General features: G+C 39.8%; 1 protein-coding gene across 1 annotated transcript; it reads left to right on the top strand.

Annotated features, from left to right (window-relative positions):
• The first annotated feature begins 17,327 nt into the window (after positions 1-17,327).
• LOC111147459 (amine sulfotransferase-like) lies at positions 17,328-37,649 on the top strand. The gene is given in 6 exon segments (XM_022503470.1): positions 17,328-17,469; positions 28,526-28,734; positions 32,211-32,334; positions 33,351-33,445; positions 35,576-35,759; positions 37,528-37,649. Coding segments are annotated over 6 exon segments (876 nt in total).
• The last annotated feature ends 34,440 nt before the right edge of the window (positions 37,650-72,089 follow it).

Here is a 72,089-nt window from a genome sequence, read left to right as displayed (position 1 = left end):
CTGTTGAAGCAAAATCCACTTCTGATATAATTTCTAGGATAATAGGGATTGATGTGTTCCTAAGAAATACTCCCTACAGAATTCGTCTTGGTCAGTGAACCATGTTCTACAGAGTCAGCAGGTAGCTCAATTTGGATACATAAATTGTGTAAGATTTTGTTGATATTGGGAAAAGGATATCTGTTTACTTACTCAAAAGAGCAAGGAAATCAAACTCTTTGAAGATATTAAAAAGAACCGCAGATAAACAGGTTTCATATTCACTTATCTTTGGCAACCTTGCAACAAACAAGATCTTTTTTGAAAGCAACAACTTTCATGGACACAGAGGTGAAATTTTTTAGAAATAAGTGAAATTGGTGAAATTTAGCATCTTTCAGACCCATCTTACACATATTCTTCAGGTCTTTATTTGCACCATCCTCTATAAAACTGGCTATGGCCATGGAAGTTTCCAAAGGCCTCATTGTCGCGGCCGGTGCGACAAATCAACCAGGGTCGAGAGGGTAAGAGGATGGTGAAAAGAAATTAAGAGACAAAGAGATGGGGGCAGGAGGAGCACCAAGGAGGATGTCCAATAGTGCCAATTTTATTCAAGGCTGTGAGGCATTATATAACTAACAGAAACAATCATAAGAAAAGTATCTATTTTTAGCTGATTACTAAAGAGTTTGCAACATGCACAGAAAATCCTTCAAGCTTTCCCATTATCTATTTCCCAAGCACCAATAGCAGACTTTCTAGCGCCAGATGTACTGACTTCAAGGCCACTCAAGACATAGTTTGTGTAAGCACAGCACAGTCTTACAGTGGTGTAGTCTATAGCCCATGCAAGGACAGCAAGGACCAGCCAAGAATTTCTGACCCCGGCCAAATCATCTCTATCTGACTAGCAAACATGTGGGAAGTCACGTAAGCGAGCGCACAACACGTAGCACAGACCCTTTCTCAGTGCTACTCAACTTTATCGACCTAAGCCTTTTGTTAGGCTATTCAGCCTTAAAAGGAGGCACAAGTCAGGGCCTGGTTTGGTCCTCGTCTCAAGCCTTACCGTGGCCTCCCACACCTCATAAACTTACTACTTAAATTTTCCGAAATGCCCAGGGTTGTCCATCTTAAGTGATGCCCTTCCACTTTTGTTTTTGTTTTTGTTTTAAGTAGACATTACAGAATATTCAGCCCACCTTTTCTGTATTCTACAATAACGGGCATTTATATCAGAACTTTTGCCCATTCTTCAGTCATCCTGCCTACACAAGCTGCCCTTTGATAATCATTCTTGGGCTTCCACTAAACATAGAATCTTATCCCAGGGGAGAATTTTAATCCTTTCAATGTCCAAATCTTCACCTGTAAGGACATAGGGTTTAACCTGTGGATACTTTAAGCTTGGAAAGATCTCATGTTTCACATAGTGTTTGTAAATTGAGACAATCCATTTTGAGGGACTGGCATAGCCTGAAAAGTAGAAATTAATGGGAGTAGACTTCATATCAAAAGAAATAGCTCAGTCAAGAATATCTCATTTTATAACATGAATTTTCATTGAACTGAATGCTTTAGGGGCCTTTTGAGATGTTTGAGATATTTTCCCTGTTCTCTCTCTCTAGACCATTTTGTAGTGACACCAGAGTTTAAAAGACAGTACCAAATCTGTGACCAAAGGAATTATTTGTTTCATTTCAATACCAAAGAATAATATGTAGCAACTAATCTTTTTGTCTTCATGGAACCTTCCAATGCTTAGTGATATCTTAGTTTTCTAACACTTTGGAGGGGGTACCCTATCCTAATAATGGTCTGTCTAATATATAAACTAAAGGCAATTTATATGGCTGATGTCAGCACAGTTAAACTTCTTACCTCTATCAATATGATTAATGACCTACTCTAACAGCAATAATGATCACATTAATGATAATGCTAATAAAAATTACAATAAAAAGCTTTAATCAAAAAGAAAACAATCTGAAGGGTTTGAAGAGGTGGGGGGTTGGGAGGTTGGGGGAACCAGGTGGTGGGTATTAGAGAGGGCACGGATTGCATGGAGCACTGGGTGTGGTACAAAAACAATGAATACTGTTATGCTGAAAATAAATTTAAAAAATGATAAAAAAAAAAGAAATAAACTAAAGGCAAAATGGAAGAAAAGATTTGGGAATCCCTTTGTAATAGTGATACAATAACTTTTTCCTCTTCTGTACACCAAATAATCAATTCATCTTATATTTTTACATCTTTTAAGAGCTCAAAGAATTGAGGGAATTCAGAGCATATCATATCATATCATATTATATCATATCACATCAAATTATATCATGTCGTATTTCCTAGCTCTGCTTGCTGGGAGACCCAAAAGCAATGGGAAGTCAGAGCAATTACCACACCTAAAGCCAAGATCTTGGTTTCTAAATACCATGCTCTATTTAAAGGAATTGGGAGAAATGGCTGACAAGCACTTGCCATGTGTTAAACATTTGTCTTAAAACATGCATTATGTGGTAGGGTAAGTTATGACCTCCTTTCCCGAGAAAGTGCCATGGCCTACTCCCCACAGCTGTGCTGAGGCATCTGTGGCCTTACATGGCAAAGAGGACTTTGAAGAGGTAATTCATGTTTACTCATTAGTTGACTTTAAAACTGGAAGACTGTATAACACTGAATTTTCTGGGTGGACCCAATGTAATCCAATGAGCTTATAAGGCAAAAGAAGAAGGCAGAGGGAAAAGGATTAGTCCTCAGAGCCTTTAAGGAGGAAACCCTGCCAACACCTTGACTTCAGCCCTAAAGATATTAAGTTAACTCTGCCATGCCATCCGGGACCTCTGAACTGTACACATGTAATCTGTTATGCAACAACAGGAAACTAATACTCATTATATTTTGATTTCAAAACAACTCAGTGAGTTAGATCTTGCAACATCACCATGAAAACTGAGATATCCAGAGATTAACTGTCAATCAGACCACTGATAAGTGGTGAGCTGATTTAGAAACTAGATCAGACCATGGAAATAAAACTCAATAATGCGACTTCTAGAATTGCTATCACAGCAACTCTCCTTGACCTATTCTCAAATTTTAAAAGGCTCAAATCTTTACCTCTTAATGTCCATGTCTATCTGTTTTGAATATTTTTTAATCTTTCAGGTCATTAATTCCCGTCTCAACTGGGATGATCAGTTTTTCCTCCAGTGAATATATTCAGACAGTCATTAATTGGATAACCATGTTTTTTAAGCTTCAGAGGAACTTTAAAAATATATACGCATTGAGTCTTTTAAAGTGATCTTACTATTTTTCTTTTCAAATTTTCCTCATTTTTCTCTCCTGGCTGCTGGAGTTTCTTATATGGACTTGAGATCTGGATGCTGGTATGGTATAGTCATTACCTCTGTGGATTAGTGGCTTGTCATTTGTGTTATTTATGAAATCTTTCTGTGACAGAAATTGTACATTTTTAGATAATCATTTCTATTAACCTTTTCATTTATGACATTGAGAGTTGATGTCTTGCTTAGAAAAGTCTAACCTAAACGAAGACTGAAAAACAGTGTGTTATATTTACTTACCATTGCTGTTATGATTTTTCAATGTTAGATATTTAATTTACAGGAATATTAGTTTCATAATTGATAATGTGTATGATTTAATTTTCTTTCACAACACCAAGTATTCAATCATTTTATGAGTAAATCCACCTATGAGTTGAAAACACGTATTATTTTCTTATATATAGACTCATTTTTATACTTCCACCTATTTTTGTACTCGTGCTACACTATATTGATATTACTCATTTTATAGTATTTTAAATATATAGTAAGATATGTTGCTTATTCTCTACATCACTATTTTTGAAAATGTCCTTGAATAGTCTTATACACATGTTTTCAATGTTTACTTTACATTCAGTTTTTCAAAAAGTTTATTGAGCTTTTGATTGTCATTAAGTGAAATGTATGTGCAAATATAAAAAACGTTAACATCCTTTTTTATCTTATTTATCTCTCTACAGGAAGTACATCTCATTAAGTGAAATGCATATGCAAATATAAAAAATGTTAACGTCCTTTTTTATCTTATTTTTCTTTCTACAGGAAGTACATCTCACTACAGGAAGTACACTTCAGGCATGTTTTTCTTTTTTTCCAATTCTTTTTTATGAAGTTTTTGTAGAATTTTTGTTAAATTTCTTGTGTAGGTATCTTACAGTTTTCACATCTCTTGTAAGTTTTGGGCGTTTTCTTCCCCTTTTCTATTTCTAACTGGTGTTGCTTTCTCTCAACCTTAGAAGTGCACCTCTCTAGTTGCTCTTCAGGAGAACCTATTGTGAAGATGGTAGTTGGTTGAAGGCCTTCAGTTTATAGCTTTGGATCTGCCTCAGCTTCAGTACTGAAGTCACGTCCCCCCTACCCCCGCCGCCGGAACCCCCCCCCCCGCCCCGCCCAGTCGCTTCAAGGAAATGACTGTGTCTGGAAATGGTATTAGTTCCAGGCCATTTCTTCCTGACATAGGGCTCCTGTCATAGAAAATCTTGTCCCTGGCCCTCCCATTGGCCTTGTCAAGAATTTCTCAGAACTTCATGAAAGTTTGAGGCCCTTCTTATCCTTCTTTTCCTTTCTCCTGACACAGGTATCAAAATTGTGCTACTGTCTGAAGGAACTTCTCACCAGCTCCTGCTCTCTCTCCTCTTCACAGATACATCCCCAGTAAATCATGTGTCTAATTCTGTCCATTTTTTTAGTGACCACTGCTGAGACAACACAAATTGACATGCGCCCATGTAAAGTAATCAATTAATTTTGTATATTTTATTTTCAGCCATCTTACTGAATTTTCTCATTAGTTGTATTAGTGTTTTAGCTAAATCTACATGTTTTTGTATAAAAGCATATTAAAATGCAAAGAACATTAATTGATAATTTGGAGGAGCTACCTTTCTTCCCATCAGCTGGTCAGGAAGATGTGCATGTAAGACAAAGGAAGAGGTAGAACTTGAGGGTACTGGGTACAAAGTTCTCCTTTGGAAGTGTGTGTCCAGGACTAGGAATTATGTAGTAGATGAAAACCACTTAGGCTTCATGTGAGGAATAGCCCTGGTCTAATTTCAGTTCTATGAATTACTAATTGTATGTCAGGTTATCTAAGCTATCTAAATCTCAATCTCCAAAACTATAAAATGTTGGGAATTAAAATATATGGTGGGACCAGGTACACAATTTTAAATCTAGCTGTTCTTGAAATCAGTTCTTAGTACTATCCCAAAACCATATGTCCAAATTTTCTAGCAATAAATGGGAACAACCCTACAACTTGATACCTTAGTTATCACTTGGCTTAATTTTTTAACTAGTTTTCTTCTACCTACTTGTCTGATTTATTGTTCAATGATTACAAAATTATTTGGGGTGTAGGTTTTAATTTCCTTGAAGGCAGAAACTAGTTTCATGTTCCCAAATAACCTCAGGGTCTAGCACAAAATGAGCAGCTAGTAAATACTTGTTCATAAGAAATAAATAATTCAGTTGTTGTATTCATTGCCTTATAATCAAGATCACAAATGTATAAAACATCTTCCCACAAAGATTCTACATCAGTCCATGTCTCTTGAAAGTCTTAAGAATTATTATAGTTAAAGCAATCCATCATATATTATTCAGCTCTAATTCCAACATGTTTTGTATTGCTGTCCAGGATGATGATTAAGCATGAGGGCTGTGTTTGAATTCCCTTTCTGCAAGTCACTGGATCTTGGATCACCTATTCTTAGCCCCAAGTTTCTTAGTAAGAATTACAAATAATGCTTTTTTAAATTGGAATTATAAGAGCACATATTATGCTTTCCCCCACAGGAACTAGATGACACCCTCAGATTGATGAAGTCTCATTAATAAAGACATTTTCCATGCTGATGTGGGTTGGTGGCAAGGAAATCACAAGGGTACCCAAGACTAATTGGGAAAAGACAAAATATCTGTAAACAGAACCCAGATAGCTGTGTGTAGAAGGCTTCCTGACAGGACTCAGGGACACAGTTAGCCCTCTGAGATATTCCAAGAGGGGAACCAGGAGTAAGCACTCTCATTTCTCCCTCCTACCTCCCTCAAACCTCCATCCAAGGCCATTGATAAAATTAAACCAGAAGCCTGAAGGTAAGGCTGCCCGTTGATATAATGGCTAGCTCCAAGTAAACAGCAGAGTAGAGAATGGTAGAAACACAATTTGAAGGACCAAATGGAAATAATCCAGCCATATCATGGGATTGTTAAGCATGTATACTTAGAAAATTATCTAGGTCCTCACATGTGAAACTCTTACACTCAATAGTAAGAAGATAAACAACACTTTTTAAAGAATGAGCAAAATCAGTATGGTACTGGCACAAAAATGGATACATAGATTAATGGACAAGAATAGAGGACCTGGAAATGGACCCTCAATTCTATGGTCAACTGATATTTGACAAAGCAGAAAAGAAGATCCAATGGAAAAAAGACAGTCTCTTCAGCAACTGGTGTGGGGAAAATTGGATTGCCATATGCAGAAAAATGAAACTGGACCACCTTCTTACACCATACACAAAGACAAACTCAGAATGAATGAAAGACTTAAATGTAAGACAGGAATCCATCAAAATCCTAGAGGAGAACACAGGCAGCAACCCGCTGTGACCTGGGCCACAGCAAGTTCTTGCTAGACATGTCTCTAAAGGGAAGGGAAACAAAGGGAAAAGTGAATTATTGGGACTCCATCCAGATAAAAAGCTTTAGCACAGCAAAGGAAATAGTGAACAAAACCAAAAGACAACCAACAGAGAGTGGGAGAAGATATTTGCAAATGTCTTATCAGATAAAGTATCCAAAATCTATTAAGAACTTATCAGGGATGGTGCCTGAGTGGTTCAGTTGGTTAAGCTTCTTTCTTGTCTCGGGTCATTATCCCAAGGGCCTGTGATCTAGCCTCATATCCCATCAGGCTCCCTGCTCAGCAGGGATTCTACTTATTCCACTGCCCCTCCCAATGCTCTCCCTCTCCCACTCTCAAATACATATATAAAATCTTTAACAAAAAAAAAAAGAAAGAAAGAAATTGAATTGGGGTAAATTGGAGGTGGGAGACAAACCATGAGAGACTGTGGACTCTGAGAAACAAACTGAGGGTTTTGGAGGGGAGGAGGTGGGGGGTTAGGTGAGCCTGGTGGTGGGTATTAAAGAGGGCACATATTCATGGAGCACTGGGTGTGTTGCATAAGCAATGAATCTTGGAACACTGAAAAATTTTTTAAAAAATAAAACATAAAAAAAAATTTTAAAAATGCAGGCACGGATTGCATGGAGCACTGGGTGTGGTGCAAAAACAGTGAATACTGTTACGCTGTAAAGAAATAAAAAATTTAAAAAAAGCAAAATAAAGCTTATTAGCATACCCATTTTCATCCATTAAAAAAAAACTTATCAAACTCAACACCTCAAAAACAAATAATCAAACCAAGAAATGGGCAAAAGACAGGCACAGACATTTCTCCAAAGACGACATACAAATGGCCATCAGACACATGAAAAAGTGCTCTACAGTACTCAGCATCAGGAAAATACAAATCAAAACCACAATGAGATACCACAACACACCAGCCAAAATGGCTAAAATTAACAAGTCAGGAAATGACAGATGGTGGCGAGGATGGGGAGAAAGGGGAACCATCCTACACTGTTGGTGGAAATGCAAGCTGGAGCAGCCACTCTGAAAAACAGAATGGAGGTTCCTCCAAAAGTTGAAAATAGAGCTAGGGTATGACCCAGCAATTGCCCTAATAGGTATTTACCCAAAGGATACAAAAATAGTGATTCAAAGGGACACACACACCCCAATGTTTATAGCAGCTGTGTTCACAATAACCAAACTATGGAAAGTGCCCAGATGCACACTGACAGATGAATGGATAAAGAGGAGGTTTTATACACACACACACACACACACACACACAGGAATACTACTCAGCCATAAAAAATGAAATCTTGCCAGTTGCAAAGACGTGGATGGAACTAGAGGGTATTGTGCTAAGTGAAATAAATCAATCAGAGAAAGACAAATATCAAATATGATCTCACTGATATGCAGAATTTAAGAAAAAAGGCAGAGGATCATAGGGGAAGGGAGGAAAGAAAATAAGACAAAAATCACAGAGAGAGACAAACTAGAAGACATTCCTGAGGTGCCTGGGTGGCTCAGTCACTAAGCGTCTGCCTCTGGCTCAGGTCTAGGATTGAGCCCCACATCAGGCTTCCTGCAAAGGAAGCTTCTCCCTCTCCCACACCCCTCCTGCAGAGGAAGCTTCTCCCTCTCCCACGTCCCCTGCTTGTGTTCCCTCTCTCACTGTGTCTTTCTCTCCATCAATTAAATAAATAAAAATCTTAAAAAAAAAAACAAGCTAGAAGACACTCCTAATTGAAAGAAACAAACTGAGGGTTGCTGGAGGGGAAGAGTTTGAGAGGATGGGGTAACTAGGTGATGGACATTGAGGAAGACACTTGATGAATTGAGCTCTGGGTTATATATAAGACTGAAGAATCAATGAACTCTACCTCTGAAACTAATAATACATCATATGTTAATTGACTGAATTTAAATTTTAAAAATATGTTGAGAGTAAATAAGAATATTTTAGAGGTATTTGAACCTAAGTTTTTTTTTTAATTTTTTTCAGTGTTCCAAAATTTATTGTTTATGCACCACAGCCAGGCTCACCTAACCCCCCATCCCGCTCCCCCCCAAAACCCTCAGTTTGTTCCTCAGAGTCTACAGTCTCTCATGGTTTGTCTTCCCCTCCCATTCCCCCCAACTCACTTCTCCTCTCTATCTCCTAATGTCTTGTGTGTTATTCCTTATGCTCCACAAGTGAAACCATATGAAAATTGAGTCTCTCTGCTTGACTTATTTCACTCAGCATAATCTCTTCCAGTCCCGTCCAAGTTGATGCAAAAGTTGGGTATTCATCCTTTCTGATGGAGGCGTAATACTCCACTGTATATATGGACCATATCTTCTTTATCCATTCGTCCATTGAAGGGCATCTTGCTTCTTTCCACAGTTTGGCAACTGTGGCCATGGCTGCTATGTGAGTTCCCTTCTTTTCAAATATATATTTGATCTCCCTTCAAATATATTTTATTAGAATCCTCTTTTCAAGTAGCTTTCTATAAATTTTGCTTACTTTTTTTTTATAAACATTTTTTTAATTTGTTTTCAGCATAACAGTATTCATTGTTTTTGTACCACACCCAGTGCTCCATGGGAGGTGAACAATGAGAGACTATGGACTCTGAAAAACAATCTGAAGGGTTTGAAGAGGTGGGGGGTGGGAGGTTGGGGGAACCAGGTGGTGGGTATTAGAGAGGGCACGGATTGCATGGAGCACTGGGTGTGGTACAAAAACAATGAAATTAAGTTTTAAATAACAGTGATGTGCAATGTCACCTTGACACCTGAGGTAAAAGGAAAAATCAGTAATATTTTAAACTTTGGACATTTTATCTGTCATAGGTTTTGTTAATTTAAATATTTTTACTACTGCATTACAATATTATTCATCCTAATAACTGAATTTGGTCTCTCCTTCAATTGTGCACCCAAGATCAGTACCTCACTCACAGTACTGTAGTCCTTGGTAGAGCCAAAATGCTTTCAGTGTTCCCTGGCCTCCATCTTAAGAATACCAGATAGATATCTCTGGAGGTGGAACCATGTGGAGTTGTAGGTAAGGGGGCCTTCTTTGTGTAAAGGACGGTGCTCAGGGGACAAAGAAGATGAAGCCATCTTATGGCCCTAAGCAGATAGTTAAGCCAAAGCAATTCAAAGCCTAGAAATACTGGACTGTGGGCTAATAAAATAACTGGTATGAGTTGGACCATACCACTTCAGACATATCTCAATTCAGTATAATCATTAAATTAAAATGATTTGGAAAAGTGAATTGGGGGAAATTGGAGGGGGAGACGTTTATGAGAGACTGTGGACTCTGAGAAACAACCTGAGTGTTTTGGAGGGGAGGGATGTGGAGGGATGGGCAAACCTGGTGGTGGGTATTAAGGAGGGCATGTGTTGCATGGCGCACTGGGTGTGGTGCATAAACAATGGATCTTGGAACATTAAAAAATTAAATTAAATTAAAAAATAAAATAAAATGATTTATACTTTAAGTTTCCTGATATTGTTAATAGTGTAAGAGGGTTCCCCTTTCTCCACATGATTCTTGTGGAACTCAGAGTGTTGAGAGGTGTGGCTCTAGGATATTTTCCACCTATATATTTGGGAAAATATTTTTTAAAAAACTTCTTTACATTAATTTGGATCTATCTTCTGACATTTAAATGTTCTTAATGGTCAGACAGATCCATCTGTATTTATTAAAAGACCTTTGAACATTGCCATCTGTTACTAAAGGTATTTGTTTTAAAAGGTAAATGTTGATGTTACACCCTTGAAAATTATCATAAAGGTGAGTGTTTGATACGTTCTCAAAGGTATGCATTAATGTCTGTTCTTTTCCTTGTCGTTATGAGCTAATTTGGAGGATCCTTTTGAGATAGACACATCCCTCTGTACGTTTGATAAAAGGAGCTTGGGATTCTCTCTGACCTTGGTGCTCCTTTGATCATGATCCAACACACATTGCCCAGCACTAGGAGCTAGAACACCAGAGGATAAAAACGAAGATTTAATGTTTAATATTTCATATTTTAGTTCACCACTGAAAGTTAATGTCTTGCATAGCATGAAAACATATGAGATGATTCAAGTGGAAAGCATGAGAACTGGGATAATAGTTCTTTCTCCTAACTGGGAGCCTGGGAAATCATGCTCTTAGCCTCTGATCCTCAGTTTCCTCATTTCAAAGGTGAGGATTATAATACTTCCTGAACATGAAAAATTTACTTAAAAATGACAACTAATAAACATATTCAGATTGATGAGTTAACACTGCAGCTGTTCACGGGTCCTTGTCTCCAAATGTCCCCAGATTTCCCATTCCACCTTGTCCTCCTGTTACACAAATGAAATTGTAGGGGAGAAGTGTACTGCCATGGGCTGATGTTTGTGTTTCCCAGAAATTCATACGTTGAAATCATGAGCTCCGTGGTGATGATGTGAGGAAGTGGTCTCTGGGAGGGGACTACTGGGATTAGTGCCCCTGTCAAAGCTGCCTTGTGCTCCCTTGCCACTTCTGCCATGTGAGGTCACAGTGAGAAGACAAGGAAGGAAGGGGATTCTCTCCAGACAAGAAATCCTGGTCGCATTGTCTTGGACTTTCCAGTCCAAGAACTGTGAGAAGTGTATGTCTGCTGTTATAAGCCACCCGTCTGCCCTCTTGTGATGGCAGCCTGAATGGACTCAGACAAATACTCCCTATCTTCCCTTTGCCTTTATTTCTCAAAAAAAGTGAATGCAAGAACAAACAAACCATGTAGCAGTGCAGGTGGTGTGTCCTTCTGCTGTGGGGCCACAACTGACACCCTGTATTGCAACTCTAGCAGCAAAACTGCCTCAAGTTAAAGCAACTTGAAGGGCAGCCCAGCTCCTTAGCTCCCTGTTTGATCACTTGTGGGTCTTACTGCTCTGTCATTGCAGTTTAACTTCTTCCTCTGCCCAGAGTAGCTGCCATCACTCCCTCACAGGTAGTATTCCTGAGGGCCCTTTCCAGTCCCCATGCGAATATCAGTCTCTGTCCTCAGAGGATCCCAAAAGAAAGCATCCTATGAAATGACTTCAATTAAAGCAACCTGGTGACCCGATGGCAGAACAGAAGCAGAGCCCACTGAGGACAGAGTTTGGTGGGATGGGTGTTGAGCCAGGGTCCTTGCTCCCCAAGACCCCAGGTGAGCTAGGAAACTGGTTCTGAGTGTGGCCTGGAAATATGTGGATGCATTTCTCTTTGTCACAAGCTATCAGGGTGGGAAGAAGCCAGGGACCCCAAACACGTTCCATGAGATGTAAGGACAGTCCCACAACTGGAAGGGCTGTTGCAGAAACAAAAGGCACAAAATAAACAGAAACCTGGAAACCTTATTCCCTTTGCTGGCCCCTTGTTCAAGTTTTGTCTCCCATACACTCTTTGGTATCTGTGGCTAGTTGTGGGGTTTTTGCTATTTGTAAGCAGTGCAGAGGATCATAGGGGAAAGGAGGGAAAGGTAAATGGGAAGAAATCAGAGTGGGAGACAAACCATGAGAGAGTCACAACTATAGGGAACAAACTGAGGATTTCTGGAAGGGAGGCGATTGGGTAACTGGGTGATGGGCATTAAGGAGGGAACGTGATCTGATGAGCACTGGGTGTTACATGCAAGTGATGAATCACTGAACTCTACATCTGAAACTAATGGTGTACTCTATGTTGGTTAATTGATACAAATTAAAAACAAACAAACAAAAAGCTATAGACCAATAACCCTGACATGATGCAAAAATTCTTCCCAAGAAAGCAAACCAAATTCAATAATACCTGGCAGTAGTAGACCGCTGGAACAAGTGAGATTTATCTCTACAATGCAAGTTTAATTCAACACACACAACTCAGTAAATGTCATATACCAATAGAATCAAAGATAATATGAGAGACTATGGACTCTGAAAAACAATCTGAGGGTTTTGAAGGGGTGGGGGGTGGGAGGTTGGGGAACCAGGTGGTGGGTATTAGAGAGGGCACAGATTGCATGGAGCACTGGGTGCGGTGCAAAAACAATGAATACTGTTACGCTGAAAAGAAATAAAAATTAAAAAATTAAAAAAATTTAAAAAAAGATAATATACCATGATTATCTCAACAGATACTGAAAATGCAAATGAAAACACACAACATCCTTTCATATTTAAAACCCTAAACAGACAGAGTGTGGAATATAGCTCAACATAATAAAGACTATCTATGAGGAGCCACAGCATATATCATGTTCAATAGTAAAAGATTTCAAGGTTTTCCTCCAAGATCAGGAACAAGACATGAATGCCTGTTCTCACCACTCTTTCCCTACTAAAAGCCTTAGCTAGAGCCTTTAGGCAAGACAAAGAAATAAATGGCATCCAAGTCAGAAAGTGGAAGTAAAATAGCCACCACATGGAGATGAAATGACTTTATATATAGAAAATCCCAACAAACCCATCAAAAAACTGTTGAAACTAATCCATAATCAGAGTAAAGTTGTAGGATACACAATCAATATATAGAAAGGTTTCGTTCCTTTACACTAATAATGAAATATCTGAAAAAGAAATACAGGTATCTCATTCAGAGCAGCAAAACCAATGAAATCTCTGTAATGTAACTAGGGAAGTGAAGGACCTGCACAAGGTAAACTACAAGACTTTGCTGAAGGAAGCCCAAGAAGACACATACAAATGGAAAGACATCTCATGTTTGTGGACTGGAAGGATGCGTATCATTGAATGTCCCTACCCCCCAACACCATCAACAGATGCAATGCAATCCTCCTCAAAATACCGAAAGCACCCTTCCCAGAAAGCAAAGGACCCTAAAATGTATGTTTCGGTGATTTAACTATGATTCGTGTAGCTTTAAATCCCTTCGCGTTGATCCTGCCTGTTTGTTGAGCGTCGTGGATGTGCAGATTAGTGTTTTCCATCAATTTTGGGAAGATCTGAGTCATAAGTTCTTCAAAGATTCTTCTCTGACCTTTCCTCTCCTTGCACTTACGTTGGCACGCTGGACATTTCCTCCAGGTCTCTGAGGCTATGTTCAGTTTTCTTCATTCTTTGTCTTTCCAGTCTTTTCATTGTAATTCTTCTCTGTCCTCTTCATGTTTCCTAATTCTTTCTTCTGTCTGGTCAAACATATTTTTGAGATGGAGTGACTCAACAAATAGGGTGTATTTTTTATAGCTACTTCATTCGCTAAGCCCGGGGTTGGGGTCTGTTTGGACATGGTTGCCAGGAATGGCCAGCAATCCCTGCACCAATGGATGGAAGATTTCTCCAGACTTCGGTGGGAAAGAGAGGAGAAGGGAAGGAGGGCAGCACTCAGAGAAGAAGCCCCTTTGCTCTTCTTTGCTCCTGTTTCCTCTTTCAGGATAATCATAAATCTTTTTTTCTTTTTTTAAGATTATGAGGTTTATTCTTTATTTTTTTAAAAAAAATGAAAGATCATGACATTATTATTTTTATTCTTTTTTAAATTTCTTTTCAGCATAACAGAATTCATTGTTTTTGCACCACACCCAGTGCTCCACGCAATACCTGCCCTCCCTAATACCCACCACCAGGGTTCCCCAACCTCCCACCCCCCACCCCTTCAAAACCCTCAGGTTGTTTTTCAGAGTCCATAGTCTCTCATGGTTCATCTACCTCTCCAATTTCCCTCAACTCCCTTCACCTCTCCATCTCCCCATATCCTCCATGTTATTTGTTATGCTCCACAAATAAGTAAAACCATATGGTAATTGACTCTCTCTGCTTGACTTATTTCACTCAGCATAATCTCTTCCAGTTCCATCCATGTTGCTACAAAAGTTGGGTATTCATCCTTTCTGATGGAGGCATAATACTCCATAGTGTATATGGACCACATCTTCCTTATCCATTCGTCCGTTGAAGGGCATCTTGGTTCTCTCCATAGTTTGGCGACCGTGGCCCTTGCTGCTATAAACATTGGGGTACAGATGGTCCTTCTTTTCACTACATCTTTATCTTTGGGGTAACTATACTTTTCTTCATTCTTTTCTGTAAGATACAACACAAAGAATCAAAGACACCAATCCTCCTGTTATTGAAGAAGAAGCAACCTTATCCATTGTACTACTGATTTCTGACCATTAAAGTATCATGAGTGGGACAACAAGCAAATACATGCATATTTTCTGCTATAATTCAAAAGCAGAGACATTGAATCCTACCCAGCATTGCTGAATTGCTTGAAGCATTTATTTTCAAATATTTATTGCAAATGCCTCAGTGCTATTCACTAGACCTTTGGACGATCTAATGGATAACATCAGCCTAACCCCTCCTTTTTAGTGATTTCTTGATTCTGGGAACTTTAACTGGTGAAGTATTAAATATCTGTGCAAACATAGTTTTTACCTGTGTCTTTCTCCTTCAGCAGCACACAATTGTTCTCACTTGCCTTCATATCAGAAGTTCATACTTCATTTCAAAGAACTCTAAGGTAAGTGGCTTCGTTCTACCTTGGGGATGAACCACTTTTCCCTTCTCCCTTCTAGGTTCTCTGGATGGTCTAATAATCAAATTGACATAAGTCAAATAAATTAACAGAACAGAAATATAACTACATGTGTGTGGGAGACCCACAAAGTCATGATGAGTCAAAGGCAGTCTGAAATTTTAGTCTTATAAATCATCCTAAGGTAAGGAGAAGGGGGTGAAATGCTTCATAAGTCAAGGAGGAGGAAGACAATTCACAGGAAGATGAGGAGAGCTCATATGTGGTAGAGATGTGTACCATGCCACCAAAAGGGTCTTTCTAATAGAAAAAGTTACATGTGGTAGGAGCTCTATACCTGATGTAGCTCCCTATCTAAATCAGTTTAAGCAGAGGGTAGAAAGCTGTTGAGAGTCTGCTGGGTCTTAATTGCTTTCAACTAAAACATCATCCACATGCCAAATTGATACTTTTGGGATAACATACTCTCTGCTTCCTTTCTCTTGTCTGAACTCACTAGTTATGCAGTTTTAGGTGTTTTTCTAAACACTAGGCTAAAAATGTGTAAGGTATCAGCTCCTCTGCAGGAAGCAAGACTACACTGTCCTTCTTTTGCTTTGATTTCCAATGAACTGAGCCATTTTCTGATTCTAAATGTTTATTTAGACATTTAAGAACATAGACTAAAAGAAATATTTAATTCACCATGAGTGTAGTAATTATACTAGGATCTAATATAAGTAGAATATAAGGCGGTAAAATTATGTTTCCTTCATGAGAAGGTCAAGATGTTAAGGCTCATTGGTATTGTTTTGATCCCAAGACATGGAATTGGCTTCTGTTAGGGAGCCAGTGCTCCTTGATAATGGAAGTTAACATTAGAGCCCAATGGGTATGGAGCTGTAAATGAGGTTGTTTCTTTGAACACCAAGGACGGCAAAGATGAGGAGCCTTAAATAACTCTAGTGGCAGAGTAACTTATCTCCTCTCTCTTCCTCTACCTTTCCCTGTCTGGTCCCCCTTTCTACCCTGGCTACCAATTCATGTTGATGATTCCAACTACTTTGCAGCTTTCCCAAATCTCCTTTGTAAAGAGAATCTTCAGTCTACTGTCTTTTATTAACAGTGTGACTGTCACAATATTTTTGAAAGATTTCTTATTTCCCCTTGTCTTATAATGACCCTTTCTGGGGCATCCTGGAATTGCTTTCAAATTGTGGGATTCTGAAGCTCTGATTTTCTCAGCTGTTCCTATGTCCGACTACTTTGGGAAACAGAAAAAAGTCACCTGAAGAACCCCCAAGTCCACTGTAACCTCAGGATTCATAGCCTTCAAGATTATCTTCCATATGGTTAGTGAGGGGTAATAATGAATGGCAAAAAGTACACATAAAAGATGATTCATGAGGCCGGTTTTGCACTTTCTGTGTGTCAACCATTATTTGAGTGTTTTCTCTCAGACTTTTACTTTGTGCCTTTGTTCATTTTGTCATAATGTACAGCTGAATTGATCACATGCAAACTGGAAGACAGTCATGTCTGTTAACTCATGCTTGCCCTACCCCAGTCATTCTAAACAAGTGGCACGTTAAGAAAGAAAACAAAATTTCAAGTTACCAAAGAGAACATGAATACATAAATCCCACTCAGAAAATATATAAAGAAAAGCTTCAAGAAACCTGCTGGAAGCTAACAGGTTGTACTTCAGTTACAGGGGCGGGGGTAAATCCCAGGTGATGAAGGGGTGCTGAGAGACGAGTGTGTCTAAAGCCTGTTCAAGTCCAACTTGTATGGTCATTTGTATGTGTGTTTGTATATATACATATATATGTATGCTTTCTGATTAAAGTATCTTTTTTGCAACTACAAAAATTATTTTTAAACCATTTTCTCTGTAGCTATAAAAATGGAGCACATACCCATAAAACTAACCTCTAGCCTGTGAACAGCTGGCTCTTGGCATTAGACCAAACTCACACTCAGAACCCAGGACAGTAACTTTCAGAGCCAGCCAGTTTTCGGTGACTGTGAAGAAAACAAGGTATCAATTTCTTTTCTCAGCATATGGTCAACAACTGAGGGACAGAAGGGAAGAAAACATAAAATTTTACTAATTTCTTTCCAATCGTTTTGTATCTCCTTTGCAGGTGACTGAAGTATGGAAGAGATGGAGAAATTCTTATTCAAATTTAAGGGATATTATTTTAATCGTTTATCACTTGATATTGGCTTTATAGAAAATTTAGATAATTTTGAAATCAGAGAAAATGATGTCTTCATAGTCACATATCCCAAATCTGGCAAGTTCTCTATTCTAATAGTTAATCTAAGGAATAACATGATACTTTTATAATGTGGGAACTCTGATTTTTCGTAGTATTCTATACGGACATATACACCTAATCAATTGGATATAATAGTGTTAACTGAATTTAATATCTTATGAAGCAGGTCTTTTACAATGTAGGTAGAAGGTTTTTTTTTTTTAAAGATTTATTTATTTATTTATTTATTTATTTATTTATTTATTTATTTGTCAGAGAGACAGAGACAGAAAGAGAGCACACAAGCAGGGGGAGTGGCAGGCAGAGGAAGAAGCAGGACCCTGGGATCATGACCTGACCTGAGGCAGATGCTAAACCAACTGAGCCACTCAGGTGTCCCTAGAAGTTATTTTTGATGTGGACAAGGAAACTGAGAGAATACTGAAGTAACTACGTTGAAGACACCCTATCAAACACTAAGGTGATAAAATGGTCTTGGAAAGGATGTAGAAATATTTACCATTTAAGCACCTACTTTGGACAGAGAGTTGAAATTGTATCTAATAACTAAGTGCATGAGAAGGAGGAAAATTAACATATACTAATTCCATAATGTGTAATAATCCCCAACTATTTGGGTCTACTTTTGCTATAGCACTCAGATCAGACTGAAACATATAGACATATGTATAATGCATATGTTCATCTTTGTGCGTGTATATATACATGCACGTCTCTTCATAGCCTTTGCTCGTGTTTTGTTTTTGTTAGATTTGCTGTTGTGTCCTATGAGTTCTTGATATATTTTGATGTTAACCCCTTATCTAAAATGATTTGCAAATATTTTTCTCTCTTCATTGGCTGCTTTTTCTTTTTGTGGATAGTTTTCTTTGCTGTACAGAAAACTTTTTTGAGTTATGCCTTTTATTTTTTTTATTTTTTTGTTTATATAATTGTTTATTATTATATGATTATTTTTTTAAAGATTTTATTTATTTATTTGACAGACAGAGATCACCAGTAGGCAGAGAGGCAGCCATAGAGAGAGGAAGGGAAGCAGACTCCCTGCTGAGCAGAGAGCCCAACGTGGAGTTCAATCCCAGGACCCTGGGATCATGACCTGAGCCAAAGGCAGAGGCTTTAACCCACTGAGCCACCCAGGCACCCCTATATAATGATTTTTTGATATGATTATCTGTTTTATGAGTGCTGAGATTGAGCAGTTCTTTATAGATCTTGGATATCAGCCCTTTCTCTGTTGTGTCCTTTATGAATATTTTCTCCCATTCTGTGGTTGCCACTTTGTTTTGTTGACTGTTTGGTGTGCAGTAAATTTTGATCTTGATGAAGTCCCAGAAGTTCATTTATGCTTTGGTTTTCTTTGCCTTTGGGGACATGTCTTTTTTTTTTTTAAAGATTTTTTTTTTAATTCATTTACTTGACTGAGAGAGAGATCACAGGTAGGCAGAGAGGCAGGCAGAGAGAGAGAGAGAAGGAAGCAGGCTCCCTGCTGAGCAGAGAGCCCGATGCGGGACTCGATCCCAGGACCCTGAGATCATGACCTGAGCTGAAGGCAGAGGCTTAACCCACTGAGCCACCCAGGCGCCCCTGGGGACATGTCTTGAAAGAAGTTTCTGTGGCCAATGTCTAAGTTGTTATGGCCTATGTTCTCCTCTATGATTCTGATGGATTCCTGCCTCATGTTGAGGTATTTTATCCATTTTGAGTTTATCTTTATGTATGGTGTAAGAGAATGGTCGAGTTTCATTCTTCCATATAGCTGTCCTATTTTCCCAACACCATTTATTAAAGAGACTGTCTTTTTTCCACTGTATATTTTTCCCTGCTTTGTCAAGGATTATTTGACCATAAAGTTAAGGGTCCATATCTGGGCTCTCTACTCTGTTGCAGTGGTCTATGTGTCTGTTTTTGTGCCAGTACCACGGTGTCTTGGTGATCACAGCTTTGTAGTAAACCTTGAAATCAGGCAACGTGATGCCCCCAGTTTTGTTTTCCTTTTTTTTTTCTTTTACTTATTTTTTTTTAATTTTTTTTTTCAGCATAACAGTATTCCTTGTTTTTGCACCACACCCAGTGCTCCATGCAATCCGTGCCCTCTCCAATACCCACCACCTGGTTCCCCCACCCTCCCAACCCCTGCCCCTTCAAAACCCTCAGATTGTTTTTCAGAGTCCATAAGTCTCTCATGGTTCACCTCCCCTTCCAATTTCCCCCAACTCCCTTCTCCTCTCTAACTCCCCTTGTCCTCCATGCTATTTGTTATGATCCACAAATAAGTGAAACCATATGATAATTGACTCTCTCTGCTTGACTTATTTCACTCAGCATAATCTCTTCCAGTCCCGTCCATGTTGCTACAAAAGTTGGGTATTCATCTTTTCTGATGGAGCCATAATACTCCATAGTGTATATGGACCACATCTTCCTTATCCATTGGTCTGTTGAAGGGCCTCTTGGTTCTTTCCACAGTTTGGCGACCGTGGCCATTGGTGCTATAAACATTGGGGTACAGATGGCCCTTCTTTTCACTACCTCTGTATCTTTGGGGTAAATACTCAGTAGTGCAATTGCAGGGTCCTAGGGAAGCTCTATTTTTAATTTCTTGAGGAATCTCCACACTGTTCTCCAAAGTGACTGCACCAACTTGCATTCCCACAAACAGTGTAAGAGGGTTCCCCTTTCTCCATATCCTCTCCAACACATGTTGTTTCCTGTCTTGCTAATTTTGTCCATTCTAACTGGTGTAAGGTGGTATCTCAATGTGGTTTTAATTTGAATCTCCCTGATGGCTAGTGATGATGAACATTTTTTCATATGTCTGATAGCCATTTGTATGTCTTCATTGGAGAAGTGTCTGTTCAGGAACACGACAAGGATGCCCACTCACCACTCTTGTTCAACATAGTATTAGAAGTCCTAGCAACAGCAATCAGACAACAAAGAAAAATAAAAGGTATCCAAATTGGCAATGAAGAAGTCAAACTCTCTCTCTTTGCAGATGACATGATTCTTTATATGGAAAACCCAAAAGACTCCACCCCCAAACTACTAGAACTCATACAGCGATTCAGTTACGTGTCAGGATACAAAGTCAATGTACAGAAATCAGTGGCTTTCTTATACACTAACAATGAAAATACAGGAAGGGAAATTAGAGAATCGATTCCATTTACTATAGCACTAAGAACCGTAAGATACCTGGGAATAAACCTAACCAAAGAGGTAAAGGATCTGTACTCGAGGAACTACAGAACACTCATGAAAGAAATTGAAGAAGACACAAAAAGATGGAAGACCATTCCATGCTCTTGGATCGGAAGAATAAACATTGTTAAAATGTCTATACTGCCTGGAGCAATCTATACTTCTAATGCCATTCTGATCAAAATTCCACTGGTATTTTTCAAAGAGCTGGAGCAAATAATCCAGAAATTTGTATGGAACCAGAAGAGACCCGAATCGCTAAGGAAATGTTGAAAAACAAAAATAAAACTGGGGGCATCACATTACCTGATTTCAAGTTTTACTACAAAGCTGTGATCACCAAGACAGCACGGTACTGGCATAAAAACAGACACATAGACCAGTGGAACAGAGTCGAGAGCCCAGATATGGACTCTCAACTCTATGGTCAAATACTCTTCGACAATACAGGAAAAAATATACAGTGGAAAAAAGACAGTCTCTTCAATAAATGGTGCTGGGAAAACTGGACAGCTATATGTAGAAGAATGAAACTCGACCATTCTCTTACACCGTACACAAAAATAAACTCAAAATGGATAAAAGACCTCAATGTGAGACAGGAATCCATCAGAATCCTAGAGGAGAACATAGGCAGTAATCTCTTTGATATCAGCCACAGCAACTTCTTTCAAGATATGTCTCCAAAGGCAATGGAAACAAAAGCGAAAATAAACTTTTGGGACTTCATCAAAATCAAAAGCTTCTGCACAGCAAAGGAAACAGTCAACAAAACAAAGAGGCAACCCACGGAATGGGAGAAGATATTTGCAAATGACAGTACAGACCAAAGGTTGATATCCAGGATCTATAAAGAACTCCTGAAACTCAACACACACAAAACAGACAATCATATCAATAAATGGGCAGAAGATATGAACAGGCACTTCTCCAATGAAGAGTTATGCCTTTTAATATGTATTAGAAAAATATATAATTAGCACATCAAATCCATAGTTTTACAGATGTCACTATTTAGGATGAAACTAAAGAAGATAACAAAGTTACACTTAAGTTAACCTCAAGAAAACTATTGATTAATAATACAGGAGGGCAATTTAGAAGTATCTATTTAAAACAAAAATATAAATAGCCTATGACTCTGCATTGAACTTCAAGGAAGCAAGGCTTGGTAAACACACATACACACACACACACACGCACACACACACACACACACACACACACACACACACACACACAATGTTCCTGTGTCGTGTTTTGTAATAGCAAAAGTGGAAAACTTTCTTAACTAGATATCACAAAAGAAATAGGGAAGGTCTGATAGAGCCATATGAATACACTCTATGAGGCAGTTGCAAAGGATGAGTTGAAGCTACATTTAGCAAAAACAACATGCGTAGATCTCAAAAACAAGGTTAAGTGAAAAAAGCAAATTGCAGAACAACTCAAGATACCATTTGTATTAAATACACCATAATAGTTTCAATGAACTCATATATATAGAAGTCTTAAAAGAGTCTAGCATACATAACAGCAATTTGAGAGAGATGGCCAATGGTAGTCAAAAGGAGCTAGATCTTTTATAAATCTATGTCTTAGAGAATGGATTCATGGGACACTTGAGTTATTAGATCTGGTTGAACATTTACAAAACAAGAATGCAGTAGACTATCAGGATAAGGTGACAGTCTGACAGTGTACATGAACGAGCAAATGCTGACCTCATGGCAGCAGGCTGTGCTTCCTCTGCACGGTCCCTGCAGCTGACACACCTAGTTCTCAGAAGGACCTTCACACACATTCGGCCAGGATGTGGCCCAGTCTACCTCTCTTCTACTTCCTTACAACCTATGTTGCAGCCCAGGAACCTGGATACCATACATGATTGAAGCTACAGGCTTCCTTAGGCCCTTCACGTACCAGGAAAATCCCAGTGGGGCCGTGGAACTTTCTCAATAACCAAGGCATTTAGCATGTTCCAGATTTGGAGGCTCCTTCTGTCCCCAACAACTGGGATCAGAGCTCTCAGGGGTCTAGGTATGAGAAGGCTTGTCTTCTGATTGGTCAGCGCATACTGGGCACCAAGCATGGATAAGGCCCCCAGCAAGGAGCTTGACATCATTAAATCCTATGGGGTAGGTCATATTGTTAGCTCCATTTTTACAGACAAGGAAACGGAGGCACGGAAATGTCAAAAGATGTGCCCAACAACAAACAGGTAAGTGATTTAAAAAAGAGACTAGAACCCAGAGCTGTCTGTCCTTAGAGCACAGGCTCTGCTCCTAGTGCCCACCCAAACCCTACCAATTCATCAAGCTTTAGCTTAGGAAGCCTGGAGTGATCATCCTCTTCTGTCATTCAAAGTATGTACAAATATGATTCGGCTGACCATGAGAAATCAGCAACCCACTGCATCTCCTCAGTAGGAGGGTAGAGATTATATCTGATTCAGCTGTGTATCTCGAGAAAAGAACCTGACGAATAAAGAATGCTCAGGATATGCCTGATGGGTAACCAATGAATGAAGACACCAATGAGTGAATGAGGGCAGTTTCACCTGACTGATTCTGATGAGTCCCTAAATACCTCTGCCCAGCCCTGGAGTGCTGTCATACAGAGCTCTCTTGAGATCAGATTCCGCCTAGGCTTTTCTAAGGATTGTTCTACAAAGCTTTATAATTTGGCAAACACATTCATATATACAGACGTAGACACATATATACACATATACATACACAAATACAAGGAAGATGCAAGGGGCCCAAGGGACCCACGATTATGGGTGATGATGGGGGGAAGTCTGGGAGAGGGGATAGGGCTAATGGACAGATGGCCCTGTTCAGCTCAGTTCAGTTTAGCACTTTCCTCCAAAGGCCTGGGTGCTCCTTGTAGCTGAGGAAATTTTGCTCCAAACCTAGTATCACCTCTGTTCCACTTGGTAATTGACAGCTGTGCCTGAATCCCGTAATTATACCAGTTAGGGACAAGAGGTAGGGGAAGGTTGGGGCTAAATATCCAGAGGTTGGGATAGGTGTAGCATAGGGACAGAGATAGGGCAGAATTATTGCTACTGTTCATTGGGGTTGGGGGCAGCATCTGGGTACTTGGTGAGTTGGAAGGTCAGGATTTTGCTGTTGACAGTTTCTTTGCTAAAGGTAGACTACAAAGAGGCTCTCAGCCTTGGTGTCGAACTCCTGCTGTAAGAGAAGACAATGGCCTGGATGTGGCAAGTTGATTATTCCTTGATGTAATTGACCATCTTGCCAATGTTGGTGTCATCCAGGGCAGCATCAATCTCATCCAGGATAATGAAGGGGGCTGGCTTGTTATTGTGGATGGCCAGGAACAAGTCTAGAGTGGCCACTGTTCTCTCAAGCACTAACAAGTTGTCCATAGACCAGAAGCATTTGCCAGGAGCCAAATAGTTGTAGTTGGTGCCATCCCAGTAGGACTCCTCAGGGTTCTCAGGGCTCAGAAATGTCTGTTGTCATATAAGGCTTGTAAATCTCACTAATTTTGGTGGCCTCACATTCAAAGCAAACATTGAAGCAGTCAAGGTGCTCCTTCTTGATCTGTTCAAATGCCTGCTTGGCCTTCCTGGCTTGCATTTGAGCTCCCTCCAACTCATCTGAGGTCTCCTAAAACTTATCTCAGATACTTCCTAGATTTTCCACAGCTTTCATGTTAGGGCCAGCTATATGCTGGAGTACACACGCTGCTCATTCAGCTTTGCCGCAGTGTACTCACCTCCTGTTCGATCTCCTCAGCCTGGGCATCCCCGGATCTTCACACAGGTCACTGTAGTCAAACTCAATGAGGGCTTCTCACACAGAGTTACTGGAGGTTCACTGGGAACTACTCACTAAATCCTCCCTCTGGGACCTACACTCTCCCTGACTAATGCCATCCATCCATAGTGTCCTTAGACAATGCCCACGTGATGTCTTACGTCTGGCAGGCCTGTAGCAGATTGTGGTGGTCACTACATTTCTGTTCAAGCTTGGTCTCAATGGCTGTGACCTCCTTCTGTAAATGGGTCATTTCCCTATTGGTGTCCCAGTTTATTATGGACCTCCTCCATCTCATCATTCTTGTCATTCAACTCTGTTCCCTGTAGTTGTTTTCTCTAGTAAGAGACTGTTGTATGGTTTCCCTCTCTCTCTTCTCCCAACCATGTTAATCTGTTTTGTTTCTAAAATTCCACAATATGAGTGAAATGGTATTGTCTTTCTCTGACGTTTTTTGTTTAGTATAATATACTCTAGCTCCATCCACATCATAGCAATAGCGAGATTTCATTCTTTTCGATGGTTGAGTAATATTCCATTGTTCATCTTCTTTATCTGCTTATCAGTCAATGGATGTTTGGGCTCTTTCCATCATTTGGCTCTTGTTGATAATGCTGCTACAAACATGGGGGGTGCATTTATCCCTTTATTTCAGGATTTTTGTACGTTTGTGTAAATACCTGATAGTGCAATTGCAGAGGTATAGGATAGTCCTATTTTTACTTTTTTGAGGAACCTCCATACTGTTCTCCAACTGGCTACACCAGTTTACATTCCCACCAACAGTGCAAGAGGTTTCTCCTCTATGTCATCCTCCCAATATGTGTTGTGTCCTGGGCTGTAATTTCAGCCATCTGACAGGTGTGTCATTTTATCTCGTTGCACTTTTGGTTCGTATCCCTGATGATGAGTGATGTTGAGCATCTTTCATGTGTCTGTCAGGCATCTGTATGTCTTCTTTGGAAAAAAAGTCTATTCATTTCTTTTGCCCATTTCTTAACTGGATTATTTGTTTTTTGAGTGTTGAGTTAGAAAAGTTCTTTAGAGACTTCAGATATAACCCTTTATGAGATATGTCATTTGCATGTATCTTCTCCCATTCTGATGATTGCCTTTTTAAAAATTTTTTTTAAAGATTTTATTCATTCATTTGAAAGACAGGGATCAGAAGTAGGCAGAGTAGCAGGCAGAGAGAGAGGGGAAGCAGGCTCCCCGCTGAGCAGAGACACCAATGCGGGGCTTGATCCCAGGACACTGGGATCATTACCTGAGCAGAAGGCAGAGGCTTAACCCACTGAGCCACCCACGTGATCCTGAAGATTGCCTTTTAGTTTTATTGATTTTATCCTTCACCGTGCAGAAGCTTATTATCTTAGTGATGTTCGTATAATAGGGGACAGGAAGAGAGGAAATATTTGCAATGTTGACAATTTAAAATGATCTATAATGTAGTAGGACTATAAATCAAGAAGTAGGACACAGCAATCTGACTTTATAAAAAGAGCCAAAGAAACGAGCGGGAAATGTGCAGAAAAAAATCACCCTCCACCAATACCAACAACTTCCCTAAACTGGGAAACAATATGTTCATTTACATCTCCTGGACTGAACAACACTGGAGGGGTGGATAACTCTGAATGCTGACAGGGAGTGCATAGAAATCTGCATGCATTAATATATTCCCCTGAGAGAGTAGATTGAAGCAAATTCTCCAAAGAGCCATCTGGTACTCCCTGCACGACTGCAGTCCAGATGTAGGAGGCAATTCCTGTCTTGCCTACTTGCCTCCAAGAAAATGTCATGCAGGTGCCTAGGGAGCAGGAGTGAGAGTGTACACTGCAGATTGTTTGGGGGGAGGTGTCCATTGGGGGAGAACAGATAGGACAGTGTGGGAATGCACACCCTGAAACAGCATCTGTTAGACACAATGGATCAGAGGTAGCATGTAAATAAATGTTAAACTACAGTGTACAGTGGTAAACAGAAACATATGATGCCCATGGATTGAAAATACAAACACAGGGCTCCTGGGAGGCTCAGTGGGTTAAGCCTCTGCCTTCGGCTCAGATCGTGATCTCAGGGTCCTGGGATCGAGCCCCATATCGGGCTCTCCGCGCAGCAGGGATTCTGCTTCCCTCTCTCTCTCTGCTTGTAATCTCTGTCTGTAAAATAAATAAGTTATAAAAAATCGAAAAGAAAATACAAACACATACAATAATACCTATTTCATAAGAACACATTCCAGTAAAGTATGCATTTTAAGCCCCAGAGCCCCAAAGCCTGCTTGTCTGTGGTGGGTTAGGGGTTCGATGAAAGCAAGAGATGAGATAAAGGAATAAACAGATCAGGGAGGGCCTACTGAGAATCAGTGATGTTACTATATGACGAACTGAAGGGAAAAGCTTAGTACATCATCATGCTAACACCTGACCTGAAATAGGTGAAAAAAAGAGAAAGGAATGAAGGGAGGAGAAAGGGAAGAAGGAAGGAAGGAAGGAAGGAAGGAAGGAAGGAAGGAAGGAAGGAAGGAAGGAAGGAAAAGAAAGGAAGAAAGAGAAAAAAAGGAAGATGGAAAGAAAGAGAGACAGAAGGACTCAATATGAATGGAAGTGGCATGGACCTGGGTGCCTCAGTTAACTTCTGCCTTCAGCTCAGATCATGATCCCAGGATCCTGGAATTGAGTTTCGCCTCAGGGTTTCTGCTCAGTGGAGACTCTGCTTCTCTCTCTACCCTTTCCCCCTATTGTTATCCCTCTCTGTCATTCTCCCTCTCTCAAATAAAGAATAAAGATATAAAATCTTAAAAAACAAAAGGAAAAGTGGAGTGGGAGAAGAAGCTGAACACATTTGAATTTTTGAATCTGTGCAGAGATTTTGCATTCTCTCATTGAGTCTCTATAGAACTGTGGCATTCTACATAACTTCTCAGCTACCGTGAAGCTGTGATCCCTCCTGCAGAAGTAGTGTCTGTTATCTGGGAAAGGTGAAAGGATGCCAGAAAGACTTCCAGAGCTTTGCAACAAAGAGTTTTCATTCAGTTTGAGCTCCAGTTGTGGTAACACAAAGGCCTCTGTGTCCTTGGTCTTCCCTGGGCAACACTGGAGGACTACAACACCTATAATAAGGTCCTGGGTGGACCAGATAAGGGGCACACCAGCTGCACCTGTCGCAGGGAATGTATGCCCAACTGTGATCTTGCTCACTGGGTGCTGCTACTTAGCATGGATGATGGGATGGTCTTAGGAAGCAAGCCTGGGATGGAAATTGACAAGGGGCCAGTGGGTTTTCTCATTTCAGAAGCTGATTTGAGTCTTTCTGGGACCTGTGACGTTTTGTTGTGGTAAGTCTTTTAAGGCATTGCCTGGATATGTCAGAAGCATGACCTGTATGAGGTGTGTTTTCAACCTTAAAGCCCCATACATGAAGCACGCACATGAACTGTAAGGAAAATAACCAGGCAATTACACCCACATACTTTGTGACAAATGTCCACTCTAAGTGAAATTAGGTGACATAGTCATCGTAAGAATTGTCACATCCCACTTAAAGCGAAAGGTCCAACATTCTGCATCGTCTTTCCCTTCCCGTCTCCATGTAGGTGTCCAGGAGCCTCCTTTAAGGATTCATAATGAACATTGTTTCCTACGTGGAGATCACAGGAACAGAAGCAAATGGCGGGAAGGGCGACAGCTGGGAAGTGCCTCCTTACATGGAAATCCTTTTCCTTGGCTTCTTTTGGCTCATGTTCTAGGAGTGGGGTTGGGGAAGGAAGTAGAGAGGCAGGCATAAACCATCATTTGAAAGTCCCATATGTGAAGCAGAAGAAAACACAGAAGAGTCAAGGAATAAATCTGTGGGACAAATGCCCACGGAGTTTCAAATGGAGCATCTCCTGAAACAGGAATAGAAAGGCCACGTTTGCTTTCTTTCTCCCACACTGCACTTTACATACATTAACAATTCCTTTCAGATAAAATTACATTGTACTTATTATAGTAACAAACTCTGATTAAAAATTCATGATACATCTACCTCCATTTTGGATCATCATTGAAAACAAAATTATTTCTTTACAGGAACCATCTGGTTTCAGCAATTATTAAGTCTGATTTATTCTGAGGAACATCGCAAAGGCACTGGAAAACTGGAAACCATGGACCGAGTCCCCTTCTTTGAGTACAAAACTCCAGAAATAGATTTTGAGGAAAGACCATCGCCTAGTCTCTTCTCTACCCATCTCCCATACTACTTGGTTCCCAGTGGGCTGAAGAACAAAAAAGCCAATGTAGGAAATGGACTCTGACTACTGAGAGCTAACTGCTCTTTTTCACGATTTCATTTCATTTCAGGACATCAACACTGTGCACTCATCCAGCTGTTGGCAAATGTAGCATTTTACACACTTTAGTTTTCTTTTTTGTTTTAAAGACTTTATTTGTTTGAGAGAGAGAGAGAGAGGGAACAAGCAGGGCAGGTTGAGGGAGAAACAGGCTTCCTGCTGTAAAGGACCCCCTCCCCCCATCCCCACTCCCATGCAGGGTTTGATCTCAGGACCCTGGGATCATGACCTGGGCTGAAGGCAGACACTAAACCAACTAGGCTGCTCAGGCACCCCTTTACTTCAATTTTCAAGAGCCATCTGTTTTCTTATCTTATAGTATCAGATTTGTACCTTGCTCCCTTTGTTTTCTTTTTTTTCTAATTTTTTATTTCTTTTCAGCGTAACAGTATTCATTGTTTTTGCACCACACCCAGTGCTCCATGCAATCCGTGCCCTCTCTAATACCCACCACCTGGTTCCCCAAACCTCCCACCCTCCGCCCCTTCAAAACCCTCAGGTTGTTTTTCAGAGTCTATAGTCTCTCATGGTTCACCTCCCCTTCCAATTTCCCTCAACTCCCTTCTCCTCTCCATCTTCCCTTGTCCTCTATGCTATTTGTTATGCTCCACAGATAAGTGAAACCATGTGATAATTGACTCTCTCTGCTTGACTTATTTCACTCACCATAATCTCTTCCAGTCCCATCCATGTTGCTACAAAAGTTGGGTATTCATCCTTTCTGATGGAGGCATAATACTCCATAGTGTATATGGACCACATCTTCCTTATCCATTCGTCCATTGAAGGGCACCCTTTGTTTCTGATTATACAAGTAATGCAGCCATTAGAAAATGAAAGAGTATATATGTGTCCATTTAATTTACTTTATACAGGGTGTTATAATATCATGTATAATATATATCCTTTCATTTTTGAATCAGCTGTATTAGCAAGGATGTATAAAATGCTAACAGTTCCTTCTATTTGCTCTGCGTGCCCTCCTTCTTTCCTTTTCACACTTCACCTCTTTTGCCTACTTTCTCTTCAAATGTACCTTGTTCTTTGGAATTCCAAGGGAACCTCAGAGGCAATCATTTGTCTCTGCTGAAGAATTGTCTCTCCATCTCCCTGGATCAGTCACCTCCATCCACTGATAATTTCAACTCTTGACTCATGACTTTCTCCTCTCCCTCTACTCCTGTTTCTCATGGCATTATTTCTAACTTGAAGCGAATGGTGTTTTGTCAGCACCAGACAAAGTTGAGCCAAATTGCCCCAGCGGGGTCAATGGGAAGGAGGCAGTCATTCTCAGGGTCATGCAACTGCAGGATTGCCTCCTTCATGTTGACCTCCTCAGGCTCTGCACTGGCCTCCCATACCTCTACCCCTGCCAAACCTCTTAGTATTGACACCACCTCCAGCGACCTTTTCCTCCACCAACCTCCGGAGTTTATAAGGTAGTATAAACCTGCCTTTATTCATGACACCATTTGCCATCTGTGTACCTGTTATTTATTGTCCATTTCTGGCCAGAGTCTAAACTCATAAGAGAGATGGAGTTTGCAGTACATGGAACAGTGTCCAGAATGTAGTAGAATTGAGTGAATGAACAAAGGCATCACCAGTAATTGCCCTAACTTGAATCCTGACTTGAAGCACCTTGTTCTCTGAGAGGTGCCTCCTTTGCCTCCCACTCCTTTCAGTTGTCCCTGGAGTGACCAGTCACCACATTCAGACCTCCAGTCCCCTCCCCCTCCACCTCTCCACTCCCTCTCCACATTCTCTCATCCGTCTCTTCCACTTCTCCGCATCCACCAATGGCTCCATATTTGACATTCAAATCACTTTTGTCTCAATTCCCTTGCTCTCGCCAACTCTATTATGATCAGCTGCCAACCCCTAATTCTGGTGAAACCCAGTACGTGTATATTTGTGCCTGTGTTCATGAATCTGGTAGTGTGCTAGGAAAAAACCAGTACACTTAAAAGTTGTATCTTCATTTTACTTTTATGGCCTCAATTCTCAAATTTACATTTTAAATGTTTTGCTCCCCTCTCCCCTTTCTAAAATAACTGCTTGCTATTGTCTTCTGTCTTCAAAAACCTCAGTAGCATTCTGCTCCAATTATCCCAGTAAATGGCTCTCAAAAAACCATTCCCAGTCAATGACCTCCACATTAGAAACCTCCACTCATTGCCTTCCCTCCTTAAGAAGAAAGGTGGTATGTGTACATCCTGATGGTATTTTGATTTTATCTTCAAATCATTCCATTTCCAACATTCCCTGTATTAAAAAATGTGTCATTATCTACCTAAGAGAGTTAGTATCAGGACAGGTGGCATAAGTGACTCAGTTGTACCATTGGGTCTAGGTCACGTTTTACTTCTCTAAACATATAGATTAATGACAAGAAGCCATTTTCAAGGCCAAAGTAGGAGACAGGAAGAGTCACAGAAAGGGAATAAAAAGAACCTCTTCCTTCATCTTTAGGAGGATCTTTTCTTTCATTATGGAGATATCAACCACTGCTGACAGTTGTTTGATATTATCAATCACTTTGTTGATATCAGGTAATCCCCATGCGAGAAGAGCTCTATTTCCAGTACAATGGGACCACTCAGTGCTTACATCCATCTTCCCATCGCCTAGCTTAAGGTTAGCTCCGGGCAATGTGCAGGGAGGCAGTAAGTGAATGAAAGCTTTCCTAGTTGCTTCCCGAAGGAGGCACACAATGCCATTGCACAGTGAAAATACAAGCCTTGGGTTTCATCCAGGGCCCCTGAATATTCTGTACACACAGCGAATAAGCCACTTAAATGGGGTTGGACAGAGATTGATGATATTTTATATGCTAATGTCAATGGGTTGCTTAGGTGTTTTATGAAAGTGTGCCTTTGGATTGTTTAAAGCAAACAACTTTTAAAACGAATCCTATATTCCTCCAATACAAAAAATACTGAAGTAAGTACTGCATGAAAAGTACCTGTAGTTTACACTATGAAGATACATAAATAAGAACTATGTAAGCCATATGCTGAAGGATGAAAAAACACACTCTGAATTTTCTAAGATGATTTGAAAATATCTTAGTACGTTTTTCCTATTGATATACAATTTTATGGCTATTGGTCATTGTGGCATGTATTAGCTTGTTGCTATAGGGACAAGAGACTATTGTTGCTCTCTGTCAGGGTGAGTTGAGAAGAGGTACCATGGGAGGTGTGTCTTGAGGAGTAATTGATAGTCACCAGGCCAGTCGTAAAGGGAGAGGCATGGCTGAGAAGGGGAAACCCAAAATACAAAGAAGGCTGAGTATATACACGACATGATTAGGGAAGTGTAAAGTGAAGACAATAGGCTTCATCTGATTGGAAGGTAGTAGGGTAAAAATATGAGAGAATGAAAGCCTCAGAAATAATGAATACCTCCTTTCTTTCCAGATTATTTATGTATACAGAAACCCTAAGGATGTTATGTGCTCATATTTTTACTTTGCAAAGAATGTGACATCACAATTTACAGGTACCTTTGAGGAATTCATGAAATGATTTCTCAAAGGAAGAGGTAACTATAATTTATAGCATAAGCGACATGTTTGGCATCCTGTGGTAAATTTTTAAGCTTAGTGAATTTGGCAGGGAGAAGATGATGAAATTAAGTTGAACAGGGGTCAGTAATCAATGTATCAAGGCAGTTGGTAGGGTTGTCTTGGATGACCATGACCAGGCATTGTTACAAATTTTGCTTACTCCTGCTCCCTCTCAGGAGACCGTCAGGTTACAGTTATATCACCAGAAAATATTTAAATTTACATCTAACCATGGCAAAAGGGATTCATGAGCTTACAGTTTTCCAGTCTAGCTCAGAGAGAAGTATCTCAATTTAGATCACAAGATTGGGCTGTGCACAGCCTATTGCATGGGGAGCTCTACTTGACAAAGTTCTGTTCCACATTCCTTTCTCTTTTTAAAATTTTTTAAATTTTTTTAATTTTTAAGTGTCCTCTAAGCCCAGTGTGGGGCTTGAACTCACAACCCCATGATCAAGCATTGCATACTCTATCCTGGGAGGTAGCCAGGTGCCCCCTGCATTCTTTTCTGAGGTGCCCGTGTGCCTGCTTGAGCAAGAGAAACACCTACAGACATAGGGATGATGATCTGGAACAGGAGACTTAACTAACATTAGTCTCTGTGCAGAGCTCAAGTAACCCATCGGGGAGCCTTCATGTTGCATGCAGCAGGGAAATAGCTCTGTGTGTCTTTAGGGACAGGGAGAGAAGCAAAGAGGAGAGGATTCCTTTCTCTGTTCTCTGGGTTCGGCTTTTCTCTTCCTGTGGGTAGATGATTTTCTGTCTATATGAAATGCATTTTTAAGAGACTGATTGTTCCTTGAGTTCATGTAATTATTTCCCATGGGAAAGTGGATAGCTCTCCTATAACCAGGTGCCAGAGGAAATCAGGTATCTGCAAACAGACTTCTTTTTCCTTCTATGTTATAAGATTCCTGCACCTCCCATAACTGTAGCTTCTTCTCAACCTGTTCAACATAATTACCGAATTATGTATCTGTTTTTCCCACAGTGATGGGAACTCTTTGGTTTGACCACATCAAAGGTTGGTATGAGCACAGAAGCCTCTTCAACATTCAGTTCATGACCTACGAGGAGATGAAGAAGGTGAGAAACATGACGTCAGAGACTTCATGGCAGCTGAAAGGCACCTTGAACGAATGAATTGATCCTTAGTGGGTAGAACACCCAAAAACAATATCAAATTTGAGATCCCAGATTAGGTGTACAGGAGACCCCTCTCTTCTATCAACCTGGACTTTGATTACTAGGTTGTCATTTACAATTAATTAACTGAAACTTTCTTTTCAAAAACGGACTGTGTGGGAGGCATTGTCTCTCTTTTTATTTTAATTTATTTTTTATTTTTATTTTTTATAAACATATATTTTTATCAGCAAGGGTACAGGTCTATGAATCGCCAGGTTTACACACTTCACAGCACTCACCCCAGCACATACCCTCCCCAATGTCCATAACCCCCCCCCCCTCTTCCAACCCCCCTCCCCCCAGCAACCCTCAGTTTGTTTTGTGAGACTACGAGTCACTTATGGTTTGTCTCCCTCCCAATCCCATCTTGTTTCATTTATTCTTCCCCTACCCCCTTAATCCCCATACCACCCTGAACGCGCCCGATCTCGTCTGATCTCGGAAGCTAAGCAGGGTCGGGCCTGGTTAGTACTTGGATGTGAGACATTGTCTCTTAATCTATGTCTCTTAATCTACGTGTTTGACTCTCGAGAGCCAGATTTTTGGTCACCCATTGATGGATTATGAAATCAATTTTCTGCATTTTGATTCTGGTAACTTTCTAGATGTTATATTCATCATTGTGGAATGCATCCCATGGGAAACTTTAATCTTATCTGTGTACGGTTAAGCACTGCACGAAAAATTAAGTGGAATGTCTGTGTATGATTAGAAGGAATACAGCTCCCATTAGTCAATGATGAACGCATTAAAACAGAAGAAGTTCTATTACTGATTGTCTGAATCCCAGAGGCAGGCTAGCCTGATATTGTTTGTGGCATCTTCAGCATGTCGTGAATGTCCCAGGCATTTTCTGTCCTTCTTTCCTATCATATCTAGTGTGGCAATGATGTCTCCTCTCATAGTAGCAGGATGGTTGTTGTAGCTCCAAAGTCATGTCCTCAGATGACAGCATGTATGGCAGAAAGAGAGGAAGTGGGACAAGAAGGACTTCCTTGCCTTGCTTTGCTACCATCTCATCACTGGGAGGAAAATCACTTTTTTAAGCTTCTGTTTGACTTCTTCTTTCTGTTTCAATACCAAAATTGGGGCATTGTGACCACCCTAGACGAATGTCTTGTAGAGAGCAATGGGAGTGCATGAGGATCTTGGATCAATCAGGATCATTACGGGACAGGGGCTGCGCACTGCTGCCTGAACACCATCAAAGATCTCTAAGCAGGAAAGAGGAGAAAAAGCTGCAAGCCAGGCAAGAATAAGGGCTGCCACCTGCTGAGTATTCGTCCCTGGTTTCTGTTACCCTGCCCCAAGCTCTTGACACCCTGCCTGGACTCTCTTGTTGAATCTGTAACTCCTACCAAAGAGAGACTCCGACCGTGATTGGCCTTGTAACATTCTTCACACTATGGCCTCTCCATTGCCTCCAGCTTTCTCATCTGAGCCCAGCGCCTGTGAAGCTACACCAGGGAAACTCAAATTCTGATGGTCCTTTAACCTGGTATCTCATACCTTCCATGCAACCGCAACACTGCGTATATTCTTGCTTTTGTCTGGACTCCACCCCTTCAATGTGACTATCTAGAAAACACCTCTTTTTGCTTGAATTCTCAGGACAAATTTGTCATCGCTGTTGAGACTTTCTCTGAATTCTGTTACACAGCTACTCTCTGCCCACAGGTCTGCATACTGATTTCCCAGCTCCGATTCCCTGTTGTGCCTCTGTGCAGTTGCTCCTTCGCACAAGCAGTGTCTGACATAGGTATCTGCTCCCCCAATACTTGCTGAGTTAACGCAGATAAAATGAACATGAGTGTTCCTAAATGAACCCAAATATGCTCTAGAACAGTGCACAGTGAAAGATGAATTTACCAAGAAGGCATAAGCAAGTCACTTCATGGTCTAACTCCATTTTTCTAGCCAGCATAAGCACCTACATTTTTCACTCCCATAACAATACTTAGCTGTGACTTTTGTTGAAGTCTTCTTTCTTATAATGTGCATAATTTACCATACTCTCAATTTTTTCAGGATCTCAGAGGTTCTGTGTTAAAAATCTGCAAGTTTCTGGGGAAAGGATTGAGTGACGAGGATATGGATGCAGTTGTGAGACAGGCCACATTTGAGAATATGAAGTATGACCCACTGGCAAATTATGACAATATAATAGCCACTGCATTTGGGCCAAATGCAAAAGGTCATTTCCTTCGCAAAGGTGAGGGTGAACAGTGAGCGGCCATGTTGCACTGTGGTAGCAATGGGCCAGAGTGTAGCTTCTAAGCTTGTTGGTGGACTTTCCTAACATCATGGGCCCTCATGGGCCTGTTCATTTGGCTAGAAAGATGATTTCCTATGATTTCTTCCGGTGTTCTACAAGGAGACTCTGTTATTTGTTCTCTGAATGAATCTAATGAGTAACTTATAGTCACAAGGTCTTCTTCATGGCCCCCTGACAATCTACCGATTCTTAGCACAATTGGTTGTTCATTTAGTATTAGACTGCTTCCCATCATTAGCGTGCGCTCAGCTCCTGTTGGAGAGTTAATGACAGGTCTGTGGCCCTCACTGGCTGTTCTTCCTTCTCTGTGCTTTACCCTCAAGCTCCTCCAGGGATGACTTAAGAACACACATTCACTGCACTTTTGTTCCTGGGCAGGACTGTCATGTGTCCTCTAGGAAACCAAATTTTTACATCATAGAAAGGTATAGGAAATATCTGATACTTCTGGTGACTGGGATTTTAAATGAGTAACTCTTTATATAACTAATACATTGGAACATGTTAAAATTTTTTTTTTATTTTATACCATCGTTCTAATGATATTTTATGATTTTAAAACATGGAAAATATATAATACAGAATTAGAAACATAAATTTTACAGTCAATCATAGGGTTCTATGCCTCTATGTCAAGTAGCAAGAAATATTCACTTTGATTTCTCTAAATTAGGATTTCCTTCACTTAATCTCTTCCTATGTCTTTTCTTATTCAACTCGAAAATATGACCACTGGTACCTAGGAGCCCACCTGAGGTGGGGACTTGCCTTCCCGTTATGCCCTGCACACTCTACCATGTTGTCGATGCTAAGGCCCTTCTCAACTGCCCTGTCCTTGCACCTGCAACTTGTTTCTCTTTGAAAAGAGAAAATGTTCTGTGTTCCTCCGTCTTTCACACACCTGAAAATGACAGACTGGAATGGCTAAGAGGAAAACTAGGAGGAGCCAAACCACCTGTGGAAGTGACTTGCATCCCCTTATGTTTATTGTGCGCTCACATGCACTCTTCTCTTAGGTGAGGTGCAAAGGGGTGGGACGTCATTTGCACTAGCGTGAGCGTCCTGCACTGTTGTGGTTTGTGTTTCCGGTTTCCTTAGAGTTTCCGTTTGTTTCAGTTATTTGTTTACAGTGCAGTGTGTTTGAAGATCAGTGTCTCTTTTCTTGCCTCTACTTCTGTCAGCTTCTGTGTGTCATCAGCCCTCCGTGTCTAGAAGTTTAAAGTAAGACTGTTGTGAACCTAAAGTGGGTAAAGAAGGAGTAACTACAGGTGAGCTGATCCAAAGTGTAGGACCACGGGTGGCATTTTCTAAGTCTCTCTGAGCATCCGTGTCCTCATCAATAAATGTTAGCTCATCGATATGTGATTGTACGGAGCTTTTAAAGGAGTTCAGAAAACTACCAGAGCCCAAGCTAGCCTGGAACGCAATAGTAAACAAGTTGCCAGGGTTTTCTTCTTTTCCAGCTGGCTGCCAGCTGAGAAGTTGGGCTAATGATCTTCAATTACACCAGAACTGCCAGGATGAGTTTGTCCCCTGGCCAGGAGGTGAGAGAGTGATGGGGCGTGGCCGTGTGCAGGAGTAAATGAGGGCTCTTATGGGGAGAAAAAGGAGAGTTCCAGCAATGCTTCTCCCATCACCACTAAGGTATCAAGCCCCCTCTTCTGCGGAATCTTCACGGATGCAGTTGCCTTGTTTTTCCTCCCAGGTACCATCGGAGACTGGAAAAATCACCTGACTATTGAGCAGAATGAAAGGTTTGACAGGATTTTCCAAAGAGAGATGAAAGATTTTCCCCTGGAGTTCGCCTGGGACATGAATGAAGACTAGAATGTGAAGCAAAGCACAGATCCTTTAAGAAAGCACTGTCAGAAGGAAACATTGAATTGTCCATGTTGATCTTTGACTGTCACTGAATCATTACTGGAAAACCTGAGTGATGAATAACTATGAATATTCCAAATCTCTATCAAATGCCATCTGTGGCCTGTTGTCCATTGGCAGGGATCCCCCAGTGTCTGTTCAGCCGAGGGTTTCCTCTTGGTTTTGGCATATAATTAGGGAAGAGTTTTTATTTTATATCCAGAAATTCCAAAGGTCTTCGGCCAAATAAGAGGTCGTAATATGTGATCAATTTACATCTTGTAATAGAAGTCTTATCACTTATAAAAAAGGGTACTTGTGGCCTTTCTTCATATGTCAGGTTTTAATTTTTATGTAGTGAGTCAACCTTACATTTTATGGCTTCTAGGTTTTGTGTCTGACTTTGAGTGTTGCCATCACAAGTATTTTCATGCATTCATAAATCCTATCTTTCTTTCTCTTATGTTGTAAGAAAACTATATTTTTCTCACACATAACAAATTGACCCAAGACCATTTATCAAAGAGCCACCATTTTAAAAAGGCATTTCAATAAATTCAAAGATCCTGGATATCAACCTTTTGTCTGTACTGTCATTTGCAAATATCTTCTCCCATTCTGTGGGTTGCCTCTTTCTTTTCTTGACTGTTTCCTTTCCTGTGCAGAAGCTTTTGATTTTCAATAATTCAAAGAGACATGACCTCGTTCCAATGAGTTCCATGCACATGAGCAGACTCAGGCAAAAGGACCTATATTTTTCTGCTGATATACGTTTCTCACAACACCATAATTTCTCAAAGAAGTTAATCAACTGTCATAATGAGTTGTGTTAGAATGTTGCTGAGTACTGGTTTATTCCAAAAAAGTCATTTAAAAACTGGCATCACCACTAATTGATTATCTTCCCACTCAAAGATATTGTACCCTCAGCATTAATTTGTGTTTTCTTTCCTGTCATTTGGTACAGATGCATGGGCCTCATACAAGCCTCACTTATTTCCTGTGCAGTTTATCCTAAGCAGGGCTCTGTGGTATTTGTAGGTATTGGGAGGAGGATTTTTTTTACTAATTTTTCTTTAATTTTTTAATAAGCTTATAATGTATTATTAGCCCCAGTGGTACAGGTCTGTATATTGCCAAGTTTACACACTTCACAGCACTCACCATAGCACATATTGTCTCCGATATCCATAACCCCACCACCTCCTCCCTACAACCCTCCCTTCCGCTACCCTCAGTTTGTTTGTGAGATTAAGAGTCTCTTATGGTTTGTCTCCCTCCCAATCCCATCTGCTTTCATTTATTCTTTTCCTACCTCCCAAACCCCACATGTTGCATCTCCACCTCCTCATATCAGGGAGATCATATGATAGTTGTCTTTCTCCAATAGAAATATTTCGCTAAACATAATACGGGAGGAGCATATTTTTGAGTTATGTTTCCCAACTGCTGATCACTGCTCCAGGAGTTTTGCCTGTTCACGTATCTCCTGGGTTTCTGGTAGTAAGGCTGGCTGAGTAGAAACAGGGCAGTCACTGTGGCCCACAGGAGTGTGTGGGTGTGGGTGTGGTCACCTATCAGATTCTGCAGACCGGCTGACATATGTCTGCTTTTTTGTGCCCAGCTTGGGGTTGCTGGCTGCCTTGTGTGTCTTGACTTCCATTGAACCTCGCTCTCTTTATTGTTTCTAAGAAACACACCTCATTTCTTTCCTGAGCTGCAGCTTTACACAAGGATATAAAGGGCCCCTGGTCCTTGCATTGGGAGGGATTTCTCCTCTTCCAGGGCGGCTTCTGGTATACCACTTCCTGCCTTCCTGAATCCTTTCTTCCCAGGGCTCGTAACTTCCACAGCTATGGGCTTAGAAGGGGGCTATATGACTGGAGGGAGACCTCCCTTTTCTCTTCCTTTCTCCTTATTTCTTCTCAAACTAGGATTTGTGTGGGGGAGAGGGTAGGAAATCTTGTGCTTAAAAGTAATTAAATATTGACACCTTCTGTATGCAAGATATTGCCTTTAGAATTACATATGCATTAACTCCTTTATGATTAACAAAACCCTGATGAGGTAGGTGCTCTTTCAGAACTGGGAAAGCAAGAGGTGTAGAGCAGAAAAGAAATTTCCCCTGGGCAACTAATTAGTGTTAGCACTCTGATTCAGAACCTGCTCTGTTTCACTCTAGAAATGAAAAATCCTTAATACCCCCTCTTTTAGCTTGTAATTTCCCATTAGGGATTGAACTGGGTTGAAGCTGAGTCTTCGATTTAACATGACTCAAGTCTGTCTGCTTCATCCCCATTCCACTAAGACACCAAGAGGTCTGTTTCTCCTTAGCATTTAGAAATGCAACTGTGTGGATGAAAGACATCAATGTGAGAAAGGAATCCACCAAAATCCTTGAGGAGAACATGGGCAGCAACCTCTTTGACCTCAGCTAGAACAACCAAGGGAAGCAAGGGCAAAAATGATCTACTGGGACTTCATTATGATCAAAAGCTTTTGCACAGCAAAGGAAACAGTCAACAAAACTAAAAGATAATTGACAGAATGGGAGAAGATATTTGCAAATAACATATCAGATAAAGAGCTAGTATCCATAATCTAATATCAAAAAATGGGCAGAAGATATGAACAGACACTTCTCCAATGAAGACATACAAATAGCTATCAGACACATGAAAAAATGTTCATCATCACTAGCCATCAGGGAGATTCAAATTAAAACCACATTGAGATATCACCTTAGACCGGTTAGAATGGCCAAAATCAGCAAGACAGGAAACAACATGTGTTGGAGGGGATGTGGAGAAAGGGGAACCCTCTTACACTGTTGGTGGGAATGCAAGTTGGTGCAGCCTCTTTGGAGAACAGTGTGGAGATTCCTCAAGAAATTAAAAATAGAGCTTCCCTATGACCCTGCAATTGCACTACTGGGTATTTACCCCAAGGATACAGATGTAGTGAAAAGAAGGGCCATCTGTACCCCAATGTTTATAGCAGCAATGGCCACGGTTGCCAAACTGTGGAAAGAACCAAGATGCCCTTCAACGGATGAATGGATAAGGAATATGTGGTCCATATACACTATGGAGTATTATGCCTCCATCAGAAAGGATGAATACCCAACTTTTGTAGCAACATGGACGGGACTGGAAGAGATTATGCTGAGTGAAATAAGTCAAGCAGAGAGAGTCAATTATCATATGGTTTCACTTATTTGTGGAGCATAACAAATAGCATGAAGGGCATGGGGAGTTAGAAGAAGGCATTTGGGGGAAATTGGAAGGGGAGGTGAACAATGAGAGACTATGGACTCTGAAAAACAATCTGAAGGGTTTGAAGAGGTGGGGGGGTGGGAGGTTGGGGGAACCAAGTGGTGGGTATTAGAGAGGGCACGGACTGCATGGAGCACTGGGTGTGGTACAAAAACAATGAATACTGTTATGCTGAAAATAAATAAAATAAAAAAATGTTACAAAAAAAAAGAACTTAACAAACTCAATACCCAAAAAACAAATAATCCAATCAAGAAATGGGCAGAAGACAAAAACAGATATTTAAGCAAAGAAGACATTCAAATGGCCAACAGACACATGAGAAAGTGTTCAATATTACTCGGCATTCAGGAAATAAAAATAAAACCACAGTGAGATACCACCTCACACCAGTCAGAATGGCTAAAATTAACAAGTCAGGAAACAACAGATGTTGGTGAGGCTGTGGAGAAAGGGGACCCTCCCACACCATTGCTGGGAATGCAAGCTGGTATAGCCACTCTTGCAAACGGTACAGAGTTTCCTCAAAAAGTTGAAAATAGAGGTTCCCTATAACCCAGCAATTGCACTATTAGGTATTTACCCTAAAGATACAAATGTAGTGATCAGAAGGGGCACGTGCACCTGAATGTTTATCACAGCAATGTCCACAATAGCCAAACTATGGAAAGAACCTAGACGTCCATCGACAGATGAATGGATAAAGAAAATGTGGTATTGATATACAATGGAATATTATGCAGCCATCAAAACACGAAGTCTTGCCATTGGCAATGATGTGGAAGGAACTAGAGGGTATTATGCTAAGTGAAATAAGTCAATCAGAGAAAGACAATTATCATATGATAACTCTGATATGAAGAATTTGAGAGGCAGGGTGGGGGATCATGGGGGGCAGGGAGGGAAAAAATGAAACAAGACAGGCTCAGGAGGGAGACAAACCATAAGAGAGTCTTTATCTCACAAAACAAATTGAGGGTTTCTGGAGGGTGAGGGGTAAGGTTAGGATGGCTGAGTTATGGACATTGAGGACAGTATATGCGATATGCTGTGAAATGTTTAAGCCTGAAGCTTCACAGCCCTGCACCCCTGGGTCAAATAATATATTATATGTTAATTAAAAAAAAACCATTAGAATGACACAAAATCACTTTAAGATTTGCTTCTTTAAACATATTAATTTTTTAAAGATTTTATTTATTTATTTATTTGAGAGAAAGAGTGAGAGAGAGAGAGAGAGAGACCAAGCATGAGCAGGAGGGAGGGGCAGAGTGATAGGGAGAAGCAGAACCCTCGCTGAGGAGGGAGCCCAACCCTGAGGTCATGACCTGAGCCGAAAGCAGACACAAACTACTGAGCCACCCAGACACACCTTAAACATATTGATTATATAAGAGTTAACCATTTTCAGCTATATAGTCAATATGTGCCAGGCTCAAGCATGAATCCTTCCATGTGCTTTGCTGTCCTTGTACCTTCTAAATCCATAACTTCTACTTTTGGCTACTCTGAATGATAACACTATGAACATTCGTGAACAAGTTCTTGAAGGCACATAGGGTTTCATTCCTTTTCGGTAGACACCTCCAAGTTGAAATGCCAAACTGCTTTCCAAGGACTCTACCTTTACATCAGCACCATTGGGAAAGATTCCCATTACTCCATGTCCTCACTAATGCAAGTTACTTCCAGTCTTTGTGATATAGCCATTCAGTACAGTAGGAAGTGAGATATCATTTTGCTGGAGGAAGCTCAAGGGTATGGGAGGGGCGCCTGGGTGGCACAGTCAGAGGAGTGTCAGCTTCCTGGTTTTAGCTTGGGTTTTGATCTCAGGAAGGTGAGATGGAGCCCCTATGAGCTCTCTGCTCAGCTGGGAGTCTGCTTCGGATTCTCTCTCCTTCTCTCTCTCTGCCCCTCCCCAACATGCTCTCTCTCAAATGAATAAGTAAACCTTTTAAAAAAATATTGGAGAAGGATACCAAGTTAGAATTGCAAATCATAATGACAAGGATATTTTCTCCTGAATCAAGAGCACTGTCCAATCTAATGTGTACATATTTTACTTATCATGGATTTTATCTACATTAATTTTTATTTTTTTAAGGACTGTATTAAAACACAATTTATCCCAGTTACTGAGATTTGGATGCCCCCTTAAATTTGGCACCAGATATAGGTGACTCAATCCCTTCACCACAGTCCTTGGGAGTCAACCGGGCTTTCCAAGTTTCCTGGACTCCACCTCCCAAAGCATTTGGTATTTGCCACTGGCAGCTTTGCACAATGCCTCTGGATTATGCATTACCTCATCTTTTTGTGCCAGCAAGGATGCCATAGGATAAAAAGTGGATACATACTAATCAAAGGCAAACCCAAGGAAAGGGTTACATGAACATTTCCTACTGGAGGTAAAACCAAGAAGAGTGATCCATAACAGCTCTTAAAGATACAAAGTATGAGTTCATGGATTGTACTGTCACAAAGTCCAGAGATATCTTTGCCAAGAAGCAAAGTGATGCATTCTTGGATTCAGGAAAAAGGAGAACGGGGTGGTTCAATATTTATGTGCTAGCCCATTATTACTGTTACAACACAAACTTGGCAAATGACCTCCAGTAGCTCACAGTGTTTGTCCTTCAGAGATCATACATATCTGACAGCAAATGTAGACATTTGTAAAAGAAAGGACAAGAACCATATGGTTCTCTCAATAGATGCTGAAGAAGCATTTGACAAAGTATAGCATCCTTTCTTCATTAAAACTGGAAGTCCTAACCTCAGCAATCAGACAACAAAAAGAAATAAAAAGCATCTGAATCGGCAAAGATTCAAACCCCGACTATTTGCAGATGACATGATACACTATGTGGAAAACCCAAAAGACTCCACCCCAAAATTGTGAGAACTCATACAGGAATTCAGCAAAGTGGCAGGGTATAAAATCAGTGCCACACAAATCAGTTGCATTTCCACACACTAACAGTGAGACCGAAGAAAGAGAAATTAAGGAGTCAGTCCCATTTACAATTGTGCCAAAAAAAAAAAAAAAAAAAAAACACCATAAGATACCTGGAAACAAACCTAACAGAGGAGTAAAGAACTATATTCAGAACTATAGAACATAGTGAAAGAAATTGAGGAAAACACAAAGAAACGGAAAAATGTTCCATGTTCACCTACTGGAAGAACAAATATTGTTAAAATGTCCACATACCTACAGCAGTCTATACATTCAAAGAAATTCCTGTAAAATACCAACAACTTTTTTTCACAGAGCTGAGCAAATACTCCTAAAATTTGTATGGAAGCAGAAAAGACCCCTGGAAAGCCAAAGGAATGCTGCAAAAGAAAACCACAGCTGGTGGCCTCACAGTTCCAGACTTCAAGCTCTATTACAAAGCTGTGATCATCAAGACTCTATGGCACTGGCACAAAAACAGACACTTAGATCAGTGGAACAAAATAAAGAACCCAGAAATGGTCCCCCAACTCTATGGTCAACTGACCTTTGACAAAGCAGGGAAGAAGAATGTCCAATGGAAAAGAGACCATCTCTTCAACAAATGGTGTAAGGAAAATTGGACAGAGACATGCAGAAGAATGAAACTAGACCACTTTCTTGCACCATACACAAATTTAGACTCAGAATGGATGAAAGACCTAAAGGTGAGACAGGAATCCATCAAAATCCTAGAGGAGAACACAGGCAGCAACCTCTGTGTCCTCGACCGCAGCCAATTCTTGCTAGACACGTCTCCAAAGGCAAGGGAAACAAAGCCAAAAATGAACTATTGGGACTCCATCCAGATCAAAAGCTTTAGCACAGCAAAGGGAACAGTGGAGAAAACCAAAACACAACCAACAGAATGGGAGAAGATATTTGCAAATGTCCTATCAGATAAAGGGCTAGTATCGCAATCAATATAAAGAACTTATCAGGGGCGCCTGGGTGACTCAGGGTTAAGCGCTGGCCTTTTCTCAGGTCATGATCCCAGGAGCTTGGGATTGAGCCTCTCATTGCATCAGGCTCCCTGCTCAGTGAGGAGCTTCTTCCTCTGACCTTCCAGGTGCTAGTTCTCCCCCACCCCCACCTCTCTCTTAAATAAATAAATAGCATCTTAAAAAAAGAAAGAACTTACAAACCCAACACCCAAAAACAATCAAGTCAAGAAATGAGCAGAAGACGCGCACAGACATTTCTCCAAAAAAGACATACAAATGGCCAACGGACACGTGAAAAAAATGCTCAACGTCACTCAGCATCAGCAAAACACAAATCAAAACCACAGTGAGTTACGACTTCACACAGGTCCAAAGTCAAAAGTGGACTACTGGGACTCCACCCAGATAAGCAGCTTTTGCTCAGCAAAGGAAACCGTGGACAAAACCAAAAGACAACCAGGGCGCCTCGGTGGCTCATGGGTTAAAGCCTCTGCCTTCAGCCCTGGTCATGATCCCAGGGTCCTGGGATGAGTCCCGCATCAGAGTCACTGCTCACCAGGGAGCCTGCTTCCCTTCCTCTCTCTCTGCCTGCCTCTCTGCCTACTTGTGATCTCTGTCTGTCAAATAAATAAATAAAAATTTAAAAAAAAAAGACAACCAACAGAATGGAAGAAGATATTTGCAAATGTCTTATCAGATAAAGGGCTGGTAATCTAAATCTATAAAGAACATTTCAAACTCAACACCCCCAAAACAAATAATCCAGTAAAGAAATGGGCAGAAGACATGACAGTGACTTCCCCAAGGAAAACACAGAAATGGCCAACAGACACATGAAGAAATGCTCCACACCACAGCCCATCAGGGAAACACAAATAAAAAACACAATGATATTTCACCTCCCATCAGTCAGAATGGCTCAAACTAGTAAGTCAGGAGATGACAGGTGTTGGTGAGGGTGAAGAGAGGGGGGAACCCTCTCACACTGTTGGTGGGAATGCAAAGTGGTGCTGCCACTCAGCAAAACAGTATGGAGGTTACTTTCAAATTTGAAAATGGAGCTATCTTCTCACCCAGTAATTGCCCTACTAGGTATTTACTTGAAGAATACAAATGGCGATTTGAAGGGGCACCTGTGTCCCAATGTTAATAGCAGCATTGTCCACAATAGCCAAACCATGGAAAGAACCCAGATGTCCATTGACAGTTGAATGGATAAACAAGATGTGGTATATATGTATGCAGTGGAGTACTACTCAGCCACCAAAAATGAAATCTTGTCCCATGAAAGAACATGGAGAGAACTAGAGGGTATTATGCTAAGTGAAATAAGTCAATCAGCAAAAGACAATTATTCTAGGACCTCATTCATTTGTGGAATTTAAGTAACAAAACAGAGGTTTATAGGGGAAGGGAGGGAAAAAGAAAGTAAGATAAAACCCGAGAGGGAGACAAACTATAAGAAACTTCTAACTGAAGGAAACAAACTGAGGGTTGTTGGAGGGGAGGAGCTTGGGAGGATGGGGTAACAGGGTGAGGGACATTAAGGAAGGCGACTTGGTGTAATGAGCTCTGGTAATACATAAGACTGATGAGTCACTGAACTCTTCCTCTGAAACTAATAATACATTATATGTCAATTGATTGAATTTAAATTTTAAAAATCTGTTGAGAGTAAATAATATTTTAGAGGGATTTGAACTTAAATTTTAAATAACAGTGCTGTGCAATGTCACTTTGGCACCTGAGGTAAAAGAAAAAATCAGTAATATTTTAAAGTTTTCACATTGTATCTGTCACAGATTTTATGTTAATGTAAATCTTTTTACTACTTTATTACAATATTATTCATCCTATAACTGAACTTGGTCCCTCCTTCAATTGTGCACCCAAGATCAGTGCCTCACTCACAGTACTGTAGTCCTTGGTAGAGCCAAAAGGCTTTCAGTGTTCCCTGGCCTCCATCTTAAGAATACTGGGGAGAAATCTCTGGAGGTGGCACCATGTGGAGTTGTAGGTAAGGGTGGATTCTTTATGTAAAGGAAGGTGCTCAGAGGATAAAGAAAATGAAGCCATCTTATGGCCCCAAGCAGATAGTTAAGCCAAAACAATTAAAGACCTAGAAATTACTGGACTGGGTGCCAATGCCACATGTCAGAGATGTTAAATAAAATAACTGGTATGAGTTGGACCATACCACTCCAAACATATTTCAATCCAGTATAATCATTAAATTAAAATGATTTGTACTTTAAGTTTGGTGATATTGTTAATAGATTGATTCTTGTGGAACTGAGTGTTGAGAAGTGTGGATCTAGGATATTTTCCACCTATATATTTGGGAAAATTTTTTTTAAAAGAACCTCTTTACATTAATTTGGGTCTATCTTCTTTAAGTTTTTAATTTTTCTCAATGGTCAGACAGATCCATCTGTATTTATTAAAAGGTTTTTGAACATTACCATCTGTTACTAAAGGTGTTTGTTTTAAAAGGTAAATGTTGACATTACACCCTTGAAAATGACATTAAAGGTGAGTGTTAGGCACGTTCTCAAAGGTATGCATTAATGTCTGTACTTTTCCTTGTCGTTATGAGCTAATTTGGAGGATCCTTTTGAGACAGACACATCTCTCTGTACATTTTATGAAAGGAGCTTGGGATTATCTCTGACCTTGGTGCTCCTTTGATAATGAACCAACACACATTGCCCAGCCCTAGGAGCTAGAACACCAGAGGATAAAAACGAAGATTTAATGTTCAATATTTCATATTTTAGTTTGCCACTGAAAGTTAATGTCTTACATAGTACGAAACATGTGAGGTGGTTCTGGTGGAAAGCGTGAGAACTGGAATAATAGTTTCTTTTCCTAACTGGGAGCCTGGAAAATCATGCACTTAGCCTCTGATCCTCAGTTTCCTCATTTCAAAGGTCAGGATTATAATACTTCCTGAACATGAAAATTTTACTTTAAAATGACAACTAATAGATATGTTCAAATTGGTGAGTTAACACTGCAGCAGTTCATGGGTCCTTGTCTCCAAATGTCCCCAGATTTCCCATTCCACCTTGTCCTCCTGTCACACAAACGAAATTGTAAGGGAGAAGTGTACTGCCATGGGCTGATGTTTGTGTTTCCCAGAAATTCATACATTGAAATCCTGAGCCCCGTGGTGATGATGCTAGGGAGTGAGCTCTGAGAGGGGACAACTGGGATTAGTGCCCTTGTCAAAGCTGCCTTGAGTTCCCTTGCCACTTCTGCCATATGAGGTCACAGTGAGAAGACCAGGAAGGAGGGGGATTCTCTCCAGACACGAAATCCTGGTGGCATTGTCTTGGACTTCCCAGCCTCTGCACTGTGAGAAGTGTGTGTCTGCAGTTATAAGCCACCCGTCTGCCTTCTTGTGATGGCAGCCTGAATGGACTCAGACAAATACTCCTCATCTTCTCTTTACCTTTATTTCATCAAAAAATAATAATAATAATGAAAATGATCCAGGAGCAAACAAAACATGTAGCAGTGCAGATGGTGAGTCCTTCAGCTGCAGGGCCACAGCTGACACCACGCATTCCAACTCTAGCAGCAAAACTGCCTCAAGTTAAAGCAACTTGAAGGGCACCCCAGCTCCTTAGCTCCCTGTTTGATCACTTGTGGGAGTTACTGCTCTGTCATTGCAGTTTAACTTCTTCCTCTGTCCAGAGTAGCTGCCATCACTCCCTCACAGGTGGTGTACCCAAGAGCCCTTCCTTGTCTGCATGCAAATCTCAGTCTGTGTCCTCAGAGGATCCCAAAGGAAAGCATCCTATGAAATGATTTCAGTTAAAGCAGCCTGGTGACCCGATGGTGGACAGCACTGGAATGGAGCCCACTGAGGACTGAGTTTGGTGGGACAGGTGTTGAGCCAGGGTCCTTGCTCCTCAGAGATCCCAGATGGTGCTAGGAAACTGGTTCTGGGTGTGGCCTGGAAATATGTGGAAGCATTTCTGTTTGTCACAACCTATCAGGATGGGAAGAATCCAGGGATCCTAAACACATTCTAGTGTGAGGACAGCCCCAAAACTTGAAGGGCTGTTGCAGAAACAAAAAGCACAAAAATAAAGATACAGAAACTTGGAAACCTTATTCCTTTTGCTGGCCATGTGTTCATGTTTTGTCTCCCACACAGTCTTTGGTATCTGTGGATAGTTGTGGAGCTTTTTTACATTTGTTCAGAATTTAGAGATGAAAGATGAACTGGAGGGAGTTTGTGCCATTATTCTGGAACCAGAGCTAGAGTGATAGATTTATGATTAGATGGTTGAATGGAGTTTGGGAAATTATGGGTGTCTTAGGTTGCTCTAGGATGGATTGGTCTCAGATAAAGTCATGGCATCCTGGAAGGGTTCTTACTGACCAGTGTTAGTCATATATTTGTAGAGAAAAACAAGCACCTGTGGTTATCCCTGGAACTTGGCCTTTCTCTGGTTCTTTCCTACATTTCCTGTATGCCTCTTTTTCCCATGTAACACCTGTACTGCCTTTCAAACTCATCTCAGTTCTCATTTAGATAAAACGCCAGACAGAAAAAATTCCTCATCCAAAATTTCTCATTCAATTCTATTGAAATGAGAGTAAGAGGGGTGCCATCAGCATCTTCACAGTGTGAGTAGTGCATTTTCTTTCCCTTTTCATCTACATCTTTTTTTTTATTGTGTTATGTTAGTCACCATACAATACATCATTAGTTTTTGATGCAGTGTTCCAAGATTCATTGTTTACGTACAACACCCAGTACTCTATGCAAAACATGCCCCCCTTAATATACACAAGCAGATTCACCCATTCCCCCACCCCTGCCCTTCTACACTCTCAGTATGTTTCTCAGAGTCCACAGTCTCATGGTTTTCTCCCCCTCTGATTTCCCCCAATTCACTTTTTCTTTCCTTTTCCTAATGTCCTCCACTTTATTCCTTATGTTCCACACCTAAGTGAAACCATATGATAATTGACTTTCTCTGCTTGACTTATTTCACTCACCATAATCTCCTCCAGTCCCATCCATGTTGATGCAATAGTTGGGTATTCATCCTTTATGATGGCTGGGTAATATTCCATTGTATATATGAACCACATCTTCCTTATCCTTTCATCTGTTGAAGGGCATCTTGGCATCTTCCAGTTTGGCAACTGTAGCCATTACTGCTATGAACACTGGGGTACAGATGGCCCTTCTTTTCACTACATCTGTATCTCTGGGGTAAATACCCAGTAATGCAATTACTGGGTCATAGGGTAGCTCTATTTTTAATTTTTTGAGGAATCTCCATACTGTTTTCCAATGTGGCTACACCAGCTTGCACTCCCACCAACAGTGTAAGGTTTCTCTTTCCCCACATCCTCTCCAACATTTGTTGTTTCTCGTCTTGTTAATCTTTGCCATTCTGACTGGTGTAAGGTGGTATCTCAATGTGGTTTTGATTTGAATATCCCTGATGGCTAATGATGAAGAACATTTTCTTATGTGTCTGCTAGCTATTTGTATATCTTCATTGGAGAAGTGTCCCATTTTTTTACTTGATTATCTGTTTTGTGTGTGTTGAGTTTTAGAAGTTCTTTATAGATCTTGGATATCAGCCCTTTGTCTCTAGTGTCATTTGCGAATATCTTCTCCCACTCTATTGGTTGCCTCTTTGTTTTTCTTTGACTATTTCCTTTGCTGGGCAGAAGCTTTTGATCTTGATGAAGTCCCAAAAGTTCATTTTTGCTTTTGTTTCCTTTGCCTTTTGAGGCATGTCTTGGAAGAACTTGCTGTGGCCCATGTCAAAGAGGTTACCGCCCACTGAGATCAGGAACATGGCAAGGATGCCCACTCTCACCACTGTTGTTCAACATAGTACTAGAAGTCCTAGCAACAGCAATCAGACAAAAAGAAAGAAGTAAAAATTATTCAAATTGGCAAAGAAGAAGTTAAATTCTCTCTCTCTTCACAGATGATATGATATTTTATGTGGAAAACCCAAAAGACTCCACTCCCAAATTACTAGAACTCATGCAGCAATGTGGCAGGATAAAAATCAAGGCAAAGAAATCAGTTGTTTTCTCATACACTAACAATGAACCTGTAGAAAGGGCAATTAGAGAATCGATTCCATTTACAATAACACCAAAAGCCATAAGATACCTTGGGATAAACCTAACCAAAGTGTTAAAGGAACTATACTCAAGGAACTATAGAACGCTCAAGAAAGATATTAAAGAAGACACAAAAAGATGGGAAAACATTCCGTGCTGATGGATTGGAAAAATAAACATTGCTAAATGTCTATGCTGCCCACAGCAGTCTGTATTTTCAATGTCATCTTGATCAAAATACCAGTGGCATTTTTCAAAATGCTGGAACAAACAATCTTAAAATTTGTATGGAACCAGAAAAGACCCCAAATCACTAAGGAAATGTTGAAAAATAAAAACAAAACTGGGGGTATCACGTTGTGGGATTTCAAGCTTTATTACAAAGCTATGATCACCAAGACCGCATGGTACTGGCACAAAAACAGACACATAGACCAGAGGAACAGAGTAGAGAGTCCAGATATGGACCCTCATCTCTAAGGTCAAATAATCTTTGACAAGGCAGGAAAATATATCCAGTGGAAAAAAGACAGTCTCTTCAATAAGTGATGCTGGGAAAATTGAACAGCTATGAATGGAAGAATGAAACTCGACCATTCTCTTACATCATACACAAAGATAAACTCAAAATGGACAAAAGACCTCATTGAGGGGCAGGAATCCATTTACATCTAATTGGACATTCGTGATGATGGAAGTGCCCCTACAGAGCATTAAAGGATACTGAGAGATCTTCCATCTGCATCCCAAAGTGGGTATACTGGGAATCAGAGGCTGTGGGGCCAAGGAAGGTACAGCAGCAACAGTGGTAGTGCTGGTCCTAGCAGAAGAGACTGAGGAGGCAGAAAGCAGAATAAGTTGGAGTCCCCCTGGCTGCTCAGGTGCATGGAAGGACCTATTGCTCTTTAGCAACACCTGTATTTCTGAGGAGAGCTCTGTGACTGGCAGAAAGGAAGGAAAGAGAAGAAGGAAGACTAAGAGAATTGAAGGAAGGTGTTTCTTGCTCTGTGCCTTGGGGTTTCAAGAAGTCTAGGACTTGTGAGACCCCACCCTCCCATCCCACTGGCCTTCAGCACATCCATGACCCAAGTGCTAAAGCCCACAACTCTCCTGCCACTCTACCACCAACATTTTTCCCCCTTCATGTCAGGTCTCTTAGCTGTGCTCTTAATTTTCGTGGTGAGTCAGCTCTAGCAAGAGAAAATGAAATATTGTGCAATATTATGACCTTCTGGGAAACAAAAGCAAAGTTTCTGATTGTCAATGTGCTTAATTCTTACAATCAAAATCAACAAAGGCTTTCCTAAATAAGAAAGATGTCAAGTGAGTTGACAAAGGCACATTTCATCTGGTATGGAAAAATTACAGCATGATGGTATCATAAAATGATGACAACTAAATTCAAAGACAATGAATATTGTGATCCTATTCATATATAATTAAAAACAGCTTTCATGAATAAACTCAGCTACAGTACATGTAGAAGGCAGTTCTGAGAACTCAGGCATAAAATTAATGAACAGGAGTACTTTACCAACGAGATTGAAATTATATAAAGGAACCAAACAAATTCTGGATCTGAGGAACTCAACAAGTGAGATGAAAATGAATTAGAAAGCATCGGAAATATAGCAGGTCAGATGGAAGGAAATAGACTATCTGTATGAAAGGAATTTAAAAATGATTCCAGTAGAAGAGGAGAGAGACTAAGATTTTCAACATGTCAAGAAAGCTTATGTGAGTTATCAGACACTGAAAAAAGCCAATATAGGAATAATGAGTATACCAGAAGAAGAAAAGAAGGAGACAGCATTTATTAAAGAAATAATTGCTGAGAGCTTCCCAAATCTGCGAAAGGAACTTAACATACAAGTCCACAGAGCTAATAGAACACTTTATTATCTCAATGCCAAAAAGTCTTTCTCAAGGAGACATTCTAAGTGTCCAAAACCAAGGGTAAAGAATTCGAGGCAGGGGGAAAAGAATTGGTGCACAAAGGAATACCTCACCCCTTAGCCTCTGGGCAGATTTCTCAGCAGGAACACTACAGGCCAGGAGACAAAGGAGAGACAGATTCAAGTTACTGAAGGACACAAATGGCAGTCATGAATACTCTGTCCACCAAAGAGGTCAGAGATGAAGGAAAATAAGGGCTTTCCCAGACAAACAGAAGCTGAGGGTGTTTGCCACACTAGACCTGCCTTGTAAGAGAGGCTGAAAGCGCTCTTTAAGCTGAAATGAAAAGGCACTAGTGACATGCAAAAATGAAATCACACAAAACTCTGATAAAGGTGATATAGACCATCAAATAGAAAGATTCACTCAGTTTAAGAATAGTTTGTTAAACAAGTACGTAATAAAGATTAAAGGAAGAGAGCATTGAAAAAAATGAGAGGGACTACAACTGGTAACAATTTCACAAGATAATGAGAGGTCAGTTGATATCAAAAACATAAAAGTGGAGAAGTGGGGGAGGAGTCAAGATGGCGGAGAATTAGCAGGCTGAGACTACTTCAGGTAGCGGGAGATCAGCTAGATAGCTTTTCTAAAGATTGCAAACACCTACAAATCCAATGGGAGATCGAAGAGAAGAACAGCAATTCTAGAAACAGAAAATCAACCACTTTCTGAAAGGTAGGACTGGCGGAGAAGTGAATCCAAAGCGACCGGAAGATAGACCGTGGGGGGAGGGGCCGGCTCCCGGCAAGCGGCGGAGCAATGGAGCACAAAATCAGGACTTTTAAAAGTCTGTTCCGCTGAGGGACATCGCTCCAGAGGCTTAACTGGGGTGAAGCCCACGCGGGGTCAGCGTGGCCTCGGGTCCCACAGGGTCACAGAAGGATCAGGGGTGTCTGAGGTATTAGAACAGGGAAGCTGGCTACAGAGACAGAGCCGAGGAGTGAGCTCTCAGCTCAGGGTTACCTTGTCAGAGAACAGCGCCCGGAGGAGTGGGGCCCCAGGCTCTTGGCTCCTCTGGGCTGGAGACTGGGAGGCCGCCATCTTCATTCCCGTCCTCCAGAACTCTATGGAAAGCGATCAGGGAACAAAAGCTCCCGAAAGCAAACCTGAGCGGATTACTCAGCCTGGACCCTGGTAAGGATGGTGCAACTCCGCCTGGGGCAAAGACACTTGAGAATCACTACAATAGGCCCCTCCCCCAGAAGATCAACAAGAAACCCAGCCAGGACCAAGTTCACCTACCAAGGAGTGCAGTTTCAATACCAAGGAGAGCAGCGGAATTCCAGAGGAGGAGAAAGCAAAGCACGAAACTCATGGCTTTCACCCCATGATTCTTTAGCCGTGCAGTTAATTTAATTTTTTTTCTTTTTCAATTCTTTTTCCTCTTCTTCTGCTAAATTTTTTTAACTTTTACCCTTTTCTTTATTAACGTTTTTTAACTAGTTTATCTAATATATATATTTTTTTATTCCTTTTCATATTTTTTCTTTATTGGTTTTCTTTTTCTAATTGTTTCTTTTTTTTTTTTTCTTTCTGAACCTTTTTATCCCCTTTCTCCCCCCTCACGATTTGGGATCTCTTCTGATTTGGCTAAAGCATATTTTCCTGGGGTTGTTGCCACCCTTTTAGTATTTTACTTGCTCCTTCATATACTCTTATCTGGACAAAATGACAAGGCAGAAAATTTCACCACAAAAAAAAGAACAAGAGGCAGTACCAAGCCTAGGGACCTAATCAATACAGACATTGGTAATATGTCAGATCTAGAGTTCAGAATGATGATTCTCAAGGTTCTAGCCGGGCTCAAAAAAGGCATGGAAGATATTAGAGAAACCCTCTCGGGAGATATAAAAGCCCTTTCTGGAGAAATAAAAGAACTAAAATCTAACCAAGTTGAAATCAAAAAAGCTATTAATGAGGTGCAATCAAAAATGGAGGCTCTCACTGCTAGGATAAATGAGGCAGAAGAAAGAATTAGCGATATAGAAGACCAAATGACAGAGAATAAAGAAGCTGAGCAAAAGAGGGACAAACAGCTACTGGACCACGAGGGGAGAATTCGAGAGATAAGTGACACCATAAGACGAAACAACATTAGAATAATTGGGATTCCAGAAGAAGAGGAAACAGAGAGGGGAGCAGAAGGTATATTGGAGAGAATTATTGGAGAGAATTTCTCCAATATGGCAAAGGGAACAAGCATCAAAATCCAGGAGGTTCAGAGAACCCCCCTCAAAATCAATAAGAATAGGTCCACATCCCGTCACCTAATAGTAAAATTTACAAGTCTTAGTGACAAAGAGAAAATCCTGAAAGCAGCCCGGGAAAAGAAGTCTGTAACGTACAATGGTAAAAATTTTAGATTGGGAGCAGACTTATCCACAATGACCTGGCAGGCCAGAAAGAGCTGGCATGATAAATACAGAGCACTAAACGAAAAAACATGCAGCCAAGAATACTATATCCAGCTAGGCTATCATTGAAAATAGAAGGAGAGATTAAAAGCTTCCAGGACAAACAAAAACTGAAAGAATTTGCGAACACCAAACCAGCTCTACAGGAAATATTGAAAGGGGTCCTCTAAGCAAAGAGAGACCCTAAAACTAGTAGATCAGAAAGGAACAGAAACAATATACAATAACAGTCACCTTACAGGCAATACAATGGCACTAAATTCATATCTCTCAATAGTTACCCTGAATGTTAATGGGCTAAATGCCCCAATCAAAAGACACAGGGTATCAGAATGGATAAAAAAACAAAACCCATCTATATGTTGCCTACAAGAAACTCACTTTAGACCTGAAGACACCTCCAGATTTAAAGTGAGGGGGTGGAAAAGAATTTACCATGCTAATGGACATCAGAAGAAAGCAGGAGTGGCAATCCTTATATCAGATCAATTAGGTTTTAAACCAAAGACTATAATAAGAGATGAGGAAGGACACTATATCATACTCAAAGGGTCTGTCCAACAAGAAGATCTAACAATTTTAAATATCTATGCCCCTAACGTGGGAGCAACCAACTATATAAACCAATTAATAACAAAATCAAAGAAACACATCGACAATAATACAATAATAGTAGGGGACTTTAACACTCCCCTCACTGAAATGGACAGATCATCCAAGCAAAAGATCAACAAGGAAATAAAGGCCTTAAAGACACACTGGACCAGATGGACATCACAGATATATTCAGAACATTTCATCCCAAAGCAACAGAATACACATTCTTCTCTAGTGCACATGGAACATTCTCCAGAATAGATCACATCCTCGGTCCTAAATCAGGTCTCAAATGGTATCAAAAGATTGGGATCATTCGCTGCATATTTTCAGACCACAATGCTCTGAAGCTAGAACTCAATCACAAGAGGAAATTTGAAAAGAACCAAAATACATGGAGACTAAACAGTACCCTTCTAAAGAATGAATGGGTCAACCAGGAAATTAAAGAAGAATTGAAAAAATTCATGGAAACAAATGATAATGAAAAGACAACAGTTCAAAATCTGTGAGACACAACAAAGGCAGTCCTGAGAGGAAAATATATAGCGGTACAAGCCTTTCTCAAGAAACAAGAAAAGTCTCAGGTACACAACCTACACCTAAAGGAGCTGGAGGAAGAACAAGAAAGAAACCCTAAACCCAGCAGAAGAAGAGAAATCATAAAGATCAGAGCAGAAATCAATGACATAGAAACAAAAAAAAAAAAAAAACAACAACAACAGAACAAATCAACAAAACTAGGAGCTGGTTCTTTGAAAGAATTAATAAGATCGATAAACCCCTGGCCAGACTTATCAAAAAGAAAAGAAAAAGGACCCAAATAAATAAAATCAGGAATGAAAGAGGAGAGATCACAACTAACACCAAAGAAATACAATTATGAGAACATACTATGAGCCACTCTACGCCAACAAATTTGACAATCTGGAAGAAATGGATGCATTCCTAGAGACATATAAACTACCACAACTGAACCAGGAAGAAATAGAAAGCCTGAACAGACCCATATCAAGTAAGGAGATTGAAACAGTCATCAAAAATCTCCAAACAAACAAAAGCCCAGAGCCAGACGGCTTCCCGGGGGAATTCTACCAAACGTTTAAAGAAGAACTAATTCCTATTCTCCTGAAACTGTTCCAAAATATAGAAATGGAAGGAAAACTTCCAAACTCATTTTATGAGGCCAGCATCACCTTCATCCCAAAACCAGACAAGGATCCTATCAAAAAAGAGAACTACAGACCAATATCCTTGATGAACACAGATGCAAAAATTCTCACCAAAATACTAGCCAATAAGATTCAACAGTACATTAAAAGGATTATTCGCCATGACCAAGTGGGATTTATTGCAGGGCTGCAAGGTTGGTTCAACATCCGCAAATCAATCAATGTGATACAACACATTAATAAAAGAAAGAACAAGAACCATATGATATTCTCAATAGATGCTGAAAAAGCATTAGACAAAGTACAGCATCCCTTCCTGATCAAAACTCTTCAAAGAGTAGGGATAGAGGGCACATACCTCAATATTATCAAAGCCATCTATGAAAAACCCACCGCAAATATCATTCTCAATGGAGAAAAACTGAAAGCTTTTCCGCTAAGGTCAGGAACACGGCAGGGATGTCCGTTATCACCACTGCTATTCAACATAGTACTAGAAGTCCTAGCCTCAGCAATCAGAAAACAAAAGGAAATTAAAGGCATCCAAATCAGCAAAGAAGAAGTCAAACTATCACTCTTCGCAGATGATATGATAATATATGTGGAAAACCCAAAAGACTCCACTCCAAAACTGCTAGAACTTGTACAGGAATTCAGTAAAGTGTCAGGATATAAAATCAATGCACAGAAATCAGTTGCATTTCTCTACACCAACAACAAGACAGAAGAAAGAGAAATTAAGGAGTCAATCCCATTTACAATTGCACCCAAAACTATAAGATACCTAGGAACAAACCTAACCAAAGAGACTAAGAATCTATACACAGAAAACTATAAAGTACTCATGAAAGAAATTGAGGAAGACACAAAGAAATGGAAAAATGTTCCATGCTCCTGGATTGGAAGAATAAATATTGTGAAAATGTCTATGCTACCTAAAGCAATCTACACATTTAATGCAATTCCTATCAAAGTACCATCCATTTTTTTCAAAGAAATGGAACAAATAATCCTAAAATTTATATGGAACCAGAAAAGACCTCGAATAGCCAAAGCAATATTGAAAAGGAAAGCCAAAGTTGGTGGCATCACAATTCCGGACTTCAAGCTCTATTACAAAGTTGTCATCATCAAGACAGCATGGTACTGGCACAAAAACAGACACATAGATCAATGGAACAGAATAGAGAGCCCAGAAATAGACCCTCAACTCTATGGTCAACTCATCTTCGACAAAGCAGGAAAGAATGTCCAATGGAAAAAAGACAGCCTCTTCAACAAATGGTGTTGGGAAAATTGGACAGCCACATGCAGAAAAATGAAATTGGATCATCTCCTTACGCCACACACGAAAATAGACTCAAAATGGATGAAGGACCTCAATGTGAGAAAGGAATCCATCAAAATCCTTGAGGAGAACACAGGTAGCAACCTCTTCGACCTCAGCCGCAGCAACGTCTTCCTAGGAACATCGCCAAAGGCAAGGGAAGCAAGGGCAAAAACGAACTATTGGGATTTCATCAAGATCAAAAGCTTTTGCACAGCAAAGGAAACAGTTAACAAAACCAAAAGACAACTGACAGAATGGGAGAAGATATTTGCAAACAACATATCAGATAAAGGGCTAGTGTCCAAAATCTATAAAGAACTTAGCAAACTCAACACCCAAAGAACAAGTAATCCAATCAAGAAATGGGCAGAAGATATGAACAGACATTTCTGCAAAGAAGACATCCAGATGGCCAACAGACACATGAAAAAGTGCTCCACATCACTCGGCATCAGGGAAATACAAATCAAAACCACAATGAGATATCACCTCACACCAGTCAGAATGGCTAAAATTAACAAGTCAGGAAATGACAGATGCTGGCGAGGATGCGGAGAAAGGGGAACCCTCCTACACTGTTGGTGGGAATGCAAGCTGGTGCAACCACTCTGGAAAACAGCATGGAGGTTCCTCAAAATGTTGAAAATAGAACTACCCTATGACCCAGCAATTGCACTACTGGGTATTTACCCTAAAGATACAAACGTAGTGATCCGAAGGGGCACGTGCACCCGAATGTTTATAGCAGCAATGTCTACAATAGCCAAACTATGGAAAGAACCTAGATGTCCATCAACAGACGAATGGATAAAGAAGATGTGGTATATATACACAATGGAATACTATGCAGCCATAAAAGAAATGAAATCTTGCCATTTGCGATGACGTGGATGGAACTAGAGGGTATCATGCTTAGCGAAATAAGTCAATCGGAGAAAGACAACTATCATATGATCTCCCTGATATGAGGGAGAGGAGATGCAACATGGGGGGTTAAGGGGGTAGGAGAAGAGTAAATGAAACAAGATGGGATTGGGAGGGAGACAAACCATAAGTGACTCTCAATCTCACAAAACAAACTGAAGGTTGATATGGGGAGGCCGGTTGGGGGGGGTGGGATTATGGACATTGGGGAGGGTATGTGCTATGGTGAGTGCTGTGAAGTGTGTAAGCCTGGCGATTCACAGACCTGTACCCCTGGGGATAAAAATATATTATATGTTTATAAAAAATAAAATTAAAAAAAAACATATTTATACATGTGTATTAAAAAAAAGCGGAGAAGTGGCAGTGTGGCATCATTATAGAGTAATGAATATGTGTTCCTAGCCATAAAAAAGAACTAGCATTTTAATGTAAGGCTCAGATAAACCACAAAGCAAAAATCTAGAGCAGACACAAAACAAAGCAAAACAGGAAGACTGAGTAAATCATGACAAAACCCACCACTAAACAAATGAGAATAGAAACAGAATGAAAAAGAAACAATATAGATAGAAAATAACCAGAAAGCAAAAGATAAAAGAAGACTAGAGAGTCCTTACATATTAATAACCACCCTAATTATTAATGGATGAGCTCATCCATTATAATGCACACAGTGGCTGGAGTCATAAAAGAAAGTAAGACCTAACTATATGCTGCCTAGAAGAGACAGCTCTGAAGACATACATAAGCTCAAAGTCAAGGGACAGAAGATGACTTTCCAAACAAGTAACCAAAAGAATAAGTGCAGGCTCCCATTTTATATCAAAAAGAAAGGATTTCATGTCAAAAGTGGCAAAAAAGACAAGAAGGTCATTATATGAATGTAAGGGTCCATACATCAAGAAAATATAAAACTACAAGGATGTCTACTCCCAGCATTCAAGCATTGAATTATATTAAGCAAATACTAACAGATTTTTTAGACTGAAATATACAGCAATCTGGCAATAGCAGGGGACTTCATTGTCTTCATTGTTCCACTACCAGTAGTAGATACATTATCCCAACAGAAAAGCAACCAGAAAACACCAGAATGGCACCATATCTTAGAAGAAATGGACCTAAGGGATATTCACAAATCATTCCATCCAATATGTGCAAAATATTCATTCATTTCATTATTCTGCTAGAGAATTATATAATACGGCACAAAAGTTTTCAGAAATTTCAGAAGATTAAATTTATACCAACTATTTTTGCTGACTTTCTATGATACTGACAATAACAAAATAAGAAGATCCACAAATATCTGAAAATTGAACAATACACTTCTGAATAACCAATGGGTCAAAACTAAATCAAAAGAAAAAGAAAACATTGTCTCAAAAAAAAATGGAAATACAACATATCAAGTCATTTTTAGAAATCATATTTTTTTCATTCAAAATACTTTAATATTTTATTTATTTATTTATTTATTTGAGAGAGAGAGAGAGAGACAGTGAGAGAGAGCATGAGCAAGGAGAAGGTCTGAGGGAGAAGCAGACTCCCCGTGGAGCTGGGAGCCCAATGCGGGACTCGATCCCAGGACTCCAGGATCATGACCTGAGCTGAAGGCAGTCGCTTAACCAACTGAGCCACCCAGGCGCCCATCATTCAAAATACTTTAATGAATAGAAAAGAGAAGTATAGAGAAGTCAATCACATAAACAATTACTTTATGCACAATCAACTGTACCAATCCAATTATTAACTAAGAATGTATTAAGACATATTATGTATGTTTTATACTTCATGACCCCTAAATGTAAGGCAACTACTTCATCTGATTCCTATCTTGGTAAAAAATTTTATTTCAAAACACATGAGGCACATGAGGAAAAGCTCACTATGTTAAACTTATTAACTACGTTTATTTTGTTTCTTTTCAGTGTTTGAAATGATTTTCCAAAATAGTGTTAATTACACATGAGTTTACTCCTTGTGCTCTCTTTAGAGTATCACTCAAAAGTTCATTCTCAAAAACTTATTTTGTGATGAGCCAGATGTCTCTGTAAACAGATGTTAAACCTAAATATTGGAGTTTAAAATAGTGATAAAGAACAGGGAAACACTGTTCTCTAATTTTATAGAATGTAGAAGGTTTTCCATTAAAATAGACCAATGGTGAGATGATTAGGGCCACACTAAGAAGATGGAGGATGAAATATCCTATAATACCCAAGCAAGTCAAAATCAACAGAGCACAGTCAATTTTGTAAACTGGGGATAATAGAAACAACTTAAAAACAAAATCTCAGTTGAGGTAATAAGTACATATTTCACAAAGATTAAAACTGGTACCTCAAAAATATTAACTTCAAAAATGTTCAATATATTCCCCGTGTTAAATCTCCTTTTCTTTTTTTGTCACAATGAAATTTTCAATGGTAATACATGAACTTAATTCCTCTTTTATTATTATGTTCTGCTAGTCACCATACAGTACATCATTAGTTTTTAATGTAGTGTTCCATGATTCATTGTTTGCACGTAATACCCAGTGCTCATTGCAACACGTGCCCTCCTCAATACTCACCACCGGGCTAACCCATCCCCTCAATCCCTTCCCTTCCAAAACCCTCAGATTGTTTCCCAGAGTACATAGTCACTCAGGGTTCATCTCCATCTCTGATTTCCCCCTTTCAGTTTTCCCTTCCTTCCCTAATGTTCTTCATGCTATTCCTTACGTTCCACATATGAGTGAAACCATATGCTAATTGTCTTTCTCTGCTTGACTTATTTCACTTAGCATAATCCCCTCCAATTCTATCTGTTCTTTATCCATTCATCTGTTGAAGGGCATCTAAGTTCCTTTCACAGTTTGGCTATTGTGGACATTGCTGCTATGAACATTGGGGTGCATGTGCCCCTTCTTTTCACTACATCTGTATCTTTGGATACCCAGGAGTGCAATTGCAGGATCAAAAGGTAACTCTAGTTTTAACTTTTTGAGGAATATCCCTACTGTTTTCCAAAATGGCTGTACCAACTTGTATTCCACCAACAGTGTAAGAGTTCCCCTTACTCCACATCCTCTTCAGCATTTGTTGTTTCCTGCCTTGTTAATTTTTGCCATTCTAACTGGCATAAAGTGGTATCCCAGTGAGGTTTTGACTTGAGTTTCTCTGATGGCTAATGATGTGGAACATTTTTTCATGTGTCTGGTTAGCCATTTGTATGTCTTCTTTGGAGAAATGTCTGTTCATGTCTTCTGCCCATTTTTTGACTTGATTATAGGCAACCCATGGAATGGGAGAAGATATTTGCAAATGACATTACACATAAAGGGCTGAGATCCAAATCTGTAAAGAAATCATATCAAATCTTATGGGATGCAACAAGAACAGTTTTGAATGGATATTTAATACCAATAATCACATATAAATTCAAAAGATATCAAATAAAGTATCTCATTTTATAGCTTGAAGAACTAGGGAAGAAAAAGTTAAGCCCAAAGTTAGCAGTAGAAAGAAATAATAAAGGTAAAAGATCAGAGCAGAAATAAATGAAATAGAGATCAGAAAAACAATAAAAGGAATCAATAAAACTAAGATCTGTTTCTTCAAAAAGATCAACCAAATTGACAAACTTTAAGTAGATTAACTAAGAAGAAAAGAGAGATGACTCAAATAAAATTAGAATTTAAAGAGGAGACATTGCAAGTGATACTAAAGCAATAATACATAGGAGCATAAAAGACTACCATGAGCAATTATATGCCAGCAAATTACACAATCTAGAAGAAATGGTGCATTTCTAGAAACACACAACCTAAAAAGACTGAATCAAGATGATATAGAAAATCTTAACAAATTAGGAATAAACAGATTAAATCAGTTGTCAACCCAACACAAAATCTCCAGGATCAGATGACTTTACAGGTGAATACTGGCAAATATTTAAAGAAACAATACCAATCCTCCACAAAGTCTTCCATAATATAAAGGAGGAAGGCATAATTACAAACTCATTGGGTGGGGCTACTGATGTCTTCAGATAAGGACATCATAAGAAAAGAAAACAATAGACCACTGTCCTTGATGCAAAAATTCTCCACAAAATAGAAAGCCAAATTCAAGAACACATTAACATATTATACCCATGGACCAAGTGAGATTTATCTCTAGGATGCAAGTTTTGTTCAACACACACAACTCAATAAATGTAGTGTACCAATAAAATCAAAGATAATATACCATGATTATCTCAATAGACACTGAAAATGCAACTGATAACATACAACATTTTATGCTAAAAACCCTTAATAGATTGAGTGTAGAAGGAATATACCTCAACATAATAAAGATGATATATGATAAACCACAGTTAATATATTCAGTGGTGAAAGGTTGAAAGCTTTTCCTCTAAAATCAAGAGGAAGACATAGATGCCCACTCTTACCACTTCCGTGGTAGTAGAAGTTCTGGCTAGAGCCATTAGATAGGACAAAGAAATAAAAGGCATCCATATCAGAAAAAAAGAAGTAAAATGTCACTATTGGCAGATGATATGATTTTATATATAGAACATTCCAAAGAGTCAATCAAAAAACTGTTGAAATGAATCAACAATCAGAGTAAAGTTGCAGGATACAAAATCAACAGACAGAAATCCACTTAATTCCTTTACACTAATAAACTTCTGGAGAAGAAATAGTAGCATCAAAAACAATAAAATCTGGGGTGCCTGAATGGCTCAGTTGCTTTCATGTCTGCTTTCAGCTAAGGTCATGATCTCAGGGTCCTGGGATGGATCTCCACATTGGAGTCCCTGCTCAGCGGGGAGTCTGCTTCTCCCTCTTACTCTGCCTGCTGCTCCCCCTGCTTGTGCTTTCACTGTCTCTCTCACTGTCAAATAAATAAATGAGTAAAATCTTAAAAAAATAAACAACAAAATCTTAATAAATTTAATGAGGGGTGGAAAAGATCTGTACAACAAAATCTACAAGACTTTGCTGAAGGAAATCAAAGAAGACACAAACAAATGGAAAGACATCTCATGTTTGTGGATTTTTTTTTTTTTTTTTTACAGAGAGATCACAAGTAGGCAGAGAGGCAGGAAGAGAGATGGGGGAAGCAGGCTCCCTGCTGAGCAGAGAGCCCAATGTGGGGCTCAATCCCAGGACCCTGACACCATGACCTGAGCTGAAGGCAGAGGCTTAACCCACTGAGCCACCAAGGTACCCTATGTTTGTGGATTTTTTAAAAATAATTTTACTTTATTTTTTCAGTGTTCCAAGATTCATTGTTTATGCACCACACCCAGTGCTCTATGCAATACATGCCCTCCTTAATACCCACCACTAAGCTCACTCTTCCACTCACCCCCACCCCCTCTACAACCCTCAGTTTGATTCTCAGAGTCCAAAGTCTCTCATGGTTGTCTCCCCCTCCAATTTCCCCCAATTCACTTTTCCATTCCTTCTCCTAATGTCCTCCATCTTATTCCTTATGTTTCACAAGTAAGTGAAACCATATAATTGACTTTTTCTGCTTGACTTGTTTCACTCAACATAATCTTCTCCAGCCCCATCCATATTGATGCAAAATTTGGGTATTCATCCTTTATGATGGCTGGGTAATATTCCATTGCATATATGGACCACATCTTCTTTATCTGTTCATCTGTTGAAGGGCATCTCAGCTCTTTTCACAGTTTGACAATTGTGCCATTGCTGCTATGAACATTAGGGTACATATGGCCCTTCTTTTCACTACATCTGTATTTTTGGAGTAAATACCTAGTAGTCCAATTGCAGGGTCATAGGGTAGCTCCATTTTTAATTTCTTAAGGAATCTCCATACATTTTCCAACATGGCTGTACCAACTTGCATTTCCACCAACAGTGTAAGAGGCTTCCCCTGTCTCCACATCCTCTCCAATACTTGTTGTTTACTGTCTTGTTGATTTTGGCCATTCTAACTGGTGTAAGGTGGTATCTCAATGTAGTTTTGATTTGAATTTCCCTGATGGCTAATGATGATGAACATTTTTTCATGTGTCTGTCAGCCATTTGTGTGTCTTCTTTGGAGAAGTGTCTGTTCATATCTTCTGCCCATTTTTTTGACATGATTATCTGTTTTCTCCTGAAGCTGTTTCAAAAAATAGAAACAGAAGGAAAACTTCCAGACTCTTTCTATTAAGCCAGCATTACCCTGATCCCCAAACCAGGCAAAGTCCCTATCAAAAAGGAGAATTTCAGACCTATATCCCTGATGAATATGGATGCCAAAATTCTCAACAAGATCCTAGCTAATAGGATCCAACAGTACATTAAAAAGATTATCCACCATAACCAGGTGGGATTGATCTATAGGATGTAAGGTGGCTCAACATTCGCAAATCAATCAGTGTGATAGAACAAATCAATAAAAGAAGAGAGAGGAACCACATGGTCCTCTCAATTGATGCAGAAAAAACATTTGACAAAATATAGCATCTTCTCCTGATTAAAACTCTTCAAAGTATAGGGATAGAGGGAAAATTGCTCAACTTCATAAAATCCATCTATGAAAAACCCACAGCAAATATCATTCTCAATGAGGAAAAGCTAACAGCCTTCCCACTGAGATCAGGAACACGACAAGGGTGCCCACTCTTACCACTGCTGTTCATGTCTGTGGACTGAAAGAATGAATATCATTAAATGTCCCCACTACCCAAAGCCATCTATGATTCAATACAATCCTCATCCAAATACCAAAAGCCTCCTTCACAGAAATAAGGGAAACAACCCTAAAATGTAGGGTTCAGTGGTTTAACTATGATATGGGTAGTTCTAAATCTCTTCATGTTGATGATGATCGTACTGGATGTCGAGCTTCACGGATGTGCAGATTAATATTTTTCATCAAATTTGGGAAGATCTTGGCCATAATTTCTTCAAAGATATTTTCTGACCTTTCCTTTACTCCTTGCACCCATGTTGGCATATTTGATATTTTCTATAGGTCTCTGAGGCTATGTTCAGTTTTCTTAATTCTTTGTCTTTCTATTTTTTTCACTGTAATTCTTTTTTCTATTGATCTGTCTTCATGTTTCCTGATTCTTCTGTTAGATCAAACATTTTTTGAGATTTGGTGACTCATTAAATTTGACAAATTTTTTATAGCTGTTCTGTTTTCTAAGTCCAGTATCTGGATCCATTCAGACACAATTTTTATTAATTGATATTTGTTTCCTGCATGTGTGTCATACTGTCCTATTTTTTTGGCATATGGTACGTTTTTTGAGAAAACTGGACATTTTAGGATTCTAATCTTGTCCTGGAAGAGGCTGTTCTGCTTTTTTGCTTTATTTTATTTTTAATTTTTTTTGTATAGTGACTTACTGGAACTAACTGAATGGAGTCTATCCCCAGCATTATGCATACTCTGATGTTACTACTCAATTTTTTTTTTTTAATTCCTGTGTTCTGTTTAAGACGAGACCAACATAGCTTAGCAGTCAGTCAATAATGGGTCAGAGGTTGTGCTTACACCCCTTAAACAGGTAATTTTTCCACTTTTCACCCTAAGTTTTGCAAATAATGAAAGTTTGTAATAACCGTAAGTTTCAGTTTACTTTCCTCTAGTTATTTATTTTAGGGAATCACAACTATTCTGTTCTAGCAATGGACAACTTTTACTTCATGGAATGTGTTACATTTTATCAGAGAAAACTGTGAGGAAAAGGTTTTCTGAATAATTGCCAGGTCAAATTTCTGTCCCATTAAACACTTATTTTCTGAACAGTGAAACTTCTCCAACAAAAGGGATTAAAGCCTTCCTTAGATCAAATTTCTTTTTAATGAAAGGTGACAATAGGAAAGATGAAACCAAAGATGAACTCTAAAGTTCCTGAGAGTCGTTATAAGTGAGAAACACAAGCTACCTTTGCCTGGTGAAGTGTTTACAGAAGAGGAGTGAGAGGAGATAGGTTAGGAAGGGCTTAAGTCATGTTCCAAATCTGATAGTGTGCATGCCATGAAATCAACAAACGCCAGTGAGTGGTGATTTATATGAACACTTGTGAAGAGATGCTTGTTGTTCAGGAAGAAGTAACAATAGAGGAGAAGAGCATGCAAGGTCAAGAATCCAAGTACATAGAGAGGGAATTTGAATAAACCTTCGAATGTTTATCTTTTATGACCATTCTGTTTGGAAGACAAACTGGCTGGAGAGAGTGTGGAACTCTTGAAATAGAGGACAAGAACATACCTGAGGAGCCAACCCCAGGACCTATCTCTCACTCAGTGACATAGTGGTATGAAGACTTTGTCAATAGTAACACAATGGAGGGGTTTAATGGCAGGAAAATGGTGATTAGTTACTTAAAACATTTCTAAATGTGATACAATCAGTAAAATAAATGAATTAGACTCCAAATTTGATTATATCTTTATTTCATTCATGTGGAACTTAGGTTGTCTAGTTAGTATGGATCTAGAACATTTTCACCTATACTTTAAGGATAAAGTTCTTTAAAAGAAGTTCTTTTTTTTTTTAAAGATTTTATTTATTCATTTGACAGAGATCACAAGTAGGCAGAGAGGCAGGCAGAGAGAGAGGAAGGGAAGCAGGCTCCCCGCTGAGCAGAGAGCCTGACTCAGGGCTTGATCCCAGGACACTGAGATCATGACCTGAGCTGAAGGCAGAGGCTTTAACCCACTGAGCCACCCAGGTGCCCCTAAAAGAACTTCTTTGTCTGTAGTGTCATTTGTGAATATCTTCTCCCATTCCATGGGTTGCCTCTTTGTTTTGTTGACTGTTTCCTTTGCTGTGCAGAAACTTTTGATCTTGATGGAGTCCCAAAAGTTTATTTTCACTTTTGTTTCCTTTGCCTTTGGGGACATGTCTTGAAAGAAGTTGCTGTGGCCGATGTTGGAGAGGTTACTGCCTATGTTCTCCTTGAGGATTTTGATAGATTCTTGCCTCACGTTGAGGCATTTTATCCATTTTGAGTTTATCTTTGTGTATGGTGTGAGAGAATGGTCGAATTTCATTCTTCTATATATAGTTGTTAAATTTTCCCAGAAACATTTATTGAAGAGACTGTCTTTTTCCCACTGGATATTTTTTCCTGCTTTGTCAAAGATTATTTGAACATAGAGTTGAGGGTCCATATCTGGACTCTCTACTCTGTTCCACTAATCTATGTGTCTGTCTTTGTGCCAGTACCATGCTGTCTTGGTGATCACAGCTTTGTAGTAAAGTTTGAAATCAGGCAACGTGATGCCACCAGTTTTGTTTTTCTTTTTCAACATTACTTTAGCAATTTGGGGTCTCTTCTGGTTCCATACAAATTTTAGGATTGTTTGTTCCAGCACCGTGAAAAATGCTGATAGAATTTTGATTGGGATGGCATTGAAAGTATAGATTGCTCTAGGCAGTATAGACATTTTAACAATGTTTATTCTTCTGATCCATGAGCATGGAATGCTCTTCCATGTTTTTGTGTCTTCTTCAATTTCTTTCATGAGAAAGAAATTGCAGTTCCTTGAGTACAGATCCTTTGCCTCTTTGGTTAGATTTATTCCAAGGTATCTTTTGGTTCTTGGTGCTATAGAAGATATTTGCAAATGGCACTACAGACAAAGGGCTGATATCCAAGATCTATAAAGAACTTCTCAAACTCAACACACACAAAACAGATAATCATGTCAAAAAATGGGCAGAAGACATGAACAGACACTTCTCCAAAGAAGACACACAAATGGCTAACAGAGACATGAAAAAATGTTCATCATCATTAGCCATCAGGGAAATTCAAATCAAAACTACATTGAGATACCACCTTACACCAGTTAGAATGGCCAAAATCAACAAGACAGTAAACAACAAGTATTGGAGAGGATGTGGAGACAGGGGAAGCCTCTTACATTGTTAGTGGAAATGCAAGTTGATACAGCCATGTTGGAAAACAGTATGGAGATGCCTCAAAAAACTAAAAATAGAGCTACCCTATAATCCTGCAATTGCACTACTGGGTATTTACCCCAAAGATACAGATGTAGTGAAAAGAAGGGCCACCTGTACCCCAATGTTCATAGCAGCAATGGCCACAGTCGCCAAACTGGAAAAATCCAAGATGCCCTTCAACAGATGAATGGATAAAGAAGATATGGTCCATACCTACAAAGGAGTATTATGCCTCCATCAGAAAGGATGAATACCCAATTTTTGTATCAACATGGATGGGACTGGAAGAGATTATTCTGAGTGAAATAAGTCAAGCAGAGAAAGTCAATTATTATATGGTTTCACTTACATGTGGAACATAAGGAATAAAGTGGAGGATATTAGGAGAAGGAAAGAAAACTGAATTGGGGGAAATCAGAGGGGAGATGAACCATGAGAGACTGTGGACTCTGAGAAACAAACTGAGGGTTTTGGAGGGGAGGTGAGTGGGGGGGTGAGCCTAGTGGTGGGTATTAAGGAAGGCATGTATTGCATGGAGCACTGGGTGTGGTGCATAAGCAGTTAATTTTGCAACACTGAAAAAAACTAAAATCAAATAAAATTTTTTAAAAAAGAACTTCTTGATGCAATTGGGATGTATCTTCTGATACTTAAATTTTGTATTGAAAGATCAGACAGATCCGTCTCTATTCATATCAAGGACCACAAGACATTAAGATCAGTAATTAAGGATGTTTTTTTAAAGGTAAATATGATAAAATTTAAAATTCTTCATGTAAAAATTAATAGGTATTTAGTGCCAAGGCCCTTGAAAATGACATTAGAGTGTTTGGCAATTCTCAAATTCTCTTTTTTGTCTGTCCTTTTTCTTGCTATTATCAACTAATGTTTTGGGATACTTTTGTGATAGAAAGTATCCCTCTTCCCATGTAGTGTTTATGAAAGGAGCTCTCTGACATTGGTGCCCCTTTGATAACAAAGCCACACACATGAGCCAGTCTCAGAAAACTGGAGCACAAGGGGAAAAAAAATGAAGATTTAGTGTTTAATACTTAATATTTTAGTTCACCACTGAAAGTTAATGCTTTCTATAGTATGAAAAATATGAGATGGTTCTGGTAGAAAGGGTGAGAACTGGAATAATAGTTTCTTCTCCTAACTGGGAGCTTGGGAAATTAATGAATTAGCCTCTGATCCTCAATTCCTCACTTATAAGTTGAGGATTATTATACTTTCTAAACGTAAATATTTTATTCATGTTTTATTCAAAAAAGATGGTTAAGAAACATGTTCAGATGGATCAGTTATCAGTGAAGTTATTTATGGGTCTTTGCCAAATCTCCCCACATTTCCAACTCCCCTTGTACCCCTAGCTTGAATAGTTAAGTTATAGGTAAGAAGTGTACTGTCATGGACAGTATGTTTTTGTCCCCCAGAAAGTCATATGTTGAGATCATAATCCTCAACATGATGATGCTAGGAGGTGGGTTTGGGGAGGTAATGATTGGGATTAGTGCCCTTGTCAAAGCTGCCTTGCGCACCCTTGTCACTTCTGCCATGTGAGGTCACAGTGAGAAGACCAGGAAGGAATGGGATTCTCTCCAGACACGAAATCCTGGTGGCATTGTCTTGGATTTCTCAACCTCTGAACTGTGAGAAGTAAGTGTCTTTTTTATAAGCCACCCAGTCTGTGTCATGTGCGAGCAGCCTAAATGGACTAAGACAATCTTGCTCTTGCTATTATTTTATCAAAAACTCTAACCCAGGAAAAAGCAAAAAATTATTTAGCAGTGCACATGGCACATCCTTTCGTGGTGGTTGCACAGATGTTGCCCTGCCTTCCAACTGCAACAGCAAAACTACCTCAAGTTAAAACAATTCTGAAGGTGCTGAAGAGCAGCCCACTTGTTGCTATTTTGTGCTGCAATGAATAATACTGCTTTGAACATGTAAGTACAAATCTTTGAGTAGACACATATTTACCTTTCTTTTGGGTAGACTCCTAGATGTGGAAATGCAAATCTGTTTACCAAGAGGAGTACTATTACTTCTCTACATCCTTGTAATGTTTGTTATTGTCTGGCCTTTTTAATATAGCTATTCTTGGGGGTATGAAGTAGTATATCATTGTTGTCTTACTTTTCATTTCCCTAATAACAAAGTGGTGCTGATCACCTTCTCATGTGTTTCTAATCATTTGTATATCTTGCCAAAGTATCTATTCAACATTTTGCTTTTTTTTTTTTTTTTTTTTAAGAGAGAGGGAGCATGCCCACACATGAGCAGGGGTGGGGGACAGCGGGTGAGAAAGAGAGATAATCTTAAGCAGGCTCCATGCCCACTGTGGACCTTAAACTCACAACCTGAGATCATGACCCTGAGCTGGGCATGAACTCACAACCCCAAGATCATAACCTGAGCTGAAATCAAGCCTGATGCTTAACTGACTGAGCCACACAGCGAAATGCCCCTACATTTTGCCCATTTTCAAAAATTTAAATTCAATTAATTAACATATAGTGTATTATTAATTTCAGACAAAGTTTTGTGATTCATCAGAAGCATATAACACCCAGTGCTCATTATATCAAGTGTCCTCCTTAATGCCTATCACCAAATTTCCTAATCCCCTCCACCTCCCATCCAGCAACCCTCATTTTGTTTCCTATGATTAAGAGTATCTTGGGACATCTGGGTGGCTCAGTTGGATAAGCATCTAACATCAGCTCAGGTAATGAG

Source organism: Enhydra lutris, unplaced genomic scaffold (assembly GCF_002288905.1).
Source record: "Enhydra lutris kenyoni isolate GAN:26980312 unplaced genomic scaffold, ASM228890v2 scaffoldscaffold17, whole genome shotgun sequence".
NCBI classification, from domain to species: Eukaryota; Metazoa; Chordata; class Mammalia; order Carnivora; family Mustelidae; genus Enhydra; species Enhydra lutris.
The sequence above is the reverse complement of the archived record's forward strand: the minus strand, read 5'-3'. Positions and strand labels throughout refer to the sequence as shown.